The sequence below is a fragment of the Lactuca sativa genome, chromosome 3, assembly GCF_002870075.4.
Source record: "Lactuca sativa cultivar Salinas chromosome 3, Lsat_Salinas_v11, whole genome shotgun sequence".
NCBI classification, from domain to species: Eukaryota; Viridiplantae; Streptophyta; class Magnoliopsida; order Asterales; family Asteraceae; genus Lactuca; species Lactuca sativa.
The window spans coordinates 158,401,755-158,473,843 of record NC_056625.2 but is presented as its reverse complement, the minus strand read 5'-3'; the positions used below and the strand labels follow the sequence as shown (position 1 = coordinate 158,473,843).

Genomic DNA, 72,089 nt, shown 5'->3' with positions numbered 1-72,089 from the left:
AGGAAAGCCTAAACACATTACATCCAAGTTTGACTTTGCACCCTAACATTCCCCCCTCAAAGTTAGGATTGGATGTCCGGCTTTAATCTACAACGAGCTAGCGCGATCAACACCAAACTCCCCCTCGAAGTAACACCGGTATTCAAATCCGCAACTGAATATTCGACAAACCCGAGAAGCTTCGAATACCAATCATTCTCCCCCTTTTTATAATCAAAAAAATGATTATAAAACCCACTAAGGATGAGAAGCGCCCGAGGAATAGTCTTCACGATACTCCTCCTTGATGTGTACCAAAAATGAATCACCAAAAATCTTGCACGGAAAAACAATCACGAAAAAGCCACAAAAAAATTTCAATTTATGAAAATTTTTGACTTTTTGGGTGAAAGTTGCAAGATTTTTCAAAATCCGGGTAGAAATTGTCATTTTCTGAAACTTGCAGGGACCTGTTGCGCCAAAAACAATCAAATATGCGAAACTTTAGCTCATTTGCGAAACCGGGCATAAAGCGTAAATTCGCACAAACTGCAGGGACCAGAACTGAAAATTCTGCATTTTTTTTTCAGCTTTTATTGCCATATTGTGAAGTTGGGTTAATTTTGCTATGTTTTTGAAATTTCAGGGACTAATTGCGAAACATGTGTGTTTTCTTCTTCATTGAACGATTAACAGGGAATGTTTCGCATTTTCATTCCCACACCCTTCGCATCCCTTCGCATGTTCCACCCAATTAATCAAATGAACCAAATGTGAATGAACAACTTCCAGATATGCGAACCATGGATAAGAAAATACTTTGCATTTTAACTCCAAAATTGAACAAAATGCGAACTCACGTGATCTCTGTAACCAACTAAACAAATATGCGAACTCGTCTTTGATCTCATATGCGAACTCAAAATTGAGACCCAAATGCGAAGTGAACCAACCATTGTAGATGCAATTTCAAATGCGATCCCAAAAAAAAAAAACAGCACACATCAAAGCCTTATGTGAACTGTAATTAATCGAACACAAATTTGCATCATCGAAAACTTTCGCACATCGATCCAAGATATCCCAGTCGGCATCGATTCTTGACTTCTTTACTTCAATCGAATCCAAGCTATATCAATCAGCTTCGATTCCTCAGCCTTTCAAGCACCAACGATTCCAAGTCTCAGTTCGTCCCCAAAACTATCTCCTTCGATCATCGACTATCAATTCCAAATCCAATTTCCAAAAAACAAAAACTCAAAATCGAATTTGCAACTAGTCATCCAAAAGCGAATCCATTCAAAATCTAAACTCCAAACATCAACCTTGAGTTCATTATCAATTGTGCGTTCACTTTTGAAACGTATACATGTACTTCTAAATCACAGTGTCCGTTCACCACGAAGACAACTTATCCAATTTTGAATTTTAAACTCAAAATTGAACTTGATTTCGAGATTCACATCCCAAATACAACCTGTATTAACACATTCCAGCCTCTAATGGCCAATTTTAGATCAAAATGTGATTTTATCACTGTTCTTCATCACGAATCATGTGTTCTTGATCAATTTCATTCAAATCAAAGAACCAATTTCGAAATTCTTCACTCTAACTTGATCATTACCGATTTCGGGAATTAGAGAAAATCGATTCACAAGTTGAAATCATCAATCAAAACAAATCATTGAAAAATATCGATCCAAAGAAAGAAGGAAAAATTTATCGAGAATTTGAGATGAATCTTCAAACGCAATCGATTAAAAGAAAAAAAAACAGATCGTATGAGTTCTAGGTACAACTAGTTGAAGCGTATGGCTATATCAATTGGCTTATCTACAATCAAATGATATTGGATCCATACATATGTGAACGGGCTTGAAACTGGATGAACAGTATCAGTTCAATATTTTGGTTTTGGGCTCAATGTTTGTGTAAATGAAAGTAACAAAACAAAAAGAATTTTTATTTTTATTTTGGTTTTGATCTAAACAAAAAATAATTGGATCAACAAAGGGATTGAAACGGATTAGATCCAATGAGGCAAATCGATCAAAAATGAAAACAACGTAAAGTACGAATCGAAATCATGGACGTTTTGGAATCCATTTGAGAATTTGAGTTACCTTTTAACGAATCGAGTTCCGTTTTCAAAGAACGAATCAAATTTGGAAGATCTTGGTTCTTTTGTTGGAATGAGAAAATCTCCAAATCGAACATTGTACCACCCACCATGTGAGATGTACAACTCGTTCTTCGTGTTCTTCAACGATCCAAGAACGTCTTCAAAAGAACCACCAACACATTTGAGTTTTGACTTCAAATTCAATGCAACCTTTGGATATTGTTGCTTTGGAACCCACATTTGCTTCACGAATTTTGGCTTCACAACATATGACGATTTTTGTGAGTAAACCCGCTTGTTCTTCCGATTCATCTTCTTCTTCTTTTTCTTTCTCATCTTTTTGCATCTTGAAGATTTGACTTCATGAACAAACCCACTTTCAACAACATGAACATTTTGAGTTTGAATCAAATCTTTTGGAGTTTGATATTTGTGAATTTCTTGAACCACCGGTTTCCGATAAGGAATGATTCCTTCAAACGAATCACAAAAACACAAAATATCATCGGTTTGAACTCCAATTGACCAAAAAACTTTTTCATCTTAAGAATCAACTTGAACTCCTTTTTCTTGAACATCAAGAACATCACATTGAACTCCATTGTCAAGAACTTCAACTACCTTAAGAGCACGAAGATCATTTGGGTCTTCAATAAGAGAAACATATTTCTTATCGAACAAATATTTTTCTTCTCCACTCTTATCACTACTACGTGATAATATGGAACATGTAATATCAGCCAACCATTTGATCTCACAAAGTGGTTGAAATATCAAGCTTCCATGATCATCCTTCAATCCTCCATAAGAAACCATAGTTCCCCAATATATCTTCTTGTTTAACACAAACCCATAATATTGATCTTTATTGACTTTGTATTTGATACCTTCAATGATCATAATCCAAGAATTGTAAGGCAAATTCACCATGATCACAAAAACTTCAAGAATTCTAGAGAGAGAAAGTGTAAATCAAGTAGATCTCTAGAGAGAGAAAGTGAATATGAACCAAATTCTAGTGAGAGAAAGTGGTACAAACAAGTATTCTAGAGAGAGAAAGTCGAATTATGGATCAAATCAAGGAAAAATTCGACTTCAAGAACACAAAAACACTCTAATCACGAAGATCCATAAGAACATGAAGAATCACCAAATCAAAAAATCGCCATCAAGGATCAATTCTTGATGAAATCAAGAACACCCGCTCCGATACCTATTGTAGCGGTGTTGATTCTGATGGCATGTGCAGAATTAGAAAGACCTAGTAATTCATCATGTAAATTCAAGAACACAAGGAGTAAATAAATCTTTGTAACCTCTTATTAGATCTAGAAAGATTATACAAATGGGTTTGTATACAATTTCTCTCTCTAGTCTAACACTCCAAAATGGACTCTTACATTCTTACATAATGGGAGTCACTCACTTCCTATTTATAGGAAAATACTCAACCCTTTTACACATACACAGAGGAAAGCGTAAACACGTTACATCCAAGCATGACTTTGCACCCTAACAACAGTCAATAAGTTTGAGAGATAGACTTGAACGATTATAGAAGTTATAATTATTACCTAGGATGAAGAGATGACGTATGGAGTCATTATATGAGCCCTGTTTCATTGATGATTCCGGGACGTAATCATCCTAAGGGGGAGATAATTGTAACGCCCGCAAATCCGGGCTAGTCAATTAGAGGCAATAGGGGTCGAAAACGACTTTTCGACAAAATATTATTTAAAATAAATAATTTTAACCAAGTTGTAGAATATGTCACAAGGTTTCCGTACATATAAAGAACGTCGATATCCGAGTTATAACGAAGAAGTTATGACCCGTCGAAGTTTCGCGTCGGAACCGGCACGCCACCGGGAAGCGTAAATAGTGAATTTACGATAGAGCGATATTTAGCCTTAGCGTTCTAAACGAAAGTCGTAGAATATGTTAAAATAAGAACATCGATAAAAAGAACACCCAAATCTGACTTCGTATGAAGAAGTTATTATTTTCGAAGTTTCGGAGTAGTAGTATACAACCCGAAATTCGAATATTACATCGAGCGGTTTTTAGCCAACAAGACCTAAACGAGAATCGAAGATCTCGATAAGAGTAGCGTAACGATAAAAAGATGGGCGAAAACCGACATCGGATGAAGAAGTTATGAGAATTTAACGGACCAATTCTGTCCCGGCATGTTAATAATATAAAATTTAAAATCGAGCCAAAATTAGCCGACGGGTTCTAAACGAAAGTTGTAGAGTACGTTCCCACCTTCGCTTGGATATAAAGAACGTCAAAAATGGAGCTCGTATGCGAATGTTATGATTTTTAGAATTCGAGAAGGAAATTTGCGAAACTGAGATGACGTGGCAACATCTGGACCCTCCATTGCTGATCAGACCTCGCTTCGGATCATGCCACGAAGCCTTCGCATTACGCCCCGCGTACGAGGTTCGGTACGCCCCGTGTACCTTTGGTTCTTATCCCTTCCGAATGCGAGACAGCTGGAGGGTCGCTGGCACCCTTATCCGAGTATTACGCCCAGCGTAGCTGAGTCCGAACGCCCAGCGTAACCGAAGCTGAGCGCCTATAAAAGGCAGCGAAGGCTGCCAAGTTTCATGCACCAAAATCCTTTCTCTCTCTAGTTTCTTTCTCTCTCTAACATCCCAAACCATCCCTAAGCCCTAGATAAAACCCCTAGCTCCCGAGGGAAGCCCCGAGGCTCCCGGAGTCCCAAGAAAAAGAGCCTTTCGGTTTCGAAACGCTGCTCCAATTAAGTTTCGGTTTTCGATAAAATTTGATGTAAGTGTGCTACGCTTAAGAAATTTTTAATATAGCTTTCAAATAATTATAGGAATGTTATTAGGTCTATAAAATAATTATTTGGGCTATTATTATGAGTTATATTGAGTGTTATTAACGCTTAATAATAGTCAGACTGATTAATTGTTATTGTTAGACTAAACCCTAGTGGTATTGGTACTAGGTTTTATCGAAGGAATATCGTTTTGAGAGTATTGAAGCATTGTCCGAGTGCTGAGTCACCACCTTTCAGGTGAGTGCATAGTTACTTTCAGCTTACACATAGATATGAAGTATTTTATATAAATTACGTGCTGTGTGTGCATATTATCTAAATACTTGTTGTCTATGATGGAGGAATGATTTTATACATGTTTTAAATGATTTAAACTGTATATTTATTTTATATCTACAAATATGTTGGGATAAAACATGGGTAGATGAAATAGTTGGTGAGTGATGAAAGAAAATGATGAGAGACAGGTGATGAAAGGACGGTGATGATAATTAGGTGAGGATAGATAGGTGATGATGAATCGGTGATGTAGGACGAAAGATACTATAACCTTGTCTGACATTTTGGAGATGTAGTCATCTACCAGAGTATAGATGGCGACCACAGACTATTCTAGACAACCCCGTGGAAACACTAGCAGGCTCATAACCTGTAGGTGATGAATTACGAGTTATGGCGATGTTGTAACTACGTATTCATGCGATGATACTCTAACCATGAATTACGAGTTCAGGCGATGTTGTAACTACGTATTCATGCGATGATACCCTAACCCTTGTTGGGCACGTATTGAGGGATTAATCCCTAAATCAATACTGTCTATGCGATGTAGGCGATGATCCTTACGGAGAGTCCTTAGGAACAAACATATAAGGAAATGCAATGTAAGGAGAAGAGAGGTAAATATGATGTAGGAGATGACCCTTAGGATAAATCCTTAGGGAAGGTACTTAGGAATAAAGAAGATAATAGGGATGGGTAATTGGGTTAATTGTTTGATGATTGAACATAATAGTTATATTATTGTGGGTTGAAAACTGTATGTACTCACCAAGTTTCCCAACCTGACCCACTCCAGCTTATTTATATCTCAAGTGTCGATATGAAGTGACATTACACTGAGAGATTAAAGAGATGTAGATCACTAGTGTAAATAAATGTAAGTTTCGTTTATGCTTATGTTCTTGTATTGACAATGACATCCCAAATGTTTTAAAATGAATAAAATATGTTTCTTCGAAAATGTTTTGATCACGTATTTATCGTATTTTTCTGGGAACAAATTCCGCAACATTTTTGTTAAAAGAGGTACTCTGATTTTTACAAAGCATAAACAAAATCGGTCTTTTCTGGCCATGAAAATGGGGATGTCACAGTTGGTATGAGAGCATTAGTTTAAGCGAACTAGGAATATGGATTTATTTCTAGACTTAAACATAGAATGCTAAGCGATGATTGTGAGGTGTGAGCACTAGCTTATTTTAGGAATGATGCCTAAATTGCTTTTATGTGCTAAATGATTTGTTATGCTATAGTTTGATCGGATCTATGGTCTGTTGCCGACCGGATCTGGAAACCTTATGTGTTTAGGATTCTAAACGTATGAATACGATATTAGAACTAGCGTATAAATGTTTCGGAGTGATAAGGATGATTTAAGACGTCAATCCTAAATAAAGATCTAGATTCACCTTATTCGGTGCATAGATCAAAATGGTAAGGACCCGTAGTGGAAACGCGAATGCAAATGGGAACCGAGATCAACCCCCAGTGATTAAGCAAATACCGGTTGTGGTAGCCGCTGCTAAGCCAATAACGATGGTCGGAGTGCAAGCAATGATCCGGGTGATGTTGGATTGTCAAATAGAGGAAACCAGACGTTTGCTCCAGCAAAATCGAGAGGAAGTGACCATTCAGATCGAACAGCCTGAGTGGAACGAAGGGCAGACTGAGGAACGAAACTACAGTGGGACTGTTGGTCAAGCCAACCCACCAATAGTTAGGCAAAACCACCAGGATGGAGAAAATGACGAACGTGGATGCAAATACAAGGATTTCATGGCGTCCGAACCATCGAGTCTATCAGGTAGCCCGACGCCGGTGGAAGTCTTGAACTGGATCTCTGAGATGGAGACGATGTTTGAGAGTTGCGAGTGAAGCAACAGGCAGAAGACCGCTCTCGCGGTTCCTTTGTTGAAATCTGGATTACTAAGCTGGTGGAAGCTTCTAGCCGATTCGATGCCCAAAGGAGAAGCGAGCAAGATGTCATGGGAGGATTTTCTGGTGCAGTTAAAAATGCAGTACTGCTCTGAGCAGGATCTTCTGGAGATCAACAACGAATTCCAGAATCTGAAGAAGGGAAAAATGAGCGTCGCCGAATACGCTGCAAGTTTTAAGTAGAAGATGAAGCTTGTTCCTTATCTAGTTCCAACAGAACTTTCCAAGGTCAACAGGTTTGCCAATGGACTACCAGCGGACTTTGGTCCAATGGTCAAACAAGCAACCACTTTGAAAGCCGCCATCTGGGCAGCCAAGAATGTTGAGAGCCAAATAAGAGAAAAGGGTCTAGAGAAAGTTGAAGTTGGCGAGAAGAGGAAGTTGGAAGGATCCTCAAGACCTGATAATAAGGGAAAGTTCTCGAAGTCTAACCTAGACGACCGAAGGAATGGAGCCAACTGGTGTGAGAAGTGCTAGAAGAAGCACTTCGGAAGGTGCGATGGTGAAGTGGCGTGCTATAAGTGTGGTAGGACCGGTCACTATTTCCAGAGATTGTACATTCGACAACAAGAAGTGCTACGATGTGGAAATGATGGGCATATTTCGAAGAACTGTCCAAAGAAAAACGAAGTTGCAAGACCAAATGCACCGCCAAAACCAAGGGCATTCCACATGATCCTCGATGAAGCAGACAACAACGCGAGGAATCAAGAATGAGGACTTCTTACCCGAAGATCGAATTATGCAGTAGCCATAGTTTCGTATGATGTAGCCTAGTAGAGGCATAGTCTAGGGGTGAACTTCAACACCTATGTAATCGTTTCAAGAAATAATATAAAACCTTCGTTTTGTTATCTGATGTGTTGAATCATTGTGTGATTTGCTGCATGGTGACTTGGGAAACTTTGAGACAATACTTAGGACGAGTATGAGTAGGTGTGAATGGTAGTAGAAGCCTGTACTACCGGAAGCAAAACACTCACACTTGGATCAGGGAAAGTCACAAGGTTACCAAGAAGCTAGTAATTGATTTCATTTTATTCAAGTATGTCCTTACCATTGTTTCAGTAATGACTAAGAAGATTGTTGTTATCCCGACAATAGTGGTCATATCACATTGAGTCCGACTATGATAAGTAGGTTACGTGGTTCAGAGAACCAAGTTTGATATAGCGTCCGACTTAAACCAAACAATTGAAATCAAAAGCAATCAATAGAAGTATCGCACTCGTTGTTAAAGAAGTTGGTAGCTAGAATTGCAACATGTTAAAGTGAAATTATATCACATTAAAACATGAAGGAAGGCATAGTCTGTTTTAGAATTTAAATCTAAGAGACTTGAGTCTAAACGTGCATCACATGATGATAGGTCATTATTTGGAGTCTAGCCTGAGGTAGAGAGCAGGTGCACGATCGAGTACTGCTTACAGTCAATAAGTCTGAGAGATAGACTTGAAGGATTATAGAAGTTATAATTATTACCTAGGATGAAGAGATGACGTATGGAGTCATTATACAAGCCCTATTTCGTTGATGATTCCGGGACGTAATCATCCTAAGGGGAGATAATTGTAACGCTCGCAAATCCGGGCAAGTCAATTGGAGGCAATAGGGGTCGAAAATGACTTTTCGACAAAAGATTATTTAAATTAAATAATATTAACCAGGTTGTAGAATATGTCACAAGGTTTCCGTACATATAAAGAACGCCGAAATCTGAGTTATAACGAAGAAGTTATGACCCGTCAAAGTTTCGCGTCGGAACCGACACGGCACCGGGAAGCGTAAATAGTGAATTTACGATAGAGCGAGATTTAGCCTTAGCGCTCTAGACGAAAGTCGTGGAATATGTTAAACTAAGAACATCGATAAAAAGAACGCCCAAAAATGACTAGCAGTATACAACCCGAAATTCGAATATTAGATCGAGTGGTTTTTAGCCGACAAGACCTAAACGAGAATCGAACATCTCGATAAGAGTAGCGTAACAAGATAAAGATGGGCGAAAACCAACATCGGATGAAGAAGTTATGAGAATTTAACGGACCAATCCTGTCCCGGCCTGTTAATAATATAAAATTTAAAATCGAGGCAAAATTAGCCGACGGATTCTAAATGAAAGTTGTAGAGTACGTTCCCAAATTCGCGTGGATATAAAGAATGTCAAAAACGAAGATCGTATGCGAAAGTTATAATTTTTAGAAGTCGAGAAGGAAATTTGCGAAACTGAGATGACGTGGCAACATCCGGACCCTCCATCGCTGATCAGACCTCGCTTCGGATCATGCCACGAAGCCTTCGCATTACGCCCCGCGTACCTTCGGTTCTTATCGCTTCCGAATGCAAGATAGCTGGAGGCTCGCTGGCACCCTTATCCAAGCATTACGCCCAGCGTCGCTGAGTCCGAACGCCCAGCGTAAGAGAAGCTGAGCGCTTATAAAAGGCAGCGAAGGCTGCCGGGTTTCATGCACCAAAATGCTTTCTGTCTCTAGTTTCTTTCTCTCTCTAAGATCCCAAACCATCCCTATGCCCTAGATAAAACCCCTAGCTCCCGAGGGAAGCCCCGAGGCTCCCGGAGTCCCGAGAAAAAGAGCCTTTCGGTTTCGAAACGCTGCTCCAATTAAGTTCCGGTTTTCGATAAAATTCGCTGTAAGTGTGCTACACTTACGAAATTTTTAATATAGCTTTCAAATAATTATAAGAATGTTATTAGGTCCTTAAAATAATTATTTGGGCTATTATTATGAGTTATATTGAGTGTTATTAACGCTTAATAATAGTCAGACTAATTAATTTGTCGCGGTTATCGTTAGACTAAACCCTAGTGTTATTGGTACTAGGTTTTATCGAAGGAATATCGGTTTGAGAGTATTAAAGCGCTGTCCGAGTGCTGAGTCACCACCTCTCAGGTGAGTGCATAGTTACTTTCATCTTACAAATATATATGAAGTATTTTATATAAATTACGTGCTATGTGTGCATATTATCTGAATACTTGTTGTCTATGATGGAGGAATGATTTTATACATGTTTTAAATAATTTAAACTGCATATATATATATATATATATATATATATATATATACATATATATATATATATATTTTATATCTACAAATATGTTGGGATAAAACATGGGTAGATGAAATAGTTGGTGAGTGATGAAAGAAAATGATGAGAGACAGGTGATGATAGGAAGGTGATGATAATTAGGTGAGGATAGATAGGTGATGATGAATCGGTGATGTAGGACGAAATATACTATAACATTGTCTGACAATTTGGAGATGTAGTCATCTACCAGAGTATAGATGGCGACCACAGACTATTCTAGACAACCCCGTGGAAACACTAGCAGGCTCATAACATGTAGGTGATGAATTACGAGTTCAGACGATGTTGTAACTACGTATTCATGCGATGATACTCTAACCATGAATTACGAGTTCAGGCGATGTTGTAACTACGTATTCATGCGATGATACCCTAACCCTTGTTGGGCACGTATTGAGGGATTAATCCCTGAATAAATATTGTCTATGCGATGTAGGCGATGATCCTTAGGGAGAGTCCTTAGGAACAAACATATAAGGAAATGCAATGTAAGGAGATGAGAGGTAAATATGATGTAGGAGGCGACCTTTAGGATAAATCCTTAGGGAAGGTACTTAGGAATAAAGAAGATAATGGGGATGCGTAATTGGGTTAATTGTTTGATGATTGAACATAATAATTATATTATTGTGGGTTGAAAACCCTATGTACTCACCAGGTTTCCCAACCTGACCCACTCCAGCTTATTTATATCTCAGGTGTCGATATGAAGTGACATTACACTGAGAGATTAAAGAGATGTAGACCACTAGTGTAAATAAATGTAAGTTCCGTTTATGCTAATGTTCTTGTATTGACAATGACATCCCAAATGTTTTAAAATGAATAAAATATGTTTTTTCAAAAATGTTTTGAGAACGTATTTATCGTATTTTTCTGGGAACAAATTCCACAACATTTTTTTTAAAAGAGGTACTCTGATTTTTACAAAGCATAAACAAAATCGGTCTTTTCTGGCCATGAATATGGGGATGTCACAGTTGGTATCAGAGCATTAGTTTAAGCGAACAAGGAATATGGATTTATTTCTAGACTTAAACTTAGAATGCTAAGAGATGATTGTGAGGTGTGAGCACTAGCTTATTTTAGGAATGATGCCTAAATTGCTTTTATGTTCTAAACGATTTGTTATGCTATAGCTTGATCAGATCTATGGTCTGTTGCCGACCGGATCTGGAAACCTTATGTGTTTAGGATTCTAAACGTACGAATATGATATTAGAACTAGCGTATAAACGTTTCGGAGTGATAAGGATGATTTAAGACGTCAATCCTAAATAAAGATCTAGATTCACCTTATTCGGTGCATAGATCAAAATGGTAAGGACCCGTAGTGGAAACGCGAATGCAAATGGGAACCGAGATCAACCCCTAGTGATTGAGCGAATACCGGTTGTGGTAGCCACTGCAGAGCCAATAACGATGGCCGGAGTGCAAGAAATGATCCGGGTGATGTTGGATCGTCAAATGGAGGAAACCAGACGTTTGCTCCAGCAAAATCGAGAGGAAGCGACCATTCAGATCGAACTGCTCGAGTTGAACGAAGGGCAGGCTGAGGAAGGAAACTACAGTGGGACTGTTGGTCAAGACAACCCACCTATAGTTAGGCAAAACCACCAGGATGGAGGAAATGATGGACGTGGATGCAAATACAAGGATTTCATGGCGTCCAAACTACCGAGTCTATCAGGTTGCCTGACGCCGGTGGAAGTCATGATCTGGATCTCTGAGATGGAGACGATGTTTGAGAGTTGCGATTGTAGCAACAGGCAGAAGACCGCTCTCGCGGTTCCTTTGTTGAAATCTGGAGTACTAAGCTGGTGGAAGCTTCTAGCCGATTCGAAGCCCATAGGAGAAGCGAGCAAGATGTCATGCGAGGATTTTCTGGTGCAGTTAAAAATGCAGTACTGCTCTGAGCAGGATCTTCCGGAGATCAACAACGAATTCCAGAATCTGAAGAAGGGAAAAATGAGTGTCACCGAGTACGCTGCAAGTTTTACGTAGAAGATGAAGCTTGTTCCTTATCTAGTTCCAACAGAACTTTCCAAGGTCAACAGGTTTGCCAATGGATTACCAGCGGACTTTGGTCCAATGGTCAAACAAGCAACCACTTTGAAAGCCACCATCTGGGCAGCCAAGAATGTTGAGACCCAAATAAGAGAAAAGGGTCTAGAGAAAGTTGAAGTTGGCAAGAAGAGGAAGTTGGAAGGATCCTCAACACCTGATAATAAGGGAAAGTTCTTGAAGTCTAACCTAGATGTGAAGGAATGGAGCAAAGTGGTGAGAGAAGTGAAAGAAGAAGCATTTCGGAAGGTGCGATGGTGAAGTGACGTGCTATAAGTGTGGTAGGACCGGTCACTATTCTAGAGATTGTACATTCGACAACAAGAAGTACTACGAATGTGGAAATGATGGGCATATTTCGAAGAACTGTCCAACGAAAAACGAAGTTGCAAGACCAAATGCACCGCCGAAACAAAGGGCATTCCACATGATCCTCGATGAAGCAAACAACAACGCGAGGAATCAAGAATGAGGATTTCTTACCCGAAGATCGAATTATGCAGTAGCCATAGTTTCGTATGATGTAGCCTAGTAGAGGCATAGTCTAGGGTGAACTTGAACACCTATGTAATCGTTTCAAGAAATAATATAAAACCTTCGTTTTGTTATCTGATGTGTTGAATCATTGTGTGATTTGCTGCATGGTGACTTGGGAAACTTTGAGACAATACTTGGGACGAGTATGAGTAGGTGTGAATGGTAGTAGACGCCTGTACTACCGGAAGCAAAACACTCACACTTGGATTAGGGAAAGTCACAAGGTTACCAAGAAGCTAGTAATTGATTTCATTTTATTCAAGTATGTCCTTACTATTGTTTCGGTAATGACTAAGAAGATTGTTGTTATCCCGACAATAGTGGTCATATCACATTGAGTCCGACTATGATAAGTAGGTTACGTGGTTCAGAGAACCAAGTTTGATATAGCGTCTGACTTAAACCAAACAATTGAAATCAAAAGCAATCAATAGAAGTATCGCACTCGTTGTTAAAGAAGTTGGTAGCTAGAATTGCTACATGTTAAAGTGCAATTATATCACATTAAAACATGAAGGAAGGCGTAGTCTGTTTTAGAATTTAAATCTAAGAGACTTGAGTCTAAACGTGCATCACATGATGATAGGTCATTATTTGGAGTCTAGCCTGAGGTAGAGAGCAGGTGCACGATCGAGTACTGCTTACAGTCAATAAGTCTGAGAGATAGACTTGAAGGATTATAGAAGTTATAATTATTACCTAGGATGAAGAGATGACGTATGGAGTCATTATACAAGCCCTATTTCGTTGATGATTCCGGGACGTAATCATCCTAAGGGGAGATAATTGTAACGCCCGCAAATCCGGGCAAGTCAATTGGAGGCAATAGGGGTCGAAAATGACTTTTCGACAATAGATTATTTAAATTAAATAATATTAACCAGGTTGTAGAATATGTCACAAGGTTTCCGTACATATAAAGAACGCCGAATTCTGAGTTATAACGAAGAAGTTATGACCCGTCAAAGTTTCGCGTCGGAACCGACACGGCACCGGGAAGCGTAAATAGTGAATTTACGATAGAGCGAGATTTAGCCTTAGCGCTCTAGACGAAAGTCGTGGAATATGTTAAACTAAGAACATCGATAAAAAGAACGCCCAAAAATGACTAGCAGTATACAACCCGAAATTCGAATATTAGATCGAGTGGTTTTTAGCCGACAAGACCTAAACGAGAATCGAACATCTCGATAAGAGTAGCGTAACAAGAAAAAGATGGGCGAAAACCAACATCGGATGAAGAAGTTATGAGAATTTAATGGACCAATCCTGTCCCGGCCTGTTAATAATATAAAATTTAAAATCGAGGAAAAATTAGCCGACAGATTCTAAATGAAAGTTGTAGAGTACGTTCCCAAATTCGCGTGGATATAAAGAATGTCAAAAACGAAGATCGTATGCGAAAGTTATAATTTTTAGAAGTCGAGAAGGAAATTTGCGAAACTGAGATGACGTGGCAACATCCGGACCCTCCATCGCTGATCAGACCTCGCTTCGGATCATGCCACGAAGCCTTCGCATTACGCCCCCCGTACCTTCGGTTCTTATCGCTTCCGAATGCAAGATAGCTGGAGGCTCGCTGGCACCCTTATCCAAGCATTACGCCCAGCGTCGCTGAGTCCGAACGCCCAGCGTAAGAGAAGCTGAGCGCTTATAAAAGGCAGCGAAGGCTGCCGGGTTTCATGCACCAAAATGCTTTCTGTCTCTAGTTTCTTTCTCTCTCTAAGATCCCAAACCATCCCTATGCCCTAGATAAAACCCCTAGCTCCCGAGGGAAGCCCCGAGGCTCCCGGAGTCCCAAGAAAAAGAGCCTTTCGGTTTCGAAACGCTGCTCCAATTAAGTTCCGGTTTTCGATAAAATTCGCTGTAAGTGTGCTACGCTTACGAAATTTTTAATATAGCTTTCAAATAATTATAAGAATGTTATTAGGTCCTTAAAACAATTATTTGGGCTATTATTATGAGTTATATTGAGTGTTATTAACGCTTAATAATAGTCAGACTAATTAATTTGTCGCGGTTATCGTTAGACTAAACCCTAGTGTTATTGGTACTAGGTTTTATCGAAGGAATATCGGTTTGAGAGTATTAAAGCGCTGTCCGAGTGCTGAGTCACCACCTCTCAGGTGAGTGCATAGTTACTTTCATCTAACAAATATATATGAAGTATTTTATATAAATTACGTGCTATGTGTGCATATTATCTGAATACTTGTTGTCTATGATGGAGGAATGATTTTATACATGTTTTAAATAATTTAAACTGCATATATATATATATATATATATATATATATATATATATATATATATATATATATATATATATATATATAGATATTATATCTACAAATATGTTGGGATAAAACATGGGTAGATGAAATAGTTGGTGAGTGATGAAAGAAAATGATGAGAGACAGGTGATGATAGGAAGGTGATGATAATTAGGTGAGGATAGATAGGTGATGATGAATCGGTGATGTAGGACGAAAGATACTATAACATTGTCTGACAATTTGGAGATGTAGTCATCTACCAGAGTATAGATGGCGACCACAGACTATTCTAGACAACCCCGTGGAAACACTAGCAGGCTCATAACATGTAGGTGATGAATTACGAGTTCAGACGATGTTGTAACTACGTATTCATGCGATGATACTCTAACCATGAATTACGAGTTCAGGCGATGTTGTAACTACGTATTCATGCGATGATACCCTAACCCTTGTTGGGCACGTATTGAGGGATTAATCGCTGAATAAATATTGTCTATGCGATGTAGGCGATGATCCTTAGGGAGAGTCCTTAGGAACAAACATATAAGGAAATGCAATGTAAGGAGATGAGAGGTAAATATGATGTAGGAGGCGACCTTTAGGATAAATCCTTAGGGAAGGTACTTAGGAATAAAGAAGATAATGGGGATGGGTAATTGGGTTAATTGTTTGATGATTGAACATAATAGTTATATTATTGTGGGTTGAAAACCCTATGTACTCACCAGGTTTCCCAACCTGACCCACTCCAGCTTATTTATATCTCAGGTGTCGATATGAAGTGACATTACACTGAGAGATTAAAGAGATGTAGATCACTAGTGTAAATAAATGTAAGTTCCGTTTATGCTAATGTTCTTGTATTGACAATGACATCCCAAATGTTTTAAAATGAATAAAATATGTTTTTTCGAAAATGTTTTGAGAACGTATTTATCGTATTTTTCTGGGAACAAATTCCACAACATTTTTGTTAAAAGAGGTACTCTGATTTTTACAAAGCATAAACAAAATCGGTCTTTTCTGGCCATGAATATGGGGATGTCACAGTTGGTATCAGAGCATTAGTTTAAGCGAACAAGGAATATGGATTTATTTCTAGACTTAAACTTAGAATGCTAAGAGATGATTGTGAGGTGTGCGCACTAGCTTATTTTAGGAATGATGCCTAAATTGCTTTTATGTGCTAAACGATTTGTTATGCTATAGCTTGATCGGATCTATGGTCTGTTGCCGACCGGATCTGGAAACCTTATGTGTTTAGGATTCTAAACGTACGAATATGATATTAGAACTAGCGTATAAACGTTTCGGAGTGATAAGGATGATTTAAGACGTCAATCCTAAATAAAGATCTAGATTCACCTTATTCGGTGCATAGATCAAAATGGTAAGGTCCCGTAGTGGAAACGCGAATGCAAATGGGAACCGAGATCAACCCCTAGTGATTGAGCAAATACCGGTTGTGGTAGCCACTGCAGAGCCAATAACGATGGCCGGAGTGCAAGAAATGATCCGGGTGATGTTGGATCGTCAAATGGAGGAAACCAGACGTTTGCTCCAGCAAAATCGAGAGGAAACGACCATTCAGATCGAACTGCTCGAGTTGAACGAAGGGCAGGCTGAGGAAGGAAACTACAGTGGGACTGTTGGTCAAGCCAACCCACCTATAGTTACGCAAAACCACCAGGATGGAGGAAATGATGGACGTGGATGCAAATACAAGGATTTCATGTCGTCCAAACTACCGAGTCTATCAGGAAGCCTGACGCCGGTGGAAGTCATGATCTGGATCTCTGAGATGGAGACGATGTTTGAGAGTTGCGATTGTAGCAACAGGCAGAAGACCGCTCTCGCGGTTCCTTTGTTGAAATCTGGAGTACTAAGCTGGTGGAAGCTTCTAGCCGATTCGATGCCCATAGGAGAAGCGAGCAAGATGTCATGCGAGGATTTTCTGGTGCAGTTAAAAATGCAGTACTGCTCTGAGCAGGATCTTCCGGAGATCAACAATGAATTCCAGAATCTGAAGAAGGGAAAAATGAGTGTCACCAAGTACGCTGCAAGTTTTACGTAGAAGATGAAGCTTGTTCCTTATCTAGTTCCAACAGAACTTTCCAAGGTCAACAGGTTTGCCAATGGATTACCAGCGGACTTTGGTCCAATGGTCAAACAAGCAACCACTTTGAAAGCCGCCATCTGGGCAGCCAAGAATGTTGAGACCCAAATAAGAGAAAAGGGTCTAGAGAAAGTTGAAGTTGGCAAGAAGAGGAAGTTGGAAGGATCCTCAACACCTGATAATAAAGGAAAGTTCTTGAAGTCTAACCTAGATGACCGAAGGAATGGAGCAAAGTGGTGAGAGAAGTGAAAGAAGAAGCACTTCGGAAGGTGCGATGGTGAAGTGACGTGCTATAAGTGTGGTAGGACCGGTCACTATTCTAGAGATTGTACATTCGACAATAAGAAGTACTACGAATGTGGAAATGATGGGCATATTTCGAAGAACTGTCCAACGAAAAACGAAGTTGCGAGACCAAATGCACCGCCGAAACAAAGGGCATTCCACATGATCCTCGATGAAGCAAACAACAACGCGAGGAATCAAGAATGAGGACTTCTTACCCGAAGATCGAATTATGCAGTAGCCATAGTTTCGTATGATGTAGCCTAGTAGAGGCATAGTCTAGGGTGAACTTGAACACCTATGTAATCGTTTCAAGAAATAATATAAAACCTTCGTTTTGTTATCTGATGTGTTGAATCATTGTGTGATTTGCTGCATGGTGACTTGGGAAACTGCGAGACAATACTTGGGACGCATATGAGTAGGTGTGAATTATAGTAGAGGCCTGTACTACCGGAAGCATAGGACTCACACTTGGATCAGGGAAAGTCACAAGGTTACCAAGAAGCTAGTAATTGATTTTGTTTTATTCAAGTAATGATTAAGAAGATTGTTGTTATCCCGACAATAGTGGTCATATCACATTGAGTCCGACTATGATAAGTACGTTACATGGTTTAGAGAACCAAGTTTGATGTGGCGTCCAACTTAAACCAAACAATTGAAATCAAAAGCAATCAATAGAAGTATCGCGCTCATTGTTAAAGAAGTTGGTAGTTAGAAATGCTACATGTTGAAGTGTAATTATATCACATTAAAACATGAAGGAAGGCATAGTCTGTTTTAGAATTTAAATCTAAGAGACCTGAGTCTAAACATGCATCACATGATGATAGGTCATTATTTGGAGTCTAGCCTGAGGTAGAGAGCAGGTGCACGATCGAGTACTGCTTACAGTCAATAAGTCTGTGAGATAGACTTGAAGGATTATAGAAGTTATAATTATTACCTAGGATGAAGAGATGATGTATGGAGTCATTATATGAGCCCTATTTCGTTGATGATTCCGGGACGTAATCATCCTAAGGGGAGATAATTGTAACGCCCGCAAATCTGAGCTAGTCAATTAGAGGCAATAGGGGTCAAAAACGACTTTTCGACAAAAGATTATTTAAATTAAATAATCTTAACCAAGTTGTAGAATATGCCACAAGGTCTCCGTACATATAAAGAACGCCGAAATCCGAGTTATAACGAAGAAGTTATGACCCGTCGAACTTTCGCGTCGGAACCGGCTCGGCACCGGGAAGCGTAAATAGTGAATTTACGATAGAACGAGATTTAGCCTTAGCGCTCTAAACGAAAGTCGTAGAATATGTTAAACTAAGAACATCGATAAAAAGAACGCCCAAATCTGACTTCGTATGAAGAAGTTATCATTTTTCGATGTTTCGGACTAGTAGTATACACCCCGAAATTCGAATATTAGATCGAGCGGTTTTTTTCCGAAAAGACCTAAACGAGAATCGAAGATCTCGATAAGAGTAGCGTAATGAGAAAAAGATGGGCGAAAACCGACATCGGATGAAGAAGTTATGAGAATTTAACTGACCAATCCTGTCTCGGCCTGTTAATAATATAAAATTTAAAATTGAGCCAAAATTAGCCGACAGATTCTAAACAAAATTTGTAGAGTACGTTCCCAGCTTTGCGTGGATATAAAGAACGTCAAAAATGGAGCTCGTATGCGAAAGTTATGAGTTTTAGAAGTCAAGAAGGAAATTTGCGAAACTGAGATGACATGGCGACATCCGGACCCTCCATCCCTGATCAGACCTCGCTTCGGATCATGCCACGAAGCCTTCACATTACGCCCCGCGTACGAGGTTCAGTACCCCCGCGTACCTTCGGTTCATATCCCTTCCGAATGCGAAACAGGTGGAGGCTCGCTGGCATCCTTATCCGATCATTACGCCCAGCGTAGCTGAGTCCGAACGGCCAGCGTAACCGAAGTTGAGCGCCTATAAAAGGCAACGAAGGCTGCCGAGTTTCATGCACCAAAATGCTTTCTCTCTCTAGTTTCTTTCTCTATCTAATATCCCAAACCATCCCTAAGCCCTAGATAAAACCCCTAGCTCCCGAGGGAAGCCCCAAGGCTCCCGGAGTCCTGAGAAAAAGAGCCTTTTCGGTTTCGAAACGCTGCTCCAATTAAGTTCCGGTTTCTGATAAAATTCGTTGTAAGTGTGATACGCTTACAAAATTTTTAATATAGCTTTCAAATAATTATAGGAATGTTATTAGGTCCTTAAAATAATTATTTGGGATATTATTATGAGTTATATTGAGTGTTATTAACGCTTAATAATAGTCAGACTAATTAATTTGTCGCGGTTATTGTTAGACTAATCCCTAGTGGTATTGGTACTAGGTTTTATTGAAGGAATATTGTTTTGAGAGTATCGAAGCGTTGTCCGAGTGCTGAGTCACCACCTTTCAGGTGAGTGCATAGTGATAGGTTTTGAGCATTCTAACACTTCCTAAGTGTACATGCAACCCTAATAACCTTAGATCTATGTTTGTCTAATTATCATGCAAAGTTGAATTCCAAGGTTGTATTCCTATCTACCATACATGGGGAACAATTTCTAACTTGAATGAAAGATAGAATAACTTACCTTGTTGTTGCTTATGTTCCTTGAAACCTTGTGAGCCTAGCACCCCAAGTGTGATGCCTCAAATGCTTCACACAACACCAAATGCTTTTGGAAAGACTTTTGAGAAAATACACACTTCTTGAAATCGGCCTAGCCCTCTTGTTTCTTATGTGTAGCCGATTTTGGTGGAGAATGGGATCCTTATATAGTGTTGACACATCTAGGGTTACACCATGTAAACCCTAATGTGTCATGACTTTTCATTTCCATGACCCATGGGTTTGTAACTCCCATGGAGCATCCTATGGGTAGAACCCAAGTTGATAATCCATGGAGCCTCTTAGCCCACTATACAAGATATGAATGATTTACATAATCAACCCATATATTTAATTAGCTATCTTTTGATCACTTAATTAATTCCAAATTAATTCTTTGATCAAACTAATCAAATAATATTATTAATATATTAGAACTTATAATATATTAATAATCTCCAAGTGTTATTTCTCTCATTTAGTCTATCCAATCGCATGGTGCCATGCAACCCAAATGGACCATGCCGAGTCGGGTCAAGTACTAACCAGAAATAGTTATGGACTTAGACACCTTATCCAATAGTCTCCCACTTGGATAAGTCTAATAACCATAACTCCAGTACTTCAGGAACTGAGAAGATGTTGATACGCCATTTAAGATAAGTGATCATATAATCCTCTGTTCTAGATATCAGCCGGACAAATACATGGAACAATGTCTTACTTATTGTCCAACAGTTTGTTTCCCGATTTCCGATTTGTTTGAAAAAGAACTTAATTGAAGACATCAACTTAGTTCTGACCGGGCCCGGTACATAGGTCAAAACAAAATCATCGAGGGGCCCAGATATCAGCTTCTAATCCAAGAAGGAACAGATAAACTGCGACTCATATGTTTGTTCTACCACTCATTGAATTATACACAAAAGCATGTTTTATAAGATCGAGTTACCAATGCATTTTCGTACAATCAATGCATAACCAACTTGTAAGTAACAAATCATATCTCTAGGTTTGAAGACTTATATGATATTGCCGTCTCACGATCACTCGAGATAGAATTCCATGAAGTGATTCCAGTGAGCGTGGGTTGAGTCCAATGCTCAGAACTTATGAGCACTCATGATTGTTGTAGCCTTGTCCAACACCTTAGACCTCTGCAACCAATCATTACAGTCTTGATTCATACCTACTTCCGACATATGACCGACTGTGGAGGTTTGAATAATATGTTATACCAAACAAAATTATTCTAGAAGTCAAAACATGCAAAAGAAATATAGTAAACGATCGACAAGAGATAGCAACACTTTACTCATAAATAAAACACATTTTATTCATCATCTAATGTCAATTACACTTTACAAATTTCTAGGTTATCTAACTACTAAATCTAATATCATCCTTCAGCCCTATGCTCTGAGCATGTTGGAGATGCTTAACCCGAGTCAATCCCTTCGTGAGGGGATCTGTTGGGTTCTCATCCGATGATACCCTTTTTCCATGAGGAGTCCTTCTTCTATCCGATGTCTGATAAAATGGTATTTTCTATTGATGTATCTGGATCTCCTGTGATCCCTTGGTTCCTTGGCTAAGGCAACAGCACTTTCACTATCATAGAAAATTTCCATTGGCTCTTTTATAGCTGGTACAACTCCAAGGTCTCCAATGAAGTTCTTCAGCCATATCGCCTCCTTTGCCGCCTCGCTAGCTGCAATATACTTTGATTCACAAGTTGAATCAGCCACTGTCTCTTGCTTGGAACTCTTCTAAGAAATTGCTCCTCCATTTAGGTTAAAGACCCTACCCAACTGAGAGCAGAAATTATCCCTATCAGTCTGGAAGCTAGCATCACTATACCCTACAACTCTCAAGTCATCACTCCTACCGAGGGTAAGGACCCAGTCCTTAGTCCTCCGTAGGTACTTGAGTATATTCTTTACCACAGTCCAGTGTGCCTTGCCAGGGTTCGCCTGATACCTGCTAACCATGCTCAGGGCAAAGGCTACATCAGGTCGAGTACACGTCATAGCATACATGATCGATCCTACTGCCGAAGCATAAGGTATTCGACTCATTTCTCCTATCTCAGCCTCAGTGCTAGGGCTTTGTGTCTTACTCAATCTGGCGTTACTCTGGATGGGTAACTCTCCTTTCTTGGAGTCCTGCATGCTGAATTTCTTCAGCACCTTATCCAAGTAGGTACTCTGACTAAGTCCAATTAGTCTTTTACTCCGATCTCTCAAGATCCTTATCCCTAGAATATAGGCAGCTTCTCCTAGGTCCTTCATAGAGAAACACTTCCTGCAGAGTTGGGATGTCATTTCCTATGAGTAGTATGTCATCCACATACAATACCAAAAAGCTAACTATACTCCCACTAGCCTTGACATACACGCAAGACTCATCTTCACTCCTCGAAAAGCCAAATTCCTTGACCTTTTCATCAAAGCAAAGATTCCATCTACGAGGTGCTTGCTTCAATCCATAAATGGATTTCTCAAGCATACACACTCTATTTGGGTACTCGTTGCTGACAAAACCATCTGGCTGACTCATGTAAACATCTTCAGCCAACTTTCCATTAAGGAAAGCGGTTTTGAAATCCATTTGCCATATTTCATAGTTATGAAATGAAGCTATGGCTAACAGAACCCTAATAGACTTAATCTTGGCTACTGTAGAAAAGGTCTCATCATAGTCCACTCCAGGAATTTGAGAGAAGCCCTTTGCAACCAGTCTAGCCATATAAGTGTGTATTTACCGTCCATGTCGGTCTTCTTCTTGAAGACCCATTTGCACCCTACTGTCTTACGACCTGGTACATTCTCAACCAAGTTCCAAACTTGATTGTCATACATGGACTGTATTTCGCTGTCCATTGCCTCTTTCCACTTGGCTGACTCAGGGCCTGCCATGGCTTCCGCGTAACTGCTAGGTTCATCTAGACCTATCAGTGTCTCATCACTGATAAGTGTATCTCCTTCTGCAGTAATGTGGAATCCATAGTAATGCTCAGGAGCATTCCTAATCCTTGTGGATCGCCTCAGAGGTACAGACTTGTCAATTGGCTCAACAGGAGTTTCCTCCTCAAGTTGAGTGCTAGAGTTTGAAGTTCCTTCACCTCTTGACTCTTGAATTTCTTCAAAATCAACTTGCTTCCCACTGTTTCCTTGGCTTATGAACTCTCTCTCTCTCTAAAGAAAGCCCTCCTAGCTACAAAGACCACATTTTCACTAGGTCTGTAGAAGAGGTAACCAAAGGGTTGTTGTGGGTAGCCGATGAAAATACACCTCTCGCTTCGGGGTTCGAGCTTATCATGAGTCTCGCATCTCACGAAAGCCTCGCAAACCCAAATCTTGATGTGCTCTAGTTTAGGCACTTTACTAGTCCACATCTCGTGAGGAGTTTTGGCAACTTTCTTTGTAGGGACTATATTAAGGATATGGGCGGCAGTCTCTAAGGCATACCCCCAGAATGAGATTGATAGCGAAGCTCGACTCATCATGGAACGAACCATATCCAACAAGGTTCGATTACACCTCTCAGCCACACCATTCAACTGTGGTGTCCTGGGAGGTGTCAATTGTGAGACTATCCCACATTCCCTTAGATAGTCAAGGAACTCTGAACTAAGATACTCAACACCACGATCGGATCGAAGCATCTTAATGTTCCTGCCCAATTGATTCTCGACTTCCTATTTAAAATCCTTAAACCTTTCGAAAGTCTCTGACTTATGCTTGATCAAGTAGACATATCCATATCTACTGTAATCATTAGTAAAAGTCAAATAATAACGATTAGCATCCCTTGTGGCATGTTTGAATGGTCCACACACATCCGTGTGTACAAGCTCCAACAAACCTTCACCCCTCTCACACGAGCCTGTGAAGGGTGACTTTGTCATTTTTCTAAGTAAGCATGATTCACAACTATCATCTGACTTTAGGTCAAATGACTCCAAGACTCCATCCTTTTGGAGTTGGCCTATGCGTTTCTTGCTTATATGTCCAAGACAACAATGCCATAATGACGCTTTATCCAAGTTATTATTATTAACAAAATCAATACACAATACATTATTTCCTAAGTTATCAACCACAGATACTGTTTCATACACGCCATCACAAGGTAATGCTTTGAAATAAAGAACATTATTTAAGAAAGCATTAATCGAACCAACTTCATTATCAAATGAAAAGGTGCAACCTTGTTTATACAGTGCATGAAAGGAAATAATATGTGTTGCCATTTCTGGCGAATAACAACACTTATTCAAATCTAAACTAAACCCACTACTTAGCAAAAAAGTATAAACTCCAATCTTGGTGACAGGTAAAGCTTTCCTATTCCCCATGATCAAGTTTATTCTTCCTTGCTCCACATTCTCACTTCTTCTTAGTCCCTGCAAGTCACAACAAATATGAATACCACAACCGGTATGAAGGACCCAAGATTTAGAATGGGGTGAGTTATTAGAAATGATAGTGTAAATACCTACATGGTTGGGTTTAACTTTCCCATCCTTCACATCTTGCTGGTATTTTGGGCAGTTCCGCTTCCAATGTGATTTTTCATGGCAATAGAAGCATTCAGCCTCTTTTGGGTCAGAAGAAGGAGTGACGAAACCTTTCTTGGTTCCACTTGAAGAAGAGCCATCAAGGGTCCAAGCCTTGGTACCCTTAGAAGAGCTATTTCTCTTCTTCCCTCGACTTTTCCCGAATGCCAAAACCGGAGTAGAGTTTGGAGTAGGAGTGTTAACAACCGACTTCCCCTTAAGACCTGTTTTTGCGGTCTTGAGAAGTCCCTGAAGTTCGCTGAGTGTGACCTCTTCCTTATTCATGTGATATGTCATGCGGAATTGATCATAGCACGATGGTAAGGAGTGCAAAATGATATCTATTGCAAGCTCCTCAGGGAAGTTCACATTAAGCTTCAGCAAACGATCCACATACCTTTGCATTTTCTACATGTGGCTCGTGACGGATTCTCCGTCCTTCATCATGGTTGTTATCATGGAGCAGATGATTTCATACCTCTCTTGTCGTGCACTTTGATGGTATCTTTCCATCAGATCTTGGTGCATTTCATAAGGGTAGAAATCCTCATAAGACTTTTGGAGTTCTGCTGTCATCGTGGCTATCATGATGCATGCAACTTTCGTAGCATCCCTTTCATGTGCCTGAAAGTCAGCGATCTCTTGAGGAGTTGCAGTGGTCTCATCAATCTCATTAAGCTCCTTGTCAAGGACATATTCTTTGTCCTCGTAGCGGGTAATCATCCTGATGTTTCTGATCCACTCATTGAAGTTGGATCCATCAAAAGTGACTTTCCCACACAAGTTCATAAGGGTAAAGGAGCCATTAGGGTTAAAGCCAAAAGCAACATTGTTTGAAGACATCTGAAGGAAAAGGACAAGATTAGTTTAGATATTAAGAGAGTCCTTAATAAAACACCCAAATGTAATATTAAGGCTAGGACCCAATCACAATATATTATAACTTAGAAGTGGTATGCCGTAATCCAAGCTATAACATATTTGAAAGGTAGGTGAATGACGATTCACCAATTTCCACCACGAAAACCGAAATATTAAATATTAGGTTTTTGATTGGTTCTTAGAAATTCCTAGATTCTTTGAGATTCAATGAACTTTTCAAAGGCATGTTTCAATCTCGAGTGTGCCTTCCAAGTTTTGTGACTGGGATACCGAGGATCACAAAACGAGGAGTGAAGTAACCATGCAAATCACTTGGTACCCTTAAAGTTTATCACTTAATCGATGTGCCGGTAAACCACACACGCTCCACCGATACTATAATAAACTTTAAGTCACCCTTTACCTACCTTGTTAGGTCCAAGTTAGTGTGCCGGTTAACCACACACGCTCCACCAACAACATAAACAAAGTGTAAAGTGTAATTTCATGGATTAGCACCTTATTCACATTTTTCCTAAAGTAACTAAGATTGGGAATTTAATAAAACATTTAGTTACTTTATAATATTCATCATACTTTTAATGAGAATTTATAAGTCCTTGTCTTACCCGTTCGGCTAACGACCCTCCACCGGTCAAGCAAGCGGTGGGTGAGAGTGGACACCCATTAAGTTGCCATTTTATAGGCAACAACCTTATACCCACCTTATAGACCGGCTTCGTGAATGAGGCGTACTAGCGGTAAGACGACTTTGTTCTTATACATACATATATATATATATATATATATATATATATATATATATATATATATATATATATATATATATATATATATATATATATATATATATAATTATTAAATCATAATAATATAAGTATAAGGGTTGAATTTTAACTTTTAAAATTCTAAGGGATTGAACTAAAGTTTTAACATGACTTTACTTGTTCCAAAACTTGAGGGCAAGTTTTGTAAACTGTCAAAACTTTTCATTTCTTGTGACTTATGAGTTTATTAGAGTAATAAAATGAAGACTCTTCATTTTTCTAGCTCTTGTGTTCTTTTAATAGTTTTTAACTCAAGTGACTTTTGGTTTTCCATAACTTGAGGACAAGTTATGGACTCCATTAAAACACATTATGATCAAGAATTAAACTACCACATAGGTTACAAATCATTCCTATGATCATTTAAACATCATAAGATCAAGAACATGAACATGAGCACTTTCATGAATCAAAACTACACTTAAAACTTTGTAATTTTGATAACTAGTTGTTGTAAATGGAATAGCAAAGACATTACACCATCTAAAACAAGTTTTCAAGTACCAAAACAGTTTTAGGGTAATGTTGCTAGTCCATTTCCAGCAACTAAAGTCGAAAATCTGCACTTTGTGGCTCCTACTTACCGAGTGCATGAACCTACTAGGCGAGTAGGTTGAAGATACAAGTGAACTCAGCGAGTCTCCCCATGGACTCGGCGAGTTCATCAGGCAGACAACAAGTTTTTCGACTTTTTTCAACTTTTAAGCACAAATAACAAACAAACAAGCCTAGGCTTTGATACCACTGATGGGTTTTGAGCATTCTAACACTTCCTAAGTATACATGCAACCCTAATAACCTTGGATCTATGTTTGTCTAATTATCATGCAAAGTTGAATTCCAAGGTTATATTCCTATCTAGCATACATGGGGAACAATTTCTAACTTGAATAAAAGATAGAATAACTTACCTTGTTGTTGCTTATGTTCCTTGAAACCTTGTGAGCCTAGCACCCCAAGTGTGATGGCTCAAATGCTTCACACAACACCAAATGCTTTTGGAAAGACTTTTGAGAGAATACACACTTCTTGAAATCAGCCTAGCCCTCTTGTTTCTTATGTGTAGCCGATTTTGGTGGAGAATGGGATCCTTATATAGTGTTGACACATCTAGGGTTACACCATGTAAACCCTAATGTGTCATGACTTTTCATTTCCATGACCTATGGGTTTGTAACTCCCATGGAGCATCCATGGAGCATCCTATGGGTAGAACCCAACTTGATAATCCATGGAGCCTCTTAGCCCACTACACAAGATATGAATGATTTACATAATCAACCCATATATTTAATTAGTTATCTTTTGATCACTTAATTAATTCCAAATTAATTCTTTGATCAAACTAATCAAATAATATTATTAATATATTAGAACTTATAATATATTAATAATCTCCAAGTGTTATTTCTCTCATTTAGTCTATCCAATTGCATGGTGCCATGCAACCCAAATGGACCATGTCGGGTCGGGTCAAGTACTAACCAGAAATAGTTATGGACTTAGACACCTTATCCAACACATAGTTACTTTTAGCTTACACATAGATATGAAGTATTTTGTATAAATTACGTGCTGTCTGTGCATATTATCTAAATACTTGTTGTCTATGATGGAGGAATGATTTTATACATGTTTTAAATGATTTAAACTGTATATTTATTTTATATCTACAAATATGTTGGGATAAAATATGGGTAGATGAAATAGTTGGTGAGTGATGAAAGAAAATGATGAGAGACAAGTGATGATAGGAAGGTGATGATAATTAGGTGAGGATAGATAGGTGATGATGAATCGGTGATGTAGGACGAAAGATACTATAACCTTGTCTGACAATTTGGAGATGTAGTCATCTACCAGAGTATAGATGGCGACCACGGACTATTCTAGACAACCCCATGGAAACACTAGCAAGCTCATAACCTGTAGGTGATGAATTACGAGTTCAAGTGATGTTATAACTATGTATTCATGCGATGATACTCTAACCATGAATTACGAGTTCAGGCGATGTTGTAACTACGTATTCATGCGATGATACCCTAACCCTTTTTGGGCACGTATTGAGGGATTAATTCCTGAATCAATACTGTCTATGCGATGTAGGCGATGATCCTTAGGGAGAGTCCTTAGGAACAAACATATAAGGAAATGCGATGTAAGGCGATGAGAGGTAAATATGATGTAGGAGGCGACCCTTAGGATAAATCCTTAGGGAAGGTACTTAGGAATAAAGAAGATAATGGGGATGGGTAATTGGGTTAATTTTTTGATGATTGAACATAACAATTATATTATTGTGGGTTGAAAACCCTATGTACTCACCAGGTTTAGCAACCTGACCCACTCCAGCTTATGTTCTTGTTCTGACGATGACATCCCAAATGTTTTAAAATGAATAAAATACGTTTCTTCGAAAATGTTTTGATAACGTATTTATCGTATTTTTCTGGGAACAAATTCCGCAACATTTTTTTTAAAAGAGGTACTCTGATTTTTACAAAGCATAAACCAAATCGGTCTTTTCTGGCCATGAAAATGGGGATGTCACATGAGTCAACATGTAGTAGAACAATCCATATGAGTCGAAGTTTATCCATTCCTTTTACCTTCGGGATAAGAGCAATATATGTGGGCCCCTCGATGATTTAGCGATGACACATGGGAGTGCTTGGCTAAGCCAGGACTGATTTGATTTGTTCAATCAGTCAGTCGTCGTAAATCGGAAATCGGGAAACAACAAATGGACAGAGAGAATGATTTGTAATCAATTGCTCAGTCCATATGATATCTAGAATGGAGGAATATATGATCCCTTATCTAATGGACAAGTCATTGACAAAGGTCAAAGATCATCAGCGAGGTCAGAGTTCGACGGAAGCTTTTGAGAGCTACGATTTCCAGTTGGTTCATGAAGTCATACGCAATAATAGTTTTAGACTTATCCAAGTGGGATACTGTTGGATTAATGTCTAAGTCCATAACTATAATTGGTAAGACTTGACCCGATTCGGCATGGTCCATTTGGGTTGCATGGCATCATGCATTTGTATAGACTATAATGAGAGAAATAACACTTAAGGTTTGTTAATATATTATAAGTTATAATATATTAATAAGATATTTAATTAGTATTGATCAAGAATTAATCTAGAATTAATTAAGTGATCAAAAGAAGACTAATTAAATAGATGGGTTGATTGTGTAAGTCATCCATACTTGTATAGTGGGCTAATGCTTCATGGATTATCAAGTTGGGCTAAAACCCATATGATGCTTCATGGATGCTCCATGGTGTATTTGAACCCATAGATCCAAGGAGATGGAAAGCCATGACAATTAGGGTTTACCTTAATTGTAACAACTATATAAAGATCATACTCTTGGAAAAATCGGCGACTAGAGATAGTAAGAAAGGGCTAGCCGATTTTCATGAAGTGTGGTGTTTCTCTCTACGTCTTCCAAGTGCATATGATGTTGTGTGAACCATTTGAGGTGTCACACTTGGGGCACTAGGCAATCAAGCTTCATGAGGACATTCTACATCAAAGAGGTATGTATTCTATCTTGTTATATTGATTGTTTTATATGCTAGATTAGGATAATACCTTGGATGTTCATATTTGCATGTATAATAGAGAAAACATATATCCAAGGTATATAGGGTTGCATGTACACTTAGGAGTGTTAGAATGCTCAAAACCCAACAGTATGTACTCCAAGTTGTACTCTTTTCATGTAAATATCCTTGTCTAGCAATTACTGTTTCGCTAGATCTCTATGCTGTCAAGTTTTCCCTGTGGTATATTGTAGACCTACTCCACGGTCAAATTTTCCGAATTCTATGTAACTTCTATACCAACTATTATGACAGACTTCTGGTTTCCGTTAAACGTCATCACTATCAATCCATGCTTTGGCTATCTAAACAGTTCATGTCATAAATTGTTGTAGCAACTCGCTACACTATCCTATAGCTGAAAAATGCCGCCTCGCAAATCAGACAGACGCAATCCTCTGATAGATCCAACACCTCTATCTCCTACACCCTTTAGAGAAAGAGACATTTTCCATAGGATAACAAATCTCTATTGTTGGAATAATGTTCCTTAGTGATCGATAGATTCAAGCAGAAAAACAATAAAGAACACAAGAATGGTTTGAATGATATCGAATGATTAAACTTTGACACCTCAGAAGAGCTTGATTAAGAACTTCTATTGTAGAGAAGTTTAGGGTTACAATGAAAAAGATAATCAATGACTCTCGTAACCCTAATCTATAATCACGGTTGGACAGGCCTAATATTGGATATGCATAAGAATAGCCCATGATGCAACACATACTACCCAACAATCTCCCCTTTTGCATCAATGGAGCCGAGAGCTCACTTCAGTTGATCTGCAACAGACTTCTTGATAGTCTTGAACACGCTCGGTATGAAGGCTAAAAGAGTTTGTAGAAAAGTAATGTACCACCGAAGCATGTCTATGAAGTTCTTCTTATCAGGCTCAAAATTTGCCGTGCACTGATGAATAATATTGATGATGTGTTCCAGGAAATCATTCGAGAACAAATGTTTGTCCACCAGAGCAAACAATAATCTTTGACCTTAAGCTCTTGTAAACATCACTGTGAGGTGAGCAGGATCAATCTGACCGAGAGTCATTTTGTTGACATCTCATGGCTTTACAGTTAGCTTCACCGTCCGTTTCTTCCTCATGACAGTCACTACCTCTTGATCCATCTTCTCAACCTCATGAATATAGGAGGCCAACATTCTTTTCAGATGTCCTAAGATTGGTTCATACTCTGTTGCATTAGTATGCAAAATATTGAAGAGCAGAATCCAATCATGAGGATTCAAGTTAGGAAGATCTGTTAGGGAGATAATAGACACTGAGTTATTTGAACCTCGATTTATCCTGAAAGAAACATTGATAAACTTCCCCATAGACGGTGCTTTTAGCACCTTAACTGTAGTAATTTTCTAAGCACTCCAGGTCAAATAATGAGGCTGACTGAACTCTAGATAAAAATCTATAAGTTCAAGGTTGACCTGAGGATGGGGTGAAGGAACATCAAATGTCGGCTCAAAACAGTGAAAAACAATTGCCTTTCGAGTAATCGGCATGTTGAACTGCGAGTCCCTTGTATTTTCACAGTCAAAGGAGGTTACAAGCTACAGCCAATAGGTGCTTGGAAACTCCATCGCCTCCCTGATAACTGTCTCTCTTGTCCAGGAAGGGAATAACATCTTCTTGCAACTTAATGCGTCATCCTCTTCTTTCTTCTTGTTTTCCCTTTCCTCAGCCTCCTTATTTGCTTGAAGAGTTTTATCTATCTCCTCATTCTTTTTCGTTCGGTCCAAGATCTCAGAAATAGTTTCTTGATGTTCGTCATCCACATCATCTTCTCCAATAACACGCTTTTTCCTTTCTTTGATATATGAACCCGAAGCTAAATTATCCTTCGGTTCGGTTTTGACCTTCGGTTTAAGAGGAATAGGTTGTGACTGCTCTTCTCCCCCTTGTTGTGGACGAACAATTCTCTCCGAAACACCCTTCATTTCGCCTAAGAGTATGTAACTGAGACAGAACATCCCCAATACAGCTGCAAAAAACGGTTCATTCGATTTTCAACAAGGTAATTTCATCTTCAGCCTTGGAAAGTGCTGCTTGCTGCACTGCATTCATAGCCTTCTATTGAGCAAAATCATCCTTGATTTGTCTTTCCATGAGAAGATCGGAAGTGAGCTTTTCGAACCGAGAGTTAATGGAAGACAAGAAAGTCTTGGTGTCAGTAGAGAGGTCCGACCTGACAGTTTCAAACTTGGTCTGCTCCGCTTGAAGAGAATGAGAAAGCGAATAATTGGACTCTGTGAGTGTGAAAACCCAAAATTTCCATTATGTATAACATATCAAGTCAATAGAAGTTAGAACAGTTGCAGTAAATTTTCAGACTTTTTGGTATAAGTTTGAGTATTTCAGGATTTACACTTGAAGAGATATCAGGAGAGAGGATGCACTAGGGTATTGTGCCACTCTGTTATTTGAAAACTCGTTGATATTAGAATTCAATGCCTGAATAAAATATTTTTTGCCAAAAACCCCAGGAGTATATATATGATTCTGAGCCATAAGTATTCATTTATTACATTTCTAACTAGAGAAAAGCCAATTTCTCTCTCAAGGATCTTCGGAATTTCGTTCCAAAACATGAGTACTTCTATCTCAGTGTGTTATAAGGCTTGATATGCGTCTAATACACTAAAAATCATAGGAAACCGTCAATATTTAAGAGTTTACGGCCCAAGAACATCTTGGACCGTAAACCTTTCTTTAAGGGGCAAAGAGTGCCCTAGTCCCTTCCTCTTGCATAGAAACTAGCTTAGACTTGTATCCTAATGTGTTTAGGACTATAAAACACCCTTAGAACACCAAGAGTAAGGTGTTCATGGCCCAAGAAGTTCTTGAACCGTGAACTCCAAACAAAAGGGCCAAAGTGTGCTTTAAACTCTCCTAAAGCCTTGGACACTAGCCTACATTAGTTCTTAGTTAAATTAGGGACTTGAAATCACCAAAAACACCCTTCCATGGGAGATTACAGCCTTAATCTCCAAGGGGTTTGGTCCCAGTGCCGTGAACTCCTGAAAGGAGTTAAAGGATGCCCTAAACTCTTCCAAAGACCTTGCCATTAAGTAGAATTGCTTCTTAGGGTCTTGTAAAGCCTCAAAACATCAAATGACCAAGTAAGTATGAGCTTAGGGCCGTAAACTCATGAATTTACGACCGTAAACTCCTTTTTTGGTGACATTAGGGCCGTGAACTCCATTAGGGAGTTTTCCTTGAAGTCTACACACACTAGCTTGTCCCTACAACACCTAGATGCAATCCTAGAGGATAATAACAATTGTTAAAGGTGTTTAACATGTCCTAGGGTGTCTTGGCTTTGTTTATTAGTTTTTTATAGACTAATTTGATACATATATGTAATATTATATGTTACCTTGGATCATAGAGTGTGTTCAAGACTTCACTTGACACCTAGCCATCCTACCTCTTCAGTTCATCCGTACCACTCACAACAGGTGAGTTCATACCCCTTAATCAATGTTTAAATTTTTTAAATGTTTTATGGGGGGATACAAGTAGGATCATGCTAGTTATTATATCAATCACATGTGATTAATAAGCAGCATTCAAATGATTTGCTACTCATTAGCCGTTTTACCAAACAGTTTCCTTCAAATGATTTTCATAAACATTTTATATGTTGAAAACTCCTTATTAAACTTTTCATTATACACTGTATGTTTCATTTCAAACTCATTTACAATTTTGTTTCGAACAAATGTTTCTATATACTTAAACTGTTTTATCGACACATGCTTTCAACCCGTTATGGATTGATATCAAGTCAATCCTTTCTTACATAGTAATCATGTTCAAAGGTTTTACAAAACTTATTTAATGTTTTTATATTATCAATTGCATGTCTATGTATGTATAGTTATATAAGCAATGTTTAAAAGGCTTAGGAAGGCCTGTCCGCCCTATTTCCTTTTCGTCGTTGAGATGTGGTCTGGTGGGGTATCGGGTATCCATCTGAAGGTCGTTTAAATATTAGTTATATATCATGTGTACATATACAGTCATAAAGGTTCTTCCAGATCATTTAATACCCTTGGGTAGCAAGGATATACTTCTATGTTCACACGTACCAGTTACATTACTAGTAAGCTACCATGGGGGTAGTTCCGGAAGATACTAGAACTATTACTAGAACGCGATATCATCCAATGAGTCAGTTCATTCATGAGTCAATACTTGGTAGATAGAGAGAGAACACACATTACAGCTAGTACACACAGTACCTTACTATACATGCTAGATAGAGAGAGAACACACGTTATAGCTAGCACACGAAGAAGATTACCGTACATTACTATACTATTACATAGATATGTTTACATGATTACGCTTACATGAGTACGTTTACATAGATAATATATGATGAGTTACTATGACATTTTATATGTATAGATTTTGTTATATAATCCTCATTCTTATCTTTACTTTGTGATAATATCACATAATCGACGAGATAGATTGGATTTAATATCCTAGTACCAAAGGATACGTTGCGGGATTAACCATTCCTAGAATCTTTGTTAGCTACAGAGGTAAAAGCTGTGACAACCCGAAAATTTCTAACTTGCATTCTTCATTTCTTATCAATAATAGACTTGTTTTGCTATCTTGTAGTACCATTTAGGGTCTATTGGAGCGTTCTAAACGTGTTATAATCAAGATTGGAGTGTGGAAATGGGTTAAGTCAAAGTGTAGGAATTAAAAAGAGGCTAAACACTCCAACACATGGAGTGTGCGGCCACACACATGTGTTTGCGGCCTCACACCCTTCCCAACCGCACACTCCACCTATATATACCATCTTAGTCATTTTTGAACATTTCTTTCACTACTTCAAGCATAGAACTCGAAATCCTCTCAAGTATCATCCTAATCTCCTTTAGGATCTTCATAAAAGGTAACATCTTTCACCAAGAACACCAAGAACACCATGTTTTCTGGCAGCACACGCTTCTGGCAGCACACTTGGCCGCACACATGTTCTGGCAGCACACCTGTTCGCACACCTGGCCGCACACACACATATAGTGTGTATTTTGGCCATACACTCCCTTGTATAGGCTTTTAACCCTTCGTACAATCATTTATGGTTGTAACACTTCAATATAAGTGTTCACTAGTCCCTAAGGTGGTCCCAATTCATTAATTAGTTGTTCATAACACTAATTATATTCATATATGTGCCAATATATGCTAAATAGGATTCGCGTGTGTACTCAAGTCACCACTTCATACTTAGCAACTAACCCAACATTTTCATCAGAACCACTCACTATAGGTGAGTTCATACCCCTTAATCAATGTTTTAAACTGTTTTTAAATATTTTATGGGGGGGATACAAGTAGAATTATGCTAATTATTATATCACTCATATGTGATTAATAAGCAGCATTCAAATGATTGGCTACTCATTAGCCGCTTTACCAAACAGTTTCCTTCAAAAGTTTTCATAAACACTTTATGTGTTTAAAACCTCCTTATTACACTGTACATTTTAATTTGTATATAACATTTCAAACTTATTTAAAATTGTGTTTCAAACAAATGTTCTTTATACTAAACTGCTTTATCAAACCCATGCCTTCAAAACCATTTTAATAGATCGACATCAAGTCGGTCTTTTCTTAGAAAATATTTACGTTCAAAGGTTTTACAAATCTTATTTTATGCTTTTAAATTATAAATTGCATGCCTCTATATGTAGAGTTATATAAGAAATGTTTAAAAGACATAGGAAGGCTATCCACCCTATTTCCTTTTCGCGCTTGAGATGTGGTCTGGTGGGATATCGGGTAGTCGTCTGAAGGTCGTTTCAATATTAGTTATATAACATATGTACATATATAGTCATAAAGGCCCTTCCAGTTCATCCCATGCCTTTGGGTAGCAAGGGTATACATTCATGTCCATATGTACCGGTTAGATTACTAGTAAACTATCATATGGGTAGTTTAGGAAGATACTAGAACTATTACTAGAATGCAATATCATACTATGAGTCAGTTCATTAATGAGTCAATACTTACTACTATGAGAACATATACAACTATACTAGAGAAGAACATATACAACTATACTAGAGAAGAACATATACAAGTATACTAGAGAAGAACATATACAACTATACTAGAGAAGAACATATACAACCATACTAGAGCAGAACATATACAACTATACTAGAGAAGAACATATACAACCATACTAGAGAAGAACATATACAACTATATTAGAGAAGAACGTATACAACTATACTAGAGCAGAACATATACAACGATACTAGAACGACTACATTACTATACTTGCTAGATAAAGAGCACGTAGACTACAGCTAGAACATTACAGTACATTACCATACTATTACATAGATATGGTCTCATGATCACATTTTCATGAGTACACTTACAAGAATTACTAGTACATTTTATATGTATAGATTCTGTAATATAATCCTCATTCTTATCTTTACCTTGTGATTCAATCACATAATCGACGAGATAGATTGGATTTAATATCCTAGTACCAAAAGGATACGTTGCGGGATTGACCATTCCTAGAATCTCTGTTAGCTATAGAGGTAAAATCACATCCACAGATGTCAACGGTAGATACCATTACAGGTATACTTTTGGGGACTGACTGTTCCTATACCCAGCTGTTAGCAACAGAGGTAAATGTACATCTACGGATGTCTTCATTTAACATTGTTAGTTGCCCTTGTTCCAAAGGGTAATACTATTATAGTTAAGTCTTGGTAGAAGAATACATTCAGAACAGTTAATTCTTGGTAGAAGACTACATTCAGAACAGTTAGTTCTTGGTAGAAGACTACATTGAGAACAGTTAAAGTCTTGGTAGAAGACTCCTTTTGTTACTAATAGGAATCATAGGGATTTCCAAGACTTTTCAAACGTTACAGTTGTTTTACAAACATTTTCATACATACAGTTCATTTACATTTTTAATTCTTACAATTCGTATACATACAAATACTTACATTTCAAATACATACAAGTAATTACATACAAATTAAGACACTGAAATACTTATGATCTCACCAGCTTCAAAGCTGATACTCACTTTCAAAATTACTTGTATCCTCAGGTCATCATAGACAGGTACCGATGCAAGGACTAGGGAAGATGGAGCTCGTTGAAGACTCATCTTTCATTTTGATTTCTGCTTTAGTGTTTATCAAAATTTGACAGAACACACTTGTATAATAATTCTATTATTAATGCAATGGATGATGTTGCTTGTTTACTACTTTACATTGTTGTGATACTGTACATGATGTCGTCCACCCCAGAACGTTTCCGCCGTTCTTTGTTTTGGGGTGTGACAAAAGCACATCCACGGATGTCAACAGTTGATACCATTACAGGTATTAAGGGACTAACTATTCCTATACCCAGCTGTTAGCAACAAAGGTAAATGTACATCTACGGATGTCTCCAGTTAACATTGTTAGTTACCTTAGTACCAAAGGGTAATACTTAGGTTATTTATATTATTACTTTTATCTTATGACTCATTCTCATAACCGATGAGGTGAATTATATTTGAGTATCATAGTACCAAAGGATACAATTTCTTATAATAATAATAATAATAATAATAATAATAATAATAATAATAATAATAATAATAATAATAGCACAGTCGGGTCTTGGTAGAAGGCTACATTCAGAGCAGTTAGGTCTTGGTAGAAGGCTACATTAAGAATAGTTAGGTCTTGGTTGAAGTCTCCTTTTTATAATAGTAGGAATCATAGGAATTTCTAGGGTTTTTCAAACGTTACAGTTGTTCTACAAACATTTTCATACGTATACGGGCGTTCTTTCCAAACAATTTCAAGTCTTTCATTACAAGTTTTACAAATTAAGACACATTAATACTTATGATCTCACTAACTTTAAAGCTGATACTCTCTATCAAAATAACTTGTATCCTCAGGTCATCGATAGACAGGTACCGATGCAAGGTTTAGGGAAGATGGAGCTCGTTCAAGACTCATCTTTCATTTTGATGATACTTTAGTGTCTATTAAAATTTAACAGAACACACTTGTATTAAAATTATATTATTAATGCAATGGATGATGTGGTTGCTTGTTTACTACTTTTCGTTGTTGTGATATTGTACATGACGTCCTCCGCCGCAGAACGTTTCCTCCGTTCATGGTTTTGGGGTGTGACAGTGAGCTTGGCAGCATTGGAATCAACTTGACCTTTTAAGGAGTCAAGAAAAACCTGGGAGTCCTGAATGAGATCTTTAACATCAGCAGTGGCTCGTTTGCATAAAGAAGTAGAATCATCGATTGCAGCAGTACATTTGTCGATCGATTCTGCATATTGGTTCATGGTTGTATCCATGAAATCTTTGAGAACAACATCATTATACTTTGTTGTTGAAGAGAGCAGGAAATCAAGCTTTTCATGAACACTGTCGATGTGTTGCTTTGTTGCCGGTGCAGATTCATCTTCCTCACTGGGAATTTGGTAGGGACTGTAGTAGGTAGAACCAAATTCAAAATCATCTCCTCTAAGAATTGGATTAGAATCACTAGAAGGAGTTGATGAAAGAGGCTCTGTGGTGATTTTTGGAGGTTCTTCAGTCTCCGCCTCCACATCAGATGTGTTGACGTTGACAGAAGAATCTATGGTTGCTGTGATGATTGGTGTAGAGGTAAAGGTTGTGTTGGAGAAAATAGGTGGTGGTAATGGTGTGGTAGTGATTGGAGTAGAAATGACAGGCGGTGGTGGAGCAATAATGGAAACTAGTGGTGTTGAAGATGGGGGTGGAGGAGCGACGGTGACCTGAATGGTTGTCTTGGCTGGAGATGGAGGGGGTGTTGGAACAAAATCATTAACAAGATCCACATGAGTTGGAGACCGAGGAGGTGTATTACCCCTAGGTGAACCTTTATGTTACCCTTCGTCATCATCACCTGTAGACTAGTTATCCTTCGGGTCTGAATGTGAAGGTGAAGAAGTCAGGTTTATGCGAGCCGTTTTCTTGATTTTCTTAGTAGCAAAGGAATCACCCTTTTCAGCTTTTCTTTTCTTTGACTTAGAGGGTTTAGAAGAGGGCTCTTCGGTTGCTTCTTTCTTATCAACAACTTTCTTTCCTCGCTTAGCCAGTTTTTCCACCTCGTCTAAGGCAGCTTGCATCTCTAGAGTTAATTGTCGTGGACTCGTCGAAGGAAGCAATTTGTACTCAGAGGTGAGTTTGCTTTCCTGAGAGACAGACCAGTACATTGATTCCGGAATAGTCTTTGTACAAAAACTTGGTTGGATTAGCGACGATGATCTTTTATATATGAAAGGATGAAATGGAGGAAAGCAGAGAGTCCTTCATGACTGGAACATTGAGGGAGGTTATTTCCCATTGAGCGACGATGGTCCAAAAGCGACCACAAGAAATCTCAGAATACTTGGTCGAGGAGGACAGACTCTGCACCAGTTGAGACCGGATTAAAGACCCATAGTCCAGATTGATTCCGTTGTAGATATCATATAGGATCGTCATGAAGCATTTGTTTGATCCATCAGAGCCACCAACACGCTCAGCTAACCCCTTGTGAAGAAGGGTTAGCAACCCATTCCACTATGGAGGTAAGCATGATTTCTTGAACTTGGTGAAGGTGGTAAGGACCTCAGTGTATCCCATCTCATAGAACATCTTGAACAATTGAGTTGTAGTGATGAAATCTGGGAAGATGACTGAGACGTCTACTGCAATCCCTAGAATAGAGCAAAATCATCATTTGGAAATCGAGGTTTTGTGAGTATGAATCTAAAAGTAGTTGCGCTCCTTGATTTTGTCGTAATGGGTTATGGAGTATACTTGAGACAGGAGTGACATGTGAACAGATTTCACTTGAGTTGGAGCGATCACGAGAGGGGAATACTTGAGGCACTCCACAACTTGAAGCATGTAATGATCATACAAGAAAGGAGTCATGTGAATGATCATATTCTGGTTGGGCATGATCGAAAGTAGGGATGACGATGCAGTTTGATCCAAAATTGATGAATAATCCGCCATTATCGAGCTTTATGAACATTTGAACGTTGCCAATAATACTTAAGAGAGTTTTAAGGAAGGTAATAAGATGGGACAGTGTCACAAATTCTTTATATACGGTTCACAGGAGAGAGAAAGTCTTGTTATAATGATGATACGATCTCTGAAAAGGCGACTGGAAAGTAGGGATGTGACAGTTTGGTTTCCCCTTATAGACGTTAGCATGCGTGATACTAGGAGCTGTTTCAAATTCACGTGCCCTTATCCAAAAATACGTTTGAACTTCTCATCTGATCAACAACATCATGAAAATTCATAATCAACACATTCAGGAGTGGTGAAAAATCATAAAGATTCTCGTGCATTAGTGTGCAATAGAAAAAGAAATAAAGCGATAAGTGTATGGGAGGTGAGTGATGTCAAGTGTGACATAAAGCTGAGGATCCCGGGCACGAATCTCTTCCTTCAAAGTCAAGAGAGACTTAAAGTGCTTGTATGGTTTCCCGTGAGAATACGATCAACTGTTTGTTAAGAAACATTGAAAGGGTTCTTTTTAAACATAGGCTTTAGAGGGTGGCTAAACTTCAACCGAACTTTGATGCTTAACATAAGACCGAACGTTGGAAGAGGTCCTTGTGAGACCAATGTGGTCTGTTGAACAAGTAGGTCGGATACGTGGGAAGTAGCAGAATGTAGAATAGAAATCTCAAAAACAAAAACAAAACTGGATCTTTTGGGAAGAAATGTCTTGGTTTTAGACAATTTCATAAAGATCACACAAGAAAATAAAATGAGACTTCTTTGAGTAACAAGTCAAAGCTTGAATATTAAAATTCACCGCCATTTCTATAACGGTGTTGAATTTTGGGTTTCACTTAGCGCGTGGTGTATGCATCCATGATCATAATCACGGAGTTTGTGTAACCATAAACCTCAGTGGTTATGTCTGAGAGTCTCAAGGGTTACATTTATGAAACGATATGTGATGGAGAAATTTTTAAAGGGGGGGGGGGGTTGAAAGAACCGAAAGTACCTCTACTAAATAAGATTGACAAAGCAGAAGTCTCCTTACTCATTCGATAGGAGAAAGGTAGCTCAGGACGGAAGTGAATTTAGCAGCCTGATTGGGATGAACCGGTAGGTAGAATCAGTTCATTAAGGCTTCACTTATAGTCGTTGAGGCTTCAGTCTACATGCAGTAGCATGCTTCTAGGGACGCTTGACTAGTTCAAGATAAGAAAACCATAACTGCCTCACACCAACTTTTGTAGTTATGAAATGCCCGACACCTAGAGAATGGACAGAAAGAAGCGAACCATGCATACAAACAAAATAAAAAAAACAAAAAAAGACTCTTTCCAAAATAATAATAAAAAATATTTTTGTATTTTTGAAGTTTTCTGAAAAGTAAGAAAAACAGAAAAAGAAAATATTTTTGGATTTTGGATGTTTTCTAAAAATTAAGAAAAACAGAAAAAGAAAATATTTTTGGATTTTGGAAGTTTTCTGAAAAGTAAGAAAAACAGAAAAATAAAATATTTTTGGATTTTTGAAGTTTTCTGAAAAGTAGGAAAAACAGAGAAAGAGAATATTGTAGCACAAGACACCAAAAAAAAAGTTCAAAGAATAAGCATAATATACAACCGAAACCTTATCTTAAAAGAATGAAGCGAAATAAGTCGAGCGTTCGGTTCATTTCGGTTCAAAAAGTTCCAGGGCCGAAATGGACCGAGCATTCGGATCATTTCGATTCCCAAAAATTATGGATTCGAAATAGACAGAGCATTCGGTTCATTTTGGTTCTAGAAAAATCTGGACCCGAAATCGACCGAGCGGTCGCTCTATTTCGCTTGTCTAATTTTTAGTGAGAGATATGAGGATTCGGTACTGACTCTGCTTTCATCATTCCCAAACCTTGTAAAATTTTGTTAAAGCTTGCTTCAGGTAAGGCTTTAGTGAATATATCAGCAAGTTGATCAGATGATTAAACGAAATGGACTTCTACGTTCCTTTCTTCAACATGTTCCTTGATAAAATGATATATTAGTGAAATGTGCTTGGTCTTTGAGTGTTGCACTGGATTGTGACATTTTCGTATTGCACTTTCATAGTCACAATAAAGAGGTATCTTCTTCATACTTAGTCCATAGTCTCTTAACTGGCTTTGTATCCATATTACTTGTGAGGTGCATGACGAAGCAGCAATATACTCAACTTCGGCTATTGAAAAGGACACGCAAGTTTGCTTTCTTGACTTCCAGCTAACAAGTTTTCCATCAAGAAATTGGCATCCACCAGTTGTGCTCTTTTGGTCCAGACCGCATCCACCCAGATCACCATCAGAAAAGGCTTAAACAAACAAACCTGACTTTTCTGGATACCAGAGACCGAGCGACGAGGTTCGCTTCAAATAGTGAAAAATATTATTTACTGCCACCATGTGAGGTTCTCTTGGATTGGCTTGAAACCTGGCACAATAACAGATAGAGAACATAATATCTGGTCTACTGGCAGTTAGATACATGAGCGATCCAATCATCTGTCGATAGAGAGTTATGTCGACTGCAGGTTTTTCGAGAGATGATGTTAGCTTAGTGCCAAATGCCATAGGAACCTTCATCTTTGAGTCACCGTTCATTCCAAATTTTTCTAATAGATTCTTCGTGTAAGCTTCCTAGTTAATAAAAATGCCTTCTGGTCCCTGTCTAATATTTAATCCAAGAAAGAAGTTAATAGGACCCATTGCGCTCATTTCAAATTCAGTCTCCATCAGCTTCCGGAATTCAGCTGTTAAGCTAGGATTCGTGGAGCCGAAGATGATATCATCGAGATAAATATATACAATCATAAGATGTTTGCCTTCTTTCTTGCGAAAGAAGGTTGGGTCAATATAACCTTGCTTAAACTTAGACATTTTTAGAAAACGAGTTAGTGTTTCATACCAAGCCCTTCGCGCTTGCTTCAATCCATACACAGCTTTATCCAATATATAGCAATGATCAGGGTATTACTCATTTACGAACCTGAGTGGTTGCTCAACATACACTATTTCTTCTAGTTCTCCATTGAGGAAGGCACATTTCACATCCATTTGAAAATCTTCGAAGTTTTTAAGAGCAGCATATGCTAGAAAGATTTGAACTGATTCTAATCTAGCTACAGGAGAGAAGGTCTCCTCATAGTCTATTCCTTCTTCTTGACAATATCCTTTTACCACTAGACGAGCCTTATTCCTAATAACATTTCCTTTTTTGTCCATCTTGTTCCTAAATACCCACTTCAAGCCTACCACAGACGCATCCTTTGGAATGGGTATTAATCTCCAAACTCGATTGCGTTCAAACTCATGGAGTTCATCTTGCATTTCCTGCACCTAATCATCATGATCAAGTGCAATATTGACCGTATTTGGTTCGATTTTGGAGACAAACGAATTAAACATGCAAAATTTAACGTGAGAGAATAGTGTAGTTTGTTTCGCTTTCTGTTGAGAACGTGTAAGAACGCGTTCAGATGATTCTCCTATTGTTTGTGATTTGGTATGATCTTTAGTCCACTTAGTTAGACAAGGATAGTTAGGGTCATAGGTAGGATCTAACTCTGCATTTACCTCTACTTAAGATTCTGATCGATCATCTTTGTCATTCGGATTTTCGTTCTCCCCCTCAGATGACGAAGTGGTTTCCTTGTTAGGTTCAGGATCCTCCCCCCCCCCCCCCCCCCCCCGGTTGGAGTTGGATTCTCTTGCTCGGTTGGATGAGACACAGATGAGCTCTCCCCCTCTAATACTGCACTGTTATTTGGAGGTTTTTCGGACGGTTGATCATTAGCTTGGTTTGTAGGATCCTTTGCCATGTCTTTCGCAGCATCTTCGATAATCTTTTTCGGATGGTCGATTTTGTTGTCGTCTGCATTCGCCTCTGAGTGTGTAGCTTTTTCTAGTTCATCAAATAACCTTATATATTCTTCGAACAAATTTGAAATGGGAACCGAGACCTGTCCTTATTCAGGAAAAATTTCCCGTGTGGCACTTTCTTTTGCTTGAGCTTTCTTTATGTAGAGGTCATCAAAGGTTACGTAATAGGTTTCTTCAATATGTTTGGAGTCTTTATTCAAAACCCTAGAAGCCTTTGAAGTGAGTGAATAGCCCAGAAAGATTCCCTCATCTGCTTTAACATCAAACTTGTTGCAGTTCTCTTTAGAGTTAAGAATGAAGCACCTTGAACCAAACACGTGAAGATCTGTTTTAGGTATAACAAGCAGAACCAAACGTGAAGATCTGTTTTTGTTCAGAATCTCATACGAAGTAATTGAGAATCGCTTGTTGAGTAAAGATCTGTTTTAGGTATAACAAGCAGTAGCAACAACATCCGCCCAGAAGTATAATGGGAGGGAAGCGAAGCTCAGCATGGTTCTGGCTACTTCACAAAGGGAACGGTTTTGTCTTTCAACGATTCCATTCTGTTGTGGAGTATAGGGAGCAGAGAAGTTATGAGATACTCCCTTATCGGCCAGAAAGTCTTCAAACTCTTTATTCTTGAATTCAAGTCCGTTGTCGCTTCTGATGTTTCTTACCACTTTTCGTAGTTGCAGTTCCACTTGCTTGATGAACATCTTTAACTTGGGAGTAGCTTCTGATTTCTGTTTAAGAAAGTAAACCCAGGTGAAACGACAAAAATCATCGATAATGAAAAGTATGAACTTACTACCAGCAACGCTTTCGATAGCCGAAGTTCCACATAAATCAATATGCAAGAGTTCAAGAGTTTCAATGATCTTGGTGTTGATACGTGTTGGATGGCTCTTTCGGCTTTGTTTTCCATTCTCACGGGCTGCACATAGGTGTTCCTTGTCAAATATGAACAGAACGAGGCCTCGAACATGATTTCCAAGCACTAACTTATTAATGACTTTGATGTTTTAGATGAGATAATTGTCGGTTCCATAACCAGCTTTCATCATAATTAGCTTTGGACAACAGGCATATAGCCGGCTTCCCTTTAATTGGACTCAGATTAAGAGGGTACATTTCACCCTTTCGTTCAGACTTTAAAAGACTCTTTTTTTATTGTTTTTCAATAATTTATGAGCCTTCATCATCAAAGGAGACTTTCAATCCGGTTCCCTCAACCAATTGAGATACACTTATGAGGTTGTGCTGCAATCCTTCAACATATGCCACTTTTCAAATTATGAAATCTCTACTGCTTATCATTCCATAACCTTTGATCATACCATAAGAGTTGTTGCCATACTTTACACATCCACCATCCTTAAGGGACCAAAACTCCCTCAATTCTTCCTTTCTCCCTGTCATGTGACGCGAGCAGCCACTATCTATATACCACTCATCATCGAACTACTCGTCACTGATAACCAGCAAATTCAAGCAAATTTAGGAACCCATAGTTTCTTGGGCCCAGGTAAGTATTTTACAGAGAAGGGAATAACAACAGAAAGATCAACTAAATAAGCTCTTTTTATTAAAGTTGTTTCATCTTTTCTTTTAATGGTGTACACTTTAATTTTATTTTTATCTTGTTTAAACTTTAGTGTTTCAGATGATGTAAGGTTAGATGGTTTTGAAATGTTCTATTGAGTTGTGGGTATGTCATAATTTTTCGTATTATTTATGTCAGTGTTAGAATCAAGCTTTGTCCCTTTCCTTTAGCGTCCTTCGTTGAATGAGTCTGTTGAGGATTTGGAGTATAACCGAAACCTGACTTTCGGTTCTCATACTTGGTAGAACAACTGAAACCTGAAGTTCGGTTCTGATTTGAATGTGTACTAAAGTTGGGCTTGTTGTTTCAAGAATAATAAGAGTTTGGACCGAAACTACACTGCTGTTTGTTTTTGAATTTGTCACTTCCTTTGACATTTGTTTCTTTCTAAGTAGGGATGTGGTTAGGGTTCTGAGACTGCCAAAACCTTTTTCTCTCACTCAGATTTTTCATGTTACTCCGGTTTCTTTCCCGTTAATGTTCAACCAGTTATTTTGAGATTTATGAATGTTAAAGCTTGATTGCTGCTTCTTCTTTTGAGTTTCGGTTGAATTAGGAGATAATTTCAAGGTTTTCTTTGATTCTTCCGGTTTCTTTCCTAGTTCTTTCGGTATATCTTTGGTTCCACTAGTGCTTGGTTTTTCAAAGCTTGAGGGTTTGTTGATTGGTTCTGCTACATATCTGCCCTTTACCCTCTATGAGGTTTGTTCTGACAAACCGACAGTCTCGTCAGCATTATCGATAAGAGCAGACCAGAAATAGTTATCACACCCTTCAACATTGTCTTTATCAACCAGGATTTTTAGTTTTGCTGTTTGTTTTCCAATGACTACTGTGGCTGCATAAACCTGATTTGGCACGGTTTGAACTTTCTGATAAACCACTACTTTCTCTTTGAGTTTCTTGGACTTGTCATTCAACAAGCGAGAATACTCAACAAATTTTTCGGATATAAGGGGTTCTTCTTTCTCGGTTTCGTTCTTTGAGAACTCATAACAATCAACTACATCTTCCATTGATATTTTTCTCAACTCACTTTCCTCATCGAATTTTGATGGGTTTTCGACTTTTATTTTATGATCTGAACAAAGTTTGGCATGTGACGAGTCAAATGTTCGTATCGTGTCGGACTTAATTTTCAACCTATCATTTTCATCCAACAGATTTTTAAGCATACTTTTGTGTTCTTTAGAGTTGATAAAGGTCTCAATTTTGTCCAGTCCATATTTGTTAGTGAGTGAAATTTCGTCAGGGGACATTATTGATTCACATTCAGCAATAACTTCATCCTCCTTAAATTCAAGGAATGGTAAAATCATCTTATGAAGCTTTTTCCATATTTCACAATCTAGATGAAGTTGAGTTATGTTAGTGTATAAGTGTTTTGCAATTAAACAGAAAACATTTCGTTGTTTCAAAAACTTTAAATTGTCTCTTTGAAAATAAATAATCTCATCACTAGCCCTAGCTAACTCTTGCACCGTCAGTTGTATCCATGCTCTCCTTTCTCACTCTTGGAAGACTCCCTACTGATTTGATCAGTTAGGTTAGAATTAGCTAGTCGGGTTTGCATGAGACTAGCACTTAAGTTGGAAAATTTAAATTTAGTTCGTTTAGTTCTTCTTCATAATTAGTGATAGGAACTTTCATTGATTCTAGGATGGATTGTACCTTTTTGATCAAATGATTGCAGTCGTTGATCGTTTTGCTCACGAGCTTGGCTGCAAACACTTGTGTCTTTGCAGATTTGGCTCATTATCCTTACCTTCGGTTGTTGTTTCTGCAGATACCATCAGGCACTTCCCAACCGAACTCATCATTGTCCAGATTCTCCTGCACAACGAAATCATTCATTGAACTATTTGTTGCTTTCTTTTTGTTTATTTCATCCAACTTTCGCTGGTAATAGGCTTCATCATCTTCACCGTCCTTTTTCTCTGCCATCTTTCTCAACATACAGTCCTTGGCAAAGTGGTTCTTGTCGTGACAGTAATTGCAATCGTATCTGGAATCTCCTTCCAGCTTGCTTTCTTTCTTATCATCATCCTTTTGAGTGACGTTCTTCAGTTCTTATTTCACCTTCTCTGAGTTGTAGCTTCCTTTCCAGTTTCGGTTCTTATTGGCAGGGAATTTTCTTCTTGCAAACTTCTTTGGATTGGAGACCATCATTGCATATTCTTCACTTGTAAGATCACACCCAGACAAATCTGAATCATCATCTTCTTCCGTCACATTCTTTCCTTTCGAGATAAGGGCTAAAGATCCCATGCTAGACACAACCTTCGCTTCTTTTGTTATTGTGCTTTCATGGGATTTTAAGATTCCCATCAGTTTTGCCAGCGAGTAAGACTTGAGCTGTTCATGAGCCTTTACAGTTGAGACCACTGCCATCCACTTAGGTCTTAGGCCATTCAAAAACGTGACTTTCTGTTCAATCTCCTTTCTTTCAATACCATGCTTCATCATCTTGTTGAGCAGATGATTGTAACGATCAAACGTCTGAAGAAGAGTCTCCTCAGGTTTTTGAGCAAAGGCACCGAACTCAGAGAGCAACAAGGCTTGTATTGAGTGCTCTAGATCTTCATCGGTTGAATATAGTTCTTTCAGTCTGTCCCATATCTCTTTTGCAGTAGAGCATGAACTAACCAGACGGAACGTGTTTGCATGTAGGGCAAACCGGATCATCCTTAAAGCTTTGAGATTTCATATTAGCTTATCTTTTTCATCTTCTGGTATCTTTTCTACTTCCAATAAAAGCTGATTATAATCCTTTTGAGTATTTACTGTCCTGTTTGTTCCAGAATGGATGAATGCACCAATCTTAATAGCTTCCCAGATGAGATAGCCATTATCTTCAGATCCAATCACGTAATCTTCAAAGTGATGTGCCCATACTTCGTAGTCTTGAGTGCGAAGAATAGGAACCCTTGTAGTGGATCCAATGTTGTTTGAGATGTTAATAGGATTGGCATGAGAGTGGTCGTGTGGCATGATGAGCTTGTTTTTTAGATCTGCTAGAATCAGACTTGTAATCTAAAGATTAGGGTTTTTATCAAACACTTGACCTGGTTGTCAACTTAAAGTAGAGGATCTTTATATAGTTGATAAAAGCGGAAACCCTAAAGAATTCTTCACACAGAAGAGATGCGTATAAGTAACACCGTCTCCTACTCTGATACCAATTATTGGAATAATATTCCTTAATGATCGATAGATTCAAACAGAAAAACAATAAAGAACACAAGAATGGTTTGAATGATGTCGAATGATTAAACTTTACACCTCAGAAGAGCTCGATTAAGAACTTCTACTGAAGAGATGTTTAGGGTTACAATGAAAAAGATAATCAATGACTCTCGTACTAAGGCATACATGCATGCACTATATATAATACGTAACCCTAATCTATAATCACGTTTGGACAAGCCCAATACCGGATATGCAAAAGAATAGCCCATGACGCAACACATAATACCCAACATCTACAACTTCAACTAGGGCAATCAAAACAATGACAGAGATTCAACATGCCTGAGAAAAATCATGGACACCCTATATAGATACCCAGAGATAACAAATCATTACCACCGAAAATAGGACAGAGAACAGAGGAAACCACTCGTGAAACATGTGAGGTGGTAGAGAACCTGATGCGTCATACTAATAATCAATAAAAAATATTACATAGTGAATTGGTAATTCTATTACCCGCACTATGTGATAGGTACATCACCTCCTTCTTCATAACTAGAAATAGTAAGAGAGATACCCCCTTCTAAAACCCATGAAACCAGACCGACTCAAGATTTCAACATCTATACACTATTTTGCTAAAAATTAACTTAGATATGATACCTATTCCAACTCCTTACCATAAAAACATCATAAGGATGTAGATCGAAGCATAAAAGACCCGAATAGCAGGATGAGAAAATTGTACTTATAGAATTCAACTAACAACAATCGTAGTTAGCTAACCAACTCTTTTTACACCATGTAACAGAATTATGTCTTCATATGAAACTAACTGACCAACCAAAGAAACACCACTCCTGCATATAGACTCAACTACTTTTCAAGCTGCGGTCACAGTCGCCGTGACAGTCATCATGGCACATCTCAACGCAAGTAACGCTAGTAAAAATGGGAACGATGTCAACAATTCAAATTTTTGTGACAACTAAGGAAACGAACGAGTGTCCACCTGCGAGGATACTCCAACCCACAAACCTAGTAACACGAAACAAAAGTTCTAGAATTAAAAAGGGGGCAGTTCGAATCAAGGATCTACCAAAAGACAACAAGATGCAACGATCCTTACCCCCACTCCTGAGCTAAAAAAAAGGGACGACTATAAGCGAAAATCGTGGAGTAAGAAAGAGAAACAACCAACACAAGAGACCTTGAGAGGACAACAGAAACTTGATGATCATGCTGCCACAACACCTACCACTCCAACACCTACTACGCGGTATGTTGGAAACCTTCCGAAATGTAATAAGTGTAACTTTCATCACATGGGAGCTTGTCGGAAGATGCATTGCAGGAACTGCAATAGGAAAAGACACACTACTCGTTTCTGTAGAGCACTGGCACAAACAACCTCTCAGATCCCTTGCTGTTACAAATGTGGTAAAACTGGACACTTCTAGAGGATTGCTCAATAATAAGAAACTCTTGCGAAGATGGAAGAATACTGATGATCACCGTAGGAGAGACTATTCTAGAACCCTGTAAACAACGGTAGGTTATACAAAGCTTAACTTTTTACTGTAGGGGTTATATTATGAACTTTCATCATTTTCAATTATCGAAACACCCGTCCGCAAGTAATCGCTAAACGAAGTACAAGGCTCTAAAAGGACAAACCTAAAGCACTAAAAACATACACATAGAATGCACCATCACACTAACAAGCACTTTTGCCTAATTGACTTAACACCTGCTACGGTGGGAAGTTTCGACATCGCCATTCGACATTGATTTGCTTAGTCCTCACTATACTAGCTCCATGTGCTAAAGAAAGACCCTTCGTGCTAACCGCCAACTTATGAACCTCTTCCAACCTATAACAACAAACTCGATACTCCGTACACCCATGTTCACATAAGATGTATCTAAATCTCAAATAACTCTACTGGTGGCCAAACATGAAAGCAGAGATTGCCACCAACGTTGGCAAGTGCTTAAATTGTGCCAAGGTCAAAATAGAGCATCAAAAACCTGCAGGTCTACTCCAACAGCCTGAAATACCTAAGTGGAAGTGGGAGCAGATTACCATGGATTTCATAACCAAACTACCCAAGATGCAATGTGGTCACGATACCATCTGGGTTATCATTGACAAGTTAATGAAGTCTGCTCACTTCTTACCAATCAAGGAGACCGGTAAGATGGAAAAAACTGAGAAGGACTTACATCTAGGATATCGTGCGACTTCATGGAGTGTCGATATCTATTATCTCAAATAGATACATCCGATTCACTTCATGATTCTGGCAATCACTACAGAAGTCCTTGGGAAAAAGGCTAGATGTGAGCATATCCTATCACCCACAAATTGACGGATAGAGTGAGAGAACTATATAAATCTTAGAAGACATGTTACGGGCTTGTGTAATAGACTTTGGTAAAGCATGGAACATCCACTTACCATTAGTTGAGTTTTCTTTTAATAACAGCTATCACACTAGCATCAAGACTGCTCCATTTGAAGCCCTTTACGGCCGTAAGTGCAAATCACCTCTGTGTTGGGCGGAAGTGGGTGACACGTAGTTGGCAAGAGGTCTAGTCCCTAATAGCACTCTCACTGGCCCGTAAGTCATTAGAGAGACGACTGAAAAGATTGTTCAAATTCGTAAATGACTGAAAGCCTCACGAGATAGGCAAAAGAGTTACGCTGACAAGAGACGAAAACCCTTGGAATTTCAGGTTTGGGACCATGTCCTACTAAAGGTCTCACCCTGGAAGAGCATGATACGCTTTGGGAAGCGTGTAAAACTAAACCCAAAATACATTGGACCCTTCAAAGTTACTACAAGAATTGGTCCAATAGCTTATAGACTCCAACTACCACTCGAACTTAACAACGTACATCCTGTATTTCACGTGTCTAATCTGAAAAAGTGTCTATCTGATGAAACCCTTGTAATTCCACTTGAGGAAATCGAATTGAACGACAATCTTAACTTTATGGAAGAACCTGCTGAAATCATGGATAGGGAAATCAAGCGAACAAAGAAAAGTCGCATACTAATAATGAAGGTTCGCTGGAATGCTAAGCGGGGACCTGAATTCACTTAGGAGCGAGAAGATCAGATGAAACAAAAGTACCAGCAACTATTCCCTAGTCCATAAAAACTTAGTTTGTACATAATTTCGAGACGAAATTCCCTCTAACAGGGGGATGATGTAACAACCCGGTATTTCAAGTCAATGTAACTATCTGAAGTCAAGTATTGTAAAATACTTTTGAAGATAATAAAAATAACATCAAAAATTAGATGTTCAAAAATCCAATTTGGATGTACTAAGTGGTAGATATCATAACAAGGTTTTCAAAAATATAAAGAACACAAAAATCCAAGTTATAACAAAGAAGATATAACCAATCGAAGATCCGCAACAAAACCGGTAAAACACTATTAAGCATAAAACGCAAAATTTCAATGAAATGCTTTTTAGCCTTAGGTATCTAAATGAAAGTCGTAGATATCATTAAAATATAAACGTATATAGAAAGAATGTCCAAATCTGACTTTGTCTGAGGAAGTTATGATTTTTCTAACTTTCGAATATAGTAGTAGACAGCTAAAAACTCGAATTAGAGATCGAGCGACTTTTTGCCGACACAACCTAAACGAGAATCAAAGATCTCGACAATAGTAGTACAACGGTAAAAAGACTGACAAAAGCGGACATTGGATGAAGAAGTTATGAATTTTTAACAGATTTTTCCTGTCCCGGTGTGACAACCCAAAGCTTGCTTCATCGCCGTAACTCGTTTCCGTCCATAAAACTCATCTTTTTCGAATTGTTTCCGTTTAAGTTTTTTTAAATTAAGTCATTATTTTCGAGACTTCTATTATGACTTAATGGGTGTCCAAACACGTTAGAAACCCATGAAAACAACCCAAATTATTATTTAGAAAACTTTTAGTTTCGACCATATCGGGTTACGACAACTTAATCAGGTGCGACCAAAAGCCTCGTTTAACGTCAGTATTGGGTAGAATTCCACCGTGTCTCAAACTCAACCCATAGATAAAGTTCAAAAGACCTCATTTGAAGCCTTTTTCACTCACTCTACTCTCTCTCTCCTCAAATCCAAGCTTTTGATCCAAAATCATCCAATTCAAGCCTCAAATCAATAAGGTAACTACCCTAACTCATAGATTAGCATCCTTAGCCTTCAAATTCGTGTTCAAACCATGAAATAGGACCATGCTCATGTGTTTATGGCCCTAGAACAGTCCTGGGAACGCAAACACACATAAAAGGGGTTTCTGAGCCCCAAAACCCTCCCAAATCACTTATGGAGCCTGGAAATGACATAAGGACTTATTGGAATGGAGTTGGAACACCTTGAACTCAACATTTATGGAGTAAACATGAGTTTATGGCCCAAGAACATGCTTGGACGGTAAACACCATTTCATGGGCAGTAAACTCATTTTAAGGTGTTAAGAAGCCCCTTAAACACCTCCTAAGCCTAGGAATAAAGTCTAGAAGCAACCACAAATGAGTTAGGAGCCTTAAACTTGATAAAACCCCTCCCTTAGGAGTTCATGGCCGTAAACCCCCCAAAGATAGGTTCTTGGGCCGTAAACTCTTATAACTTAGTCAAATGATGCCCTAATTTCACCCCATGACTTGTATATTGAGCTATAAATACTTGGGATTGACCTACGACCACCAAAACACACTTTGAATGGGAACATAAGATTTTACGGCCGTAAACTCCTAGTTTACTGCCGTAAACTCCTCAAATGGTCCCTATGATGTTCAAATCCCATTCCAATGCCTTAAAACCAAGCCTAGCATTAACTCTCAAGAGTTGTAAGACCATTTAGCACCCTAGAACACCCCACCATGAGTTTACGGCCGTAAAATAATGGGTAGTTGGTCATTAGGGCCATAAACTTCCCTAGGAGTTTACTCTTGAAGAGTAAACTCCATATCCAAGCCATACACATCCATAGATGCCAACCGGGTCACTCCAAACACTTGTAATGAAGTGTTTTCGCGTCTTGAAGTGTTTATTCATATTTGATTAGTAGTCCAAAGCCTAATTAGATATAAATTTATATCTTTTCATATTACATAGGAACCTCGCACGCGTTCAACCCCCGAACTGACGTTTAACATCCAAACCGACACATTCCTCGATTGGTGAGTTCATACCCCTACCTATTTTCAATGTTTTCAGGGGGGGATACAAGCAAAACTACAAGAAATTATTGTACTCAAAACTTATTATTTCATGTGTTATGTTCGTATTTTTGTATGCTTTTAACACTGGAAATTGAATCGGAGAACCGTTTAACTTGCAGAATTAATTACCATACTATTTCAGAAACTTTTTATAAAAAGTAGTATTTTATATTTCACAAATGATTTTCCATGTTATTTCTGTTAAAAGCATTAATCTTAGATTTTTGATACGTCCTTGATAACACTCCCCTTAGATACGAGAGTGAAGGACTTCAGCACTTTAGATCCGTCCTTGATAACACTCCCTTGAATACGAGAGTGAAGGACTAATAAATTAGAAAGTTTTGTATTAATATTATATTTGATTTCATTAAACCTAAGATATGAGTTATGTCCTTGATAATACTCCCCCTAGATACAAGAGTAAAGGACCAATAACATTAATCTTAGAACTTTAGATATGTCCTTGGTACACTCCCCTAGATACGAGAGTGAAGGACAACTAAACAGATTTTTCCGTATTATTATTACTTTAAAATGTCCTTGGTAATACTCCCCCTAGATTCGAGAGTAAAGGAAAACTTTTAAAATTTATTAATCTTAAGATTGGAGACACGTCCTTGGTAACACTCCCCCTAGATACGAGAGTGTAGGACTACGCCTGTAACCAGAATCTCCTGGAGGGAGAGTGTGACTTGAGTGTATAGATCTATACGGGATTGACTATCCCACACCTGGCTGCTAGCTAAAGTCGAACCAAAAGGTTCAAGGGTAACAAAAGTCATAAAAAGATTTTGGCCCCGTTCCGAGCCTTATCTAGTCTGTAGTATGGTTATGGAACTCGCAATCAAGACTATGAAAACTTTATACTTATTTATTAGTTTTATTTATACGTGTTAAAACTAATGTAATTTTCAAGGGTAACCGACTTTCAGGAAACTTCACGCACACACATTAAGTAGGGAAGATACTTATAAATGACATTCAGATTCGATAACCAACCACAAACTTTTTAAAGAAAATAAGGGTTTTTCCTGGAATAACTGAACTTGTTTTTAACCAAACTGTGTAACAAATGGATAACTAAACTATACATATAAGAAAATATGGGACTTTCTTGGAATCATAACTTCTCAAAACACCGAAAGTAAGCATGTTCATTTTTCAGAAAACAAAACCACTTATGAACTCACCAGCTTTATGCTAATTTTCAAACTACTTGTATTCTCAGGTTTACGTTAGACAGGTATCCCGCGGTCTTTTGGAGAAGACGGAGCATATAGGAGACTCGTCTTAACTGTTGTTCATATGATATATATATATATATATATATATATATATATATATATATATATATATATATATATATATATATATATATATATATATATGTATGTATGTATGTATAACACATGTAACTCTTTTTTTTTTCAGACAATGTAAATGAATCTATGTAATGTAAAGTTTTGTGTTTACTATGCTTACTATGTACATTGGTTGTGATACTCCATGAGGTCCTCCGCCCCGGAACGTTTCCGCCTTCGGTTTCGGGGTGTGACAGATTGGTATCAGTCCCTTGTTTATAGTGAACTAGTATACCAAACCTTACATGGTATAAGACTATAAACACTAAGGGGCCTAAGTGCTCTGAACTAGAAGTATACTTTAAAATATAAGTATTTTCAAAAATTATACAAGTATACCTAACTGCCGGATTCCGTAATGATAAGTAGAACAAAACATAAGTAAATGGGTGTTGTATGCTACCGTTAAACGTGGGTAGATATGTAGTCGTGTCTAGGGTCAATATAGCATGATCAACTATATTCATCCGAGACACGGCCAACATGTGCTTGGGAGTGACTGTGGTGTTCAGCATGCCTAAAACTTACCCAATACCCAAACAACGAGCCATCATCGCAGAGAAACATGAAATACTATGGGAGTATTTCTAGAGCCAACTTCGTTATAGAAATCCTCATTCCAGCATTGCTCCTCAATCATTCCTTTAGCGATAGTTTATCTGCTTTGATAACTCTTTCCTGCTTTATCACTTAATAGAATTCTATATCTGTCATTATGAGATATCCCTTGTATCAAATCTCTTGATTCAATTCATAAGACTTACCATCCTCTCATTCCTGATCCTTTTAGATCAAGATGCCTCCAAGAAAGAGACCCAAATAAAAGAACAACAACCCTCCGCCACCACTTCCTCCCCAATTTGATCCCGTAATGTTCCAGGCAGTTGTTACTGCCGCAGTGGTAGCCGCAATGTCTCAAATGAACCCCGATGGTCCAGGAGGTGGTACCCAATCTCAAAACCAGGACGGTGGCTAGGGACACCGAAAGGAGTGTTTCTATAAAGACTTTATGAACGCAAAACCCACATCTTTCGATGGAACTGGAGGTGTCATTGCCCTAACCCGATGGTTCGAGAAAATCGAATCTATTTTTGAAATCTGTTCCTGCTCTGAATCGAATAAGGTGAAGTTCGCTACCTGCACATTCACCGATAAAGCCCTGACTTGGTGGAACGGCCGAGTCAAATCCCTAACCCTACTTGTAGCCAATTCCATGAGTTGGGAGGCCATGAAGGAACATCTGCTTGCAGAGTACTGCCCTCGGGGCGAAATGCAGAAGCTAGAACACTAACTTTGGAACCTAAAGATGAAGGGTTCCGATATCGCCACTTACACTTCAAGATTTGATGACTTGGCGCTACTTTGTCCGGGAATGGTTACCCCGGAGAGTAAAAAGATTGAGAGGTTTATTTGGGGGTTGACCCAGCCAACCAATGGAAATGTCTTGGATGCGAAGCCAGACACCTACGACAGCGCCAAATGCCTAGCGCCAACCCTGATCGACCATAATGATGATCTAGAGGAAGTAGCCACCACTCCTGAGCCGACAGAGAGGAGTTGTGAGTAAAGAAAATCTTGGAAAAAGAAGAAGAGTCAGCCTTCTTAGAAGTCCTCGAAGAAGCAGCAAATGGTGGCAGTCCGTGCTGCTACTTCCCCTGCTGCTGTCTCTGCCGTCGGATCCACAGCTCAAACTCCTACCAGTAGGTATGCTGGTACCCTCCCTCTGTGTAACAAGTGCAACTATCATCACCTCAGTTCCAGTCCATGTCGAGAGGTATTTTGTAACAGCTATGGCAAAAAGGGTCACACTGCGAAAAATTGCAAGACACCAACCCAATCAACGAATCAAGCTTATGGAGCGGGTATCATTCGTGCCTGCTACGGTTGCGGCGAAGTCGGGCATTTCAAGCGAAACTGCCCCAAGACAGCAACAGCTGGCAACACTGGAAGAGTCCTAGCTATAGGACAATATGAAGCAACCGCCGATCCCACCGTTGCCACAGGTATATTCCTCCTCGACAGCCCTTATACTTGCAATCTTTTTCGATTATATTGTTGAAAGAGAATATGTTATCTATGCATTCAAACATCATCTTAATCTTCATCCTCTATTAGTAACCGAAATGTCTACCGTCGATATGACTAACAATGAGAATGAGGACATTAGCGATATATTCATAGGTTGTACCCTTACCCTTGGCGATCATTCTTCTTATGTCGGTATTTCATTAAGAGATTTGATGTTATCATTAGCATGGATTGGTTGAACCTCGATCATGTTGATATCCTTTGTTACGAGAAATCTATCCATCTCAACCTTTCCCCTAGTCAAACCCTCATAATCTATGATGATAAACTTAATTCTAACCTTCGCCTCATTTCATGCATCAAAGCTCAAAAGGTTTCCCCGAAGGGAGTGCCATAAATTCCTAGCCTATGTGACCATCAAGAAACAGGAAGATGCATCCCCGAAGTCTGCAATTTTCCTGGTGTCTTTCCCGAAGAGCTTCCAGGAATTCCTCCCGAACGTCAAGTAGATTTTCGCATCGATCTAATTCCTGGAGCTACCCTCGTAGTCAAACCCCTGTAATCAACTAGCGCCAGCAGAATTGTAGGAGTTATCTAGTCAGCTCAATGGGCTGCTCGACAAATGGGTCATCAGACCGAGTTCCTCACCTTGAGGGACCCCGGTATTGTTTGTTTCTTTCGAATGTGTATCAACTACCATTAGCTGAATAAGTTGACCATCAAGAACCGATATCCTCTTCCTCGAATAGACGACCTTTTCGATCAACTTCAGGAAGCCAAATACTTCGTGAAGATAGACCTCAGGTCAGAGTACCATAAGATACGAGTTCTCGAGAATAATGTTCCCAAGACGGCATTCAGGACTCGATATGATCACTACGAGATCGTAGTGATGCCCTTCGGTCTAACCATTTTCCCTGTTCACATGGTAAGTGGGGAAGGCATACACGTGGACCCTTCCAGTATCTAGGCGATAAAGAATTAGTCGGCATTGAAGACACCCACAGAAAGGGAACGATACGCTTTAGAAAACGTGGAAACCTTAACCCGAGGTACATAAGACCTTTCGAGATCTTCGTTAGGATCGATCCTATAACTTAAAAACTCCGACTGCCTTCAGAACGTAGCAACATCCATCCGGTATTCCACGTCTCTATTCTTAAGAAGTGCCTACCCGATGAAACGCTAGTAATCCCTTTGATGAGACCGATATCAAAGAAAACCTAAACCTCATGGGAGAACCAATCGAAATCATATATCGAGAGATTAAACATACGAAACTAAGCCGCGTCCCGAAAGTGAAGGTTCGCTGGAATTCCAAGCAAGAACCCGAGTTCACTTGGGAGCGCAATGATCCGATGAATCAGAAGTATCCATATCTCTTTCCAAATCCTTGATTCGTATCTAAATTTTGAATTTCGGGACGAAATTCCCTCTAACGGGGGGATAATGTGACAACCCGAAGTTTGCTTCATCGCCGTAACCCGTTTCCGTCCATAAAATTCATCTTTTTCGAATTGTTTCCGTTTAAGTTTTTTTAAATTAAGTCATTATTTTCGAGACTTCTATTATGACTTAATGGGTGTCCAAATACGTTAGAAACCCATGAAAACATCCCAAATTATTATTCAGAAAACTTTTAGTTTCGACCATATCGGGTTACGACAACTTAATCAGGTGCGACCAAAAGCCTCGTTTAACGTCAATATCGGGTAGAATTCCACCGTGTCTCAAACTCAACCCATATATAAAGTTCAAAATACCTCATTTGAATCCTTTTTCACTCTTTCTCTACTCTCTCTCCTCAAATCCAAGCTTTTGATCCAAAGTGATCCAATTCAAGCCTCAAATCAATAAGGTAACTACCCTAACTCATAGATTAGCATCCTTAGCCTTCAAATTCGTTTTCAAACCATGAAATAGGACCATGCTCATGTGTTTACGTCCCTAGAATAGTCTTGGGCCGCAAACACACATAAAAGGGGTTTTTGAGCCCCAAAACCCTCCCAAATCACTTATGGAGCCTGGAAATGACTTAAGGACTTATTGGAATGGACTTGGAACACCTTGAACTCAACATTTAGGGAGTAAACATGAGTTTACAGCCCAAGAACATGCTTGGACGGTAAACACCATTTCATGGGCAGTAAACTCATTTTAAGGTGTTAAGAAGCCCCTTAAACACCTCCTAAGCCTAGGAATAAAGTCTAGAAGCAACCACAAATGAGTTAGGAGCCTTAAACTTGATAAAAACCCCTCCCTTAGGAGTTCACTGCCGTAAACCCCCCAAGGATAGGTTCCTGGGCCGTAAACTCCTATAACTTAGTCAAATGATGCCCTAATTTCACCCCATGACTTGTATATTGAGCTAGAAATACTTGGTATTGACCTAGGACCACCAAAACACACTTTGAATGGGCACATAAGAGTTTACGGCCGTAAACTCCTAGTTTACTGCTGTAAACTCCTCAAATGGTCCCTATGATGTTCAAATCCCTTTCCAATGCCATAAAACCAAGCCTAGCATTAACCCTCAAGAGTTGTAAGACCATTTAGTACCCTAGAACACCCCACCATGATTTTACGGCCGTAAACTCATCGGCAGTTGGTCATTAGGGCCGTAAACTTCCCTAGGAGTTTACTCTTGAAGAGTATACTCCATATCCAAGCCATACACATCCATAGATGCCAACCGGGTCACTCCAAACACTTGTAATGAAGTGTTTTCGCGTCTCGAAGTGTTTATTCATATTTGATTAGTAGTCCAAAGCCTAATTAGATATAAATTTATATCTTTTCATATTACATAGGAACCTCGCATGCGTTCAAGCCCCGAACTGACGTTTAACATCCAAACCGACACATTCCTCGATTGGTGAGTTCATACCCCTACCCATTTTCAATGTTTTTCAAAGTTTTTAGGGGGGATACAAGCAAAAGTACAAGAAATTATTCTACTCAAAACTTATTATTTCATGTGTTATGTTCGTATTTTCGTATGCTTTTAACACTGGAAATTGAATCGGACAACCGTTTAACTTGCAGAATTAATTACCATACGGTTTGTGAAACTTTTTATAAAAAGTCGTATTTTATATTTCACAAATGATTTTCCATGTTATTTCTGTTAAAAGCATTAATCTTAGAATTTTGATACGTCCTTTGATAACACTCCCCTTAGATATGAGAGTGAAGGACTTCAGGACTTTAGATTCGTCCTTGATAACACTCCCCTAAATACGAGAGTGAAGGACTAATAAATTAGAAAGTTTTGTATTAATATTATATTTGATTTCATTAAACCTAAGATTTGAGTTATGTCCTTCATAATACTCCCCCTAGATACGAGAGTAAAGGACCAATAACATTAATCTTAGAACTTTTGATATGTCCTTGGTACACTCCCCCTACATACGAGACTGAAGGACAACTAAACAGAGTTTTCCGTATTATTATTACTTTAAAATGTCCTTGCTAATACTCCCCCCGATGCCCCAGTTTCATATGAAAGCTATGACGAAAGTTCGAATCCCGGAGATTTCCGAGAAATCGACTTCTTTCCGGTTGATGTGTTTCTCGAGAAAAGTATCATTTTCATCAGATTGTCACTTCTACCAACTGAGTTCATACTCATATCACTACGCTTTTTAATGCTTTTTAACTGCTTTTAAACATTTTTAGGGGGGGGGGGTGGAAATACAAGTAAACATACGGTTAAACTCGTGTGAAAACATCAATCTTTTGCTATACTTTCATACTATTGTATTAACTATCATATGAAGTTGTTAACATGCAAAACATCACACATCACAACTTTACCCTCATGGGATACAATATGTTTTATAAATAGAAATACGTTTTATTTATATGTTTGCATACTACATCATACCATGGGTAACCATTTCAACTATAACATTACATTTATACAAAGAAATACAACTCATTATTATGCCTTTGTCAACACTATAGAAACGGTAATCATTTCAGTAATCACTCATATATATTTAAAGAATACATAACTTAATTGAGAATCCGTGAGACATTCGTCGTCACTATACCTATCAAGGTACCACTAGAAAGCCCTATTTTATAACAAGAGTCTCCCGTCCGGAAAACGTGATAAGTATGTATAGATCAATACGGGACTGAGGATCCCACACCCTGGTTGTTAGCTACAGCCAGACTGGCAGGTTAATGGTGACAAGTGTCATAACATTTCGACGCCTGAAGAACGTCACCACAGGAAAATCCATCATAGTACGGTTATGAAAACTCATAGGATAGACAATTATTATGGTATTATGTTTTTACAGGAAAAGTAATATTATAGTTATTTTTACGTGAAAATACAAGCTTCCTATAGTTTTGTTTACTAATAAAACTATACATCATTATTTTAAGTATGACATATTTACTTACAAGTTACAGTCTTGGGCATTTAAGACTACTTTTCAACTTTAGGAAAATATAGGATTTTTTGGTTCAATATATTCATTTCATACAAATCAACGATTCATAACACACTTTTATAAGAAAATGTTGGATTTTCTGGAAAATAAACGCACACTTTCGAATTGCACGCATTTACTCAAATATCTACTTATGAACTCACCAACATAATTGTTGACACTTTTTCTTTGAAATAACTTGTATTCTCAGGAAATCGTTAAACACCAGGTTAGCAACTACTTTTTCGGGACTAATGCTCTGGCGTTAGTAACATCTTTTGGAACATCATATTGTATTTGACTTTTGAAACTTGTAATACAACAATCATGTAAACTTTTCAAATATATATTATGGTGGTGTGTACTTTCTTTACTATTCAATTGTTATGATATTGTACATGATGTCCTCCGCCACCGAATGTTTCCGCCGTTCAGGTTTGGGGGTGTGACAAGGGATGTCGTAATCCAAGATACAAAATATTTGAAGGTAAGTGAATGACGATTCACCAATTCCCACCATGAACAATGAAATAAATTATTAAGTTTTAATGAATTGAAATTCCTAGATTCTTTTGAGATTCATTGAACTTTTCAATGGCATGTTTAAATCTCGATTGTGCCCTTCAAGTTTGTGACTTGGATGTCGAGGATCACAAAAGAAGGTGTGAATAACCATGCAAATTAACTTGGTACCCTTAATTTTATCACCTAATCGATGTGTCGGGTAACCACACACGCTCCACCAATTTATGATAAACATTAAGTTACCCTTTGCCACTCTTACTAGTTCATGTTAGTGTGCCGGTTAACCACACACGCTGCACTAACGACTTGGTAAGGTACAAAGTCTAATTTCATGGGTTAGCACCAAATTCACATTTTTTTAAAGTAACTAAGATTAGGAATTTATAAAACATTTACTTACTTTATAATAATCATTATACTTAATAAAAATTAGTGTCCTATCCTACCCGTTTCACTAACGACCCTCCGTCGGTCAAGGAAGAGGTGGGTGAGAGTGGACACTCATTAATCTGCCATTTTATAGGCAACAACCTTATACCCCCCCTTTTAGACCGGCTTCATCAATGAGGCCTACTAACGGTAAGACTGACTTAATCTTGTATGTATATATATATATATATATATATATATATATATATATATATATATATATATATATATATATATATATATATATATATATATACTTATAAATATCGAAATTCTGCACTCAGGGCCTCCGACTCGTCGAGTGCAAGAACCAACTCGACGAGTTGGATGAGTTTTCACTTGGACTCGTCGAGTCCCCTCATGGACTTGGTGAGTTCATTGAACAGTGTTGGGTTGAAGATTTGCTAATTGATTGCGTCATTGAGCTCGTTTATTAAACCTTTTGTTTTGTACTTTGGTAATGGGCCTGTCCAACCGAGAGCCTTTTAGGTTTATTATATAAATATATGCTTGCATGCATATTAGGTTATCGATCTAGAGAATAACGATAGAATTACAGATTTCTTTATCGTTCTTGTAACCTACTAATCCTCTACAGTTGATGTTCTTAGTCGAGCTCTTCTGAGGGTTTTGTTTTAATCATTCGACACGTTTGATTCATCGTTGAGTTGTTCTTTATTTTGCATTCGTTCTTACTGTTTAAATATTTATTTACCTGTTTAAGATCTAATCGATCTTCAAGATTAAGTTTTAATCTCATCAATTGGTATCAGAGTAGGAGGCTGTGTAATCGATACACATCTTTTCTGTGAAAAGGTTTAAATTAGGGTTTTTCCGCAATCACTGATATTTATTGAGCCGTCATCTCATTATTGACGTATCTTGATATTTATTGTTTTGCCCTAATCTGATTTATTACAAGTCTGATCTTTAAACAGGTTTTTCGATCATAATGGACGAGTCGCAATCAAACCCCATCAATATTTCCAACAGCATCGGTTCAACCACGAAGATTCCAATCCTATATACCCATGATTATGAAGTCTGGGCGCATCACTTCGAAGACTACGTTATAGGATCTGAGGATAATGGATACCTCATATGGGAAGCAATCATTAATGGACCTTTTTCTCACTCTGCAACGTCAAGGATTATCAAAACTCAAAAGGAGTACAATGACCTGTTGAAGGATGTTAAAGATATTGCGCAAGATGAAAAGGATAAATTCCAGTGCAATATCAAGGCATTAAGGTTGATCAGATTCGCCCTTCAGTCAGACACCTTCAGGTTGGTCAGCTCATGCACAACGGCAAAGGAAGTTTGGGATAGACTTCGCGAACTGTATTCTACAGACGAGGATCTTGAACATTCTATCCAAACCTTGCTTTTATCTGAGTTTGGAGAATTCAGGCAAGGAGCCGAAGAAACAGTGATCCAGACGTTCGATCGCTTCAATCATCTTCTCAGCAGGATGATCAAACATGACATCGAAAGGAAGGTTATCGAGCAGAAGGTTACATTCCTGAATGGTCTAAGGATAGAATGGAGAGCTGTGGTGTCAACAGTTAAAGCCCATGAGCAGTTTAAATCATACTCTTTGGCGAAACTGGTGGGTATTCTCAAGTCCCAGGAGAAGATTGTGCTACAGGAAAAGAACGTTGCTTCAAGCCTAGGTTCAATTGCCCTCCTGTCAAAAAGTGAAGCTGTGATGGAGGATGAAGACCTCAACTTGGAGGAGTATGACCTCACGTCTGAGGATTATGCTATGATGGTGTCTAACCCCAAGAGGTTCATTAAGAAGAGATTCCCCAGCAACAAAAACCGAAACTAGTAGGGGAGTTATAGTTCAGAGAAAGTTAATAATGAACCGAAGGTTGAAGAGCCCAAGAAGGAACCGAAGGCAGATGGTGATTCTGGAGTAAGTTGTTACTACTGTGGTGGGAAAAACCACTATGCTAAAGATTGTGTCCTCAAAAAGATGGCTGAAATAGATGAGGAAAAGGATGAGGAAGCTGTGCTGCAGAAAAGGCTTGATGAGATGAGAAAAAAGAAATCTACCGCTAACCCTTCTATGAATGCTCTAATCGTGCAGGGTTCGGTTGCTGATGACGAGTTCGGTAGCGTGGAAGTTTGGTCTACCGACTCAGAAGACGATGAAGTAAGGAAGCCTACTCATGGAAAGGCTTATGTGGCAAAGGAGGAGAGAAGTGGAGGAAGATGCTTCATGGTGTCCGATGTATCTCAAATGAGGGGATACAACACTGATTGTGGAAGCAATGAACCGAAGGAGCAGCAGGATATGTGCTTTACTGCCCAACCGCTCAACGTGCAGTTCAACGAGCTCGATGAACTGATCAAGAAGGTACAATCGGTTTTTATTTCATTTAAAGTACCACAATCCTCATATGAGAAAGAACTAAAAGATGTTAATACAAGAATTTCTCATCTAGATAGTAGCTTGACTCAAACTCGAGTCACCAATTCTAACCTAACTGATCAATTAAGCAGGGTGTCTTCAAAGAGTGAGGAGTGGCGGATGTGGATCGAGTTGAAGGAGTCTGAATTAGTTAAAATAAAAGACGAAAACATTTATTTACAAAGAGACAATTTAAAGTTGTTAAAACAGCGGAATGTTTTTTGTTTAATTGCAAAACGTCTTTATTCTAATATTACTCAGCTTCACTTGATTGTGAGAGTGTGATATCATCTGATGACGTCAATCCAACCTACATGTATGGACTGGACAAAATAGAATCTTTCATTAAATCCAAGGACCACAAGAACATGCTCAAAAACCTTTTGGATGAAAATGATAGACTCAAACTGAGAACCGAAACCATACAAAAATTTGACTCGTTAAACGCCAACTTGAGCTCAGAAAACAAAATAGATGTTGAAAATGCATCTGAGCTTAATGAGGACGACAACATGAGTGAAATTTCTGTAGAGGACACGGTTGACTGCTCAGAATTTGTAAAAAGCGAACCTGAAAACCACAAAAATCTAATTTCTGAAAATTATGTGGAGTTCGCTCGATTGTCGACGAAGAATGGTACATCGATAGTGGCTGCTCGCGTCACATGACAGGGAGGAAAGAGGAGCTCAGGGAATACAGGTCTCTTACAAATGGTGGCAATGTCAAGTTTGGAAACAATTCTTTCGGCACCATAAAGGGATACGGGATGATAACCAATGGTGACTTTACTATAAGGAAGGTGGCATATGTGGAAGGACTACAACACAATCTCATCAGTGTATCTCAGCTTGTTGGAGGTACAGGTCTCAAAGTCTCATTCGACGATGAAGGTTCTGAAATTATTGAGAAGAAGACAAAGAAAGTAATTCTCAAGTCGGAGCGAAAGGGTGAAATGTTTCCTCTAAACCTTAAACCCATCAAAGGAAACCCTGCTGTATGTTTATTATCAAAAGCTCAATCTGACGAAAGCTGGTTATGGCACCGAAGACTCTCTCATCTCAATTTTAAAGATATCAACAGACTTGTCACTGGAGGTCATGTTCGGGGCCTTCCACTGCTCAAGTACGACAGGGATCATTTGTGTGCTTCATGCGAAATGGGGAAGCAGAGTCGTCAAAGTCATCCATCAGTAATTAACACAAAAGTTGTTGAACCACTCGAATTACTTCATATTGATTTGTGTGGTCCATCATCTATCGAACGCATCGGTGGTAGCAAGTATATTCTTGTCATTGTTGATGACTTTTCACGATTTACATGGGTGTTCTTTCTAAAGCTCAAATCTGAAGCGACTCATAAGCTGAAAGTGTTCATCAAGCAGATTGAAGTACAGCTCAAGAAGGTCGTTCGCAACATCAGGAGCGACAATGGTCTGGAATTCAAGAACAGAGAGTTTGAAGAATTTCTAGCAGAAAAGGGAATAAGTCACAACTTCTCAGCTCCCTACACACCTCAACAGAACGGAATTGTCGAAAGACAAAACCGATCTTTGTGTGAAGCTGCCCGAACTATGCTAGGTTTCGCTTCCTTACCTCTTTATTTTTGGGCTGATGCTATTTATGCCGCTTGTTTTACACAGAACAGGTCTTATCTCAACAAACGATTCACGCTCACACCATACGAGATTCTCAACAATAGAAAGCCCAATGTGAAATTTTTCCACGTGTTCGGCTCACGGTGTTTCATCTTTAACTCTAAAGAACACCGCAACAAGTTCGATGTCAAAGCCGACGAGGGAATCTTTCTGGGCTACTCTCTCACATCCAAAGCATACAGGGTCCTAAACAAGCGTTCGAGAAAAATCGAAGAGACCTATTACGTAACTTTTGACGATAGCTATGTCAAAAAGCTACAAGCCAAAGAAGACACAGCTGAGGAAATCTTTCCTCAAACTGGCGAAGTCACAGTCTCGATCGCTAATATATACGAGAAATTTCTGGAGCTCTTTGATGAACCAAAGAAAACTACTTTCTCAGAAGCAAATGCAGCCAACAACAAGGTAGACCACATGAAGCAAATTGTCGAAGAAGCTGCCAGGAGAATGAATGAAGGAGGATCCAATTCTGATGCACCTCCATCCAACGATGCTTCAGTCGAGGGGGAGCCAAGCTCTACAACTCCAACCGAAAGTGCTTCTCCACCCGAAAGTCCAACTCCAACCGAAAATGCTTCTCCAACCGAAGGTGCGTCAACGTCTGAAAGTCCAGCACTACAAGAAACCTCTGAACCTCAAGTTTCTCATAGCACATCAACCGAGGGGTAGCATGGTGATATGACGCTCGACTACGAAAGACAATCCGAGCCAGAAGAAATGATCAACGCTGAACTAGACCCCACCATTGATCCAAATTACCCTCCTCTTACCAAATGGACCAGAGATCATCCTATCTCTCAAGTGGTTGGTGATGTATCCGAAAAGGTTCTGACCCGATCACAACTGAAGGCAAAATAGACATCCTTATTTTCAAAGGTTGAGTTTTGTATGTTTAACTCATTCATATCAAAAGTTGAACCGAAGACAGTTAACACTGCTCTCGATCACTCCGATTGGGTTCAAGCAATGCAAGACGAACTGAACGAATTCGAAAGGAACAAAGTCTGGCGCCTCATTCCAAATCCTCCAGATGCCTCGGTTGTTGGTCTCAAATGGGTCTTTAGAAATAAAATGGACAAGGAAGGGAATGTTATAAGGAATAAAGCTCGTCTGGTAGTAAAGGGATATTGCCAGGAGGAAGGGATTGATTATGAAGAGGCTTTCGCTCCCGTAGCTAGGCTAGAATCTGTTAGAATATTTCTTGCTTACGCTGCCCACAAAAACTTTGAAGTTTTCCAAATGGACGTCAAGTGTGCATTTCTTAATGGAGAAATCGAAGAAACCGTGTATGTGGAGCAACCTCCTGGGTTCGTGAACGAAAAGTATCCAAATCATTGCTATATTCTGGATAAAGTTGTGTATGGACTTAAACAAGCTCCGAGAGCCTGGTATGAAACCCTAACTAAATTCTTAAAGATGTCTAAATTCAAACAAGGTTCGGTTGACCCAACCTTCTTTCTCAAAAAGGAAGGTAACCACCTTATGATAGTTCAAATTTATGTCGATGACATCATCTTTGGCTCTACGAATCCCAGCCTAACAGCTGAATTCAGAAAGTTGATGGAGACTAAATTTGAAATGAGCTCAATGGGTCCTATTAATTTTTTCCTTGGTTTAAATATCAGACAGGGACCCGAAGGCATCTTTATCAATCAGGAAGCTTACACGAAGACTCTCCTTGCTAAGTTTGGTATGATGGGAGACTCCAAAGTCAAAGTCCCAATGGCATTCGACACCAAGCTAACCCCATCTCTAGACAAACCAGCTGTTGATATCACGCTCTATCGTCAAATGATAGGCTCACTAATGTATCTTACTGCTAGCAGGCCTGACATCATGTTTTCTGTATGTTATTGTGCTCGATTTCAGGCAAACCCACGCGAACCTCACATGCTTGCAGTGAAGAATATTTTACGCTATCTCAAGCGAACCACCTCCTTAGGTCTATGGTACCCTTCCAATTCAGGCTTTTTCGTTCAAGCTTATTCAGATGTTGACCTTGGAGGCTGTGGACTCGACAGAAAAAGCACAACTGGTGGCTGTCAATTCCTTGACGGGAAGTTGGTCAGCTGGCAATCCAAGAAACAAACGTGCGTGTCGTTGTCTACTGCCGAAGCGGAATACATAGCTGCTGCATCCTGCACCTCTCAAGTGATTTGGATCCAGAGTCAACTTCGAGACTATGGACTCAATATGAAGAAGATCCCACTATATTGTGACTCTGAAAGCGCAATTAGGATCTTTCATAACCCAGTGCAACACTCTAAAACCAAACACATAGCACTGAGGTATCACTTCATCAAAGATCACGTGGAAGATGGAAACGTCGAAGTTCATTTCGTAAGAACCACTGATCAACTGGCTGACGTCTTTACCAAAGCTCTTCCTGAAGCATCATTCATCAAAATATTGCAAGTGCTAGGTATGATGGAATCAGAGTCAGTACCCCACACTATCTCTCAATCTCAAACGTAAGAAGCGAAACCAACCGAACGTCAGTGTTCAGTTAAACCATCTGACTCGCTCATCACTTCAAAGGTAGTTTTTCTTGGTTGTATATTTCTTGTACAAAGTTGTTTGTCTTATTGTTAAAAAGTATTTTCTGATTGCATGTCTAAATTCCTTGGTTTTCTAAAAATTTTCCAAAACCGAAACCTACCGAAGGTTCGGGTTCGGTTTCTTAAAATTTTCCAAAACCGAAACCTACCGAAGGTTCGGGTTCGGTTTTCAAAATTTTGTTGAACCGAAACCAACCGAACGTTCGGGTTCGGTTTTTCAAAATTTTCTGAAACCGAAACCAACCGAACGCTCGGGTTCAGTTTTTCAAAATTTTCTTGAACCGAAACCAACCGAATGCTCGGGTTCGGTTTTTCAAAATTTTTTGGAACCGAAACCAACCGAACGTTCGGGTTCGGTTTCTCAATTTTTTTATTTCTTTAATATATCTCAAAAACTCCAAAAATATTTTAATTTTTTATTTTTGTTTGTGTGTTCGTTCGTTTATGGGGATATAATTGTTGGATTACTTAAGTGTCCCTAGAAGCATGCTGTTGTATGTGTCCCAAGCCTCATAAGATCTTGAATAATAGCCTTCATGACCTGGTATAAACAAACCTTGTCTTCCCAATAAGGCTACCACATTTATTCTAATCGTGAGCTACCTCACTCTCTTCTCACATGAGATAAGAGTTTTCTGCTTGGTCCTTTATTTCGCAGCAGAGGTACTATGTTTTCTTACACCATCTCCATTACATTTCTCCATTACATTCGTTTCATCAACGTAACCCTTGAGACTCTCAGAAATTACCACTGAGGTTTATGGTTACACAACATCTGTGTTTATGATCTTAGTTTCGTGTCACTACGAGCTGAGTGAAACCCAAAATCCAACACCAAATCTGAATTGACGGTGAGCAATTAATTTGCTCAAGTTTTCACCAAAAAATTGACGAATGTACCTTCATGAAATCTCAAATTTCATTTTGTGTGATTCCTATGAAATTGTTATACACCATAACGTTTCTTCCCTTGGGATCCAGTTTTTAATTTTTCTTCTGAGATTTCATACTTTTCCAAGCCACCTTACACTTAATTCCCACCTACTTGTTCAACAGACTACACCGGTCTCACAAGTACTTTGATCACTTTCTCTATTATTTCAAGATTAGAATTATTGCATCAAAGTGAAAGCCACCCTAAAGTAGCCTAATCAAAAGAAGCCTTTCAACATTTATTAATGAGTGTTTGATCGTAATTCAACGGGAATCCACCTTAACACTTTAAGGTCTCTCTTGACCTTGAAGGAAGAGATTCGTGCTCGGGATCATTCATTTCGTGTCATTATTGACATCACAGTCATTCCTAAAAAGAGTTGCTTTATTTCTTTTCTTTTTACACTCTTAGCACGAAAATCTTTGATTTTCCAACATTCTGTTACTAACTAATTTCAGGCTGATTTATTGCATTGGTGGTTCACTATTAAGACATGGTCAAAAATCGTCCACGTGGCTATTTATTTCAAAAGATACCATTATCAAGATAAGACGAAAGGTTGCTGACTCAGGCGGGAAATAAAAGGATTGAATTTCAACCGGTGGTAAAAGTTAAAAAGGGGCGCGTGTGAATTTGAAACGCCCATTCTTTTGCTGACATTGTGGACGCGTGTGCGAATCTCAAGCGACACTCTTCTGGCATTTAAAGGCGCGTGAGGATTTGAAACGGCTTATTCTGAAACGGCGCTTGTTGGGCGGCGTGATCCTAGGAATCTGACACTCTCTCTCTCCTACGTGATCATCGCATGCCTTAACTGTCACGCATCTGTCATTCCGGAAACCTTTATGTATTTCCATAGAAGATTTGAAACGATTTTTCTCTCTCCTTTTACCCACTATAAAAGGCAGTCAATACTTCCATTTACCTCTTTACTGCTTCAGAATTTACAAGAGAGCACAAACTCGGAAAAGCTTTACTGTTCATCTTCTTCTACCTTCAACAATGGCAGAATCTTCATCCGTCCATGCCACCTCACAAATCCTTCCCATTCGTCCTCAACAATGCTTGGTGATTGACCTAACACCACAGGCGTATGATTCTTACATGTTTCCGATCATCGAGTGCTTGAAGTACTCGCAAATCGCTCCTGCACTATCACGGGTTGAGTCTGTGCCCATGACGATGCTCTCGCAGGTGTATGCGACTGCCTATTACGACAAAGCAGTCGAGCGGGTGTTCTTTGAGGTTGCTGATCACAAGACCTCGATTTCAAGGCAGCGATTCTGCACTATGCTAGGGTTTGCTGCTGACTCTTCAAGAATCAATCCGGAGATGATTCCGGTGGGTCTTCTTTACAGTATGTTTTACAATATGGGGTACACGGAGGTGCTCATCTCCGTCGCAAAGTTTAAGAAATCCTGCTTTCCGCCGCTGTGGAACGGCCTGTTCACAGTCCTCTTCAAGGGCTTATCTGAGTGAAGCTCAGGATCCGACGGTGCTAGTCGACTTTTCTTGTCGATCATGTATGCAGTTTACAACGGAGTCAACTTAGACTTTGGGTTGGTCCTCTGGCAACAGCTCATCCAGAGCCTTTCTTCTTTATCACGACATTCTGAGGTGTCGTATGCCCGGTTCTAGACTCTCATTACAAAGTGGGCAATGGATATGTTCGACGTCCCC

General features: G+C 38.8%; 1 protein-coding gene across 1 annotated transcript; it reads right to left on the bottom strand.

Annotated features, from left to right (window-relative positions):
• Positions 1–32,141: 32,141 nt before the first annotated feature.
• LOC111876883 (pectinesterase inhibitor 10-like) lies at positions 32,142–39,263 on the bottom strand. Its single transcript, XM_023873446.1, has 3 exons — positions 39,137–39,263; positions 38,321–39,013; positions 32,142–32,317 (listed from the first exon to the last, which is right to left on the bottom strand). The coding sequence occupies exons 1-3, from the start codon at positions 39,261–39,263 to the stop codon at positions 32,142–32,144; spliced, it is 996 nt and encodes a 331-aa protein (XP_023729214.1).
• Between the last annotated feature and the right edge of the window lie 32,826 nt (positions 39,264–72,089).

Excerpts from the sequence above, each read along its gene's own strand:
- LOC111876883 (XM_023873446.1), bottom strand. The coding sequence starts at position 39,263 with ATGCAAGCTGCCTTAGACGAGGTGGAAAAACTGGCTAAGCGAGGAAAG. Across the intron at positions 39,014-39,136 it reads GAAAAGAAAAGCTGAAAAGG|GTTCACCTAGGGGTAATACA; the intron begins GTGATTCCTTTG and ends GGTAACATAAAG. Across the intron at positions 32,318-38,320 it reads TTTTCTTGACTCCTTAAAAG|AGTCCAATTATTCGCTTTCT; the intron begins GTCAAGTTGATT and ends TCACACTCACAG.